Here is a 72,089-nt window from a genome sequence, read left to right on the forward strand (position 1 = left end):
CCTCTTGCTAAAGTAGATAGACCCTTCCTATCCACTTTATCCCTGCACAATTTTTTACATCTTAACCAAATCTCCCCTCATCCTTTATTCCAAGGAGAACAAACCTAGTCAATCCAATCTTTCCTCATAGTTGTGATTTTCCAGTTCTGGCAACATATGTTGACAAGAGTTAGATGAAGCAAAGTAGGGGTAAGACTGAAGAGGCAGAGAGACTTCACTGACATGCATTCTGGGAGAAGTCAGCACAGTCATGTTGACTGAAAACTGGGAAACAGAAGAACTGGTGTCAAGGAGCAGTTAAGTCCGAAAATCAACATTAATGTTTCCCTCCCTCCCTCCTCCTCTGACCAAAAAATAGCGACATCAGGAAGTGATGTGAGATCAACAGACGCAGCTGATTGATGATATTGGAAATTTGGAGCTGACTGGGAATTCGTTGCCAAGGGGGAAGAGGTTTTCACCTTTGGGAGGAGTGGAGAGGCAGACCTGCAAGGGAGACTTGACAGCAAGTGTGAAGTAGAAAGAAATTGAACCGGGATGTCCAGGCCAGCAGGTAAGTGATTGACTGATGACTGGTAAGTAATTTTTCTTTTCTTTTTCCTCTTTTTATCTCTTGGCATTGCAGTAGTTGTTGCAGGTTAACTTAAGGGTTAAGTCAAGGCAGGAGATCCCAGACTCGTGTCATGCTCCTCTTGCGAGATGTGGGAATTTAGGGACCCTTCTGGTGTCCCTGGCTCCTTCACATGTGCGGATGGATTCACTTTGAAGCATCCACGATGCTGAGGAAGTCATGGAAAGTACATTCAGTGCAGATAAAAATTATTGAGGGAGATAGGGAATAGGTGACCACCAGACCGAGGAAGAGTAGAAAGGCAGTGCAGAGGTCCCCTGCAGTCATCTCCCTCTAAAGCAGATATACCTTAACTGGATAGTGAATCCATTCCCTGCTATTAATTGGCTTCATCCTGGGCATGTCAGGAGTACACTGTATGGGTTTAGTACCCAGAATTGGTCCCCAAGTTGTGTTGGAATGGAAATCTCACCTATAAAAATCTTCCATGAATCATTGCAATCAGGTGGCATAATAGAACATGTTCTCTTTGCAGTAGTCCTTGGTGTATTTAAACCACTGCAGTTTAATCAATGCAGCTAAAAATTAGTTTATGAGCAAAAATTATTTAATTAGACTGCTCCTTTTAGTAAGAGTAGCCCAATTTAAAATCACTGAAAATGACTTTAAAAAATTATACTGAACCACGTACTCATTTTACTGATCTACACTATCCAGTTTCTTACCAAATTAATTTTTTTTTATGTGAAAACTTTTAAGAGTGCTTATTGCCTGTGCACCTTTGAAAAAGAGTGCAATTGAAAATATTTGTTCAAACCAGTACTATCAGCAGATTTTGCAATTTGAGCTTGGGGGCCTGGCCACATTGGGGAAGGGGTGTATTTGGATGATGAAAAACTTGAACGAGTGCAGAAATCACAAACATAAGCGGCTTTGGGATGGACAGACTTGCATTTGAATGCCTGATTTTATGCCTTGATTTGGACATTCCATCCAAATTACATACATACAGAAAGTAGTACCAGGAAGAGGCCAATCAACCCTTCAAGCCTGCTCTGCCATTCATTGTAGTAATGGCTGATCATTCAACTCAATAGCCTGAGCCTGCCTTCCCATACGCTCTGATCCCCTTCGCATCAAGTACTATATCTAATTACTTCTTGAAAACATTCAATGTTTTGGCCTCAACTACTTTTGGTGGTAACTGCTGTTTGGGTGAAGAAATTTTTCTTCATCTCTGTCCTAAACAGTCTACCCTCTATCCTCAGACTGTTCTGGACACCTCCACTATCAACAACATCCTCCTTGCATCTACCCTGTCTAGTCCTGTTAGAATTTTATAGCTTTTCTACAAGATCGCCCCTTGTTCTTCTGAACTCCAGTGAATACAATTCTAACAGACTGAATTTCTCCTATACGTCAGTCCCGCCATCTCAGGAATCAGTTTGGTAAACTTTTGCTGCGTTCCCTCCATAGCAAGGGCATCCTTCCTCAGATAAGGAGACTAAAACTGCACACAACATTCCAGGTTTGGGTCACCAAGGCCCTGTATAATTGCAGCAAGACATCCCTGCTCCTATACTTGAATCCGCTCGCTATGAAGGCCAAAACGCCATTTTCCTTTTCTACTGTCTGCTGCACTTGATTTGATTTGATTTGATTTATTATTGTCACATGTATAAACATACAGTGAAAAGTAATGTTTCTTGTGCGCTATACAAACAAAGCATACTATTCATAAAGAAGGAATCAAGACAGTGGAGAATGTAGTGTTACAGTCATAGTTAGGGTGTAGAGAAACATCAACTTAATGCAAGGTAAGTCCATTCAAAAGTCTGACAGCAGCAGGGAAGAAGCTGTTTTTAAATCTGTTGGTACGTGACCTCAGATTTTTGTATCTTTTTCCCGATGGAAGAAGGTGGAAGGGAGAATGCCCGTGTGCATGGGGTCCTTCATTATGCTGGCTGCTTTGCCGAGGCAGTGGGAAATATGGGCTACATTCACAACCTTTTGTAGTTCCTTGTGGTCTTAGGCAGAGCAAGAGCCATGCCAAGCTGTGATACAACCAGAAAGAATGTTTTCTATCATGCATCTGTAAAAGTTGGTGAGAGTCATAGCGGACTTGCCAAATTTCCTTAGTCTTCTGAGAAAGTAGAGGCGTTGGTGGGCTTTCTAAATTATAGTGTTGGCATGGGGGGACCAGGACAGGTTGTTGGTGATCTAGACGCCTAAAAACTTGAAGCTCTCGACCCTTTCTACTTTGCCCCCATTGATGTAGACAGGGGCATGTTCTCATTTACGCTTCCTGAAGTTGATGACAATCGCCTTCATTTTGTTGACACTGAGGGAGAGATTATTGCCACATCAGTTCACCAGATTCTCCATCTCATTCCTGTACTCTGTCTCGTCATTGTTTGAGATCCAACTTGTATGCTTACCTTCAGTGATTGGTGTATGAGTTCACCCAGGTCTTGTTGCACATTCCCTCTCCTAATTTATGGCCACTCAGCCAAAGTGGATTATGCTGATATTACTAACTAAGATAATTAGTTATCACAATTATCACAGACATAATTCAAATGTTTGCATTTTACTCTGCTTTGTGATAAACATGTTCACCTTTATAATATTCCATGCTGCCTGTTAAGCTTCCATTATTTTTATTACTGTGATTTCTCTACCGTCACTGGACTCAGGAGAGGGGAAACTGCCAGATTAACAAACAGCAAGTCCCAGCATTTTCTATGAATGTCTGATCTTTCTGTCAACCTTCAGAGCTCCCCCATGACTCAGAGCTATAGCTATGCTCATCAGCTTCAGAAGAAAAGCCGCCTCGGAGAAAACGGGGAATTTTATCCTCGTACAGTTTTGCTCACAGTCACTCTGGTATAGACTGAGAACTGCAGATTGTATTTTGTTGGGATTTCTTTTAAGACGACAGATTGACAGCTGTGGAGAATCCATAAAGTCAGTGGTCAGGCTTTTCAAAGAAGAATAGACATCTTACTCAAAACATTGTTAAGCAGACATTCCAAGCACACAAGAGGCAGATAGAGAGATGTTATTCTTTAACGTGTTACAAACTTTGATGTGGTCGATTATTCCAGACCAGTTGTTTTCCTACATCCTCAGTAGTTTTTAACTGGAAGTTTATCTATCTGTTTTTGCTGAGTTGTGTTGCCAACTTCTCTTGAATATGAAACTGTCCCATGAATATGAAATCCAAATTAAGCTAATAAATGTGATGTGCCTGATGCACATCATGATGATGCTTGAACCGCGGCATCTGAAATATATCACCTCACGTGATCGCCGCTGATGCTAACTAGACACAAGGCTATGCATCGATATTTAGTTTACTGGACCTCACAATGTAGAATTTCTGTGGAGCTTTGCTACCAAGTGTTAACTTTTTGGTGGAAAATCAATAGAAACGTCTGGACTAAGGTGGGAAAAGTGGAGATTCCCATTCGACTTCAATGGATCTTTACATGGTCTGCCTCCTGCCTGCTAGAATTCCAGTGGCAGGTGGGATGAGAGAATTCCAGCAGATAGGATCATAGAAGTTTGCAACATGGAAGCAGGCCCTTCGGCCCAACTTGTCCATGCTGCCCTTTTTTTAAACCCCTAAGCTAATCCTAACTGCCCACATTTCGCCCATATCCCTCTATACCCATTGTACCCACCTAACTATCTAAATGCTTTTTAAAAGATAAAATTGTACCTGCTTCTGCTACTACTTCTGGCTGCTTGTTCCACATACTCACCACCCTCTGTGTGAAAAAACTGCCCCTCTGGACACTTTTGTATATCTCCCCTCTCACCTTAAACCTATGCTCTCTAGTTTTAGACTCCCCTACATTTGGGAAAAGATATTGACTATCTACCTTGTCTATGCCCCTCATTATTTTATAGACCTCTATAAGATCACGCCTCCTACGCTCCAGAGAAAAAAGTGCCAGTCTATCCAGCCTCTCCTCATAACTCAATCCATCAAGTCCTGGTAGCATCCTAGTAAATCTTTTCTGCACTCTTTCTCATTTAATAATATCCTTTCTATAATAGGGTGACCAGTATTGCACACAGTATTCCAAGTGTGGCCTTACCAATGTCTTGTACAACTTCAACAAGACGTCCCAACTCCTGTATTCAATGTTCTGACTGATGAAACCAAGCATGCTGAATGCCTTCTTCACCATTCGGTCCATCTGTGACTCCACTTTCAAGAAGCTATGAACATGTACACCTAGATCTCTTTGTTCTGTAACTCTCCCTAACACCCTACCATTAACTGAATAAGTCTTGCCCTGGTTCAATCTACCAAAATGTATCACCTCGCATTTGTCTAAATTAAACTCCATCTGCCATTCGTCAGCCCACTGGCCAATTGATCAAGATCCCATTGCAATTGGAGATAACTATCTTCATTGTCCACTATACCACCAATCTAGGCGTCATCTGCAAACTTACTAACTATCCCCCCCATATTCTCATTCAAATCATTAATATAAATGACAAATAACAATGGGCCGAGCACTGATCCCTGATGCACACTACTGGTCACAGGCCTCCAGTCTGAAAAATAACTCTTTACAACCACCCTCTGGCTCTGTCAAGAAGCCAATTTTGTATCCATTTAGATACCTCACCGTTTTGTCCTTTTCATTGCTGACAGAGTGGTGCATGTAATGATGGCCAGTAAGAGGATGTGGCATTTGAAAGGGAGCATTTGTTCTGTGATGATTCAGGAAGTGATGTGGGAATAGTTTAGGAGACTGGGCTGGTAGAGTGTATTGTGGAAGTAGTTTGGGGAGTAAGGGGTGACCAGATGATAAAAGAAAGTATTGAAGATCTGGATTTAGGAATGGTATTGAGGTTGTTGTAATAGTAATCCTGCTCAGTAAGATATGGATGTAGGAATGGTATTGAGGTTGTTGTAATAGTAATCCTGCTCAGTAAGATATGGATGTAGGAATGGTATTGAGGTTGTTGCAATAGTCATCCTGCTCAGTACGAGACAAACCGCAGGTTCAGCCTTTCGGTGTATGTGCTTGACTGAGGAGCCAATGGTGTGAAGCTATCATCTGTGGGATTATGACTGAACACATGTAAATTGGAATCTTGCCTAAAAGTTAGTGAAGGAGGAGGGAAGGTAGTTAGAGCCGAAGGCAGTGAACAATATTACTTAGGAAGTACTGTTTGTATTGAATATCTGGGGGAATTAATTCAGGTGGGCAGCCTAAGGTAAGAGGAATTGATTTGGGGAATTGTGGAGTGTGTAGTTAGTATGTAGAAGAAATTTGACATTTTCAGAGGAACATATAAGCGGGAGTAGGCCATTCAGATCATCAAGCTTGACTTCCATTCAATTACATTGTGACTGACCTCTTCCTCTAGTCCATGTACCATCTTTTCTAAAAATGCTTCGAAGTTCTTATCTGCCAAAAATCTATTGGCTTCAGCCTTAAACATTTTAGTTGACCTAGCATCCACAATCGTCTGTGGGAAAAGTTCCAAATTTCCTCTATCCATTGTGTGGAAAAAATGCTCCATCATTTGATTCCTAAATGATCTAGTTCCAATCTAAAGATCATGCTCCCTTACTCTGTACTCCCTCCACCCTGCAGAGGAGATAGTTTATCAACATGCTTCTTTATGAATTCCTTTAACAGTTTACAGACCCAACGAGACTGTCTCTAAATCTTCTAAACTTAAGGGAATGCAACCATGCTTTTACAGTCACATAATTAATTTAACCCTTTAAGCCCTGATGAAATCTAATGAATTGACACTGCATCCCACTCAATATATCTTCCCAAAGGTTCAGTGCCCAAAACTGAACACGGTGCTCCACATGAAGTTCTACCAAAGCTCTATACAACTCAACCATACGTTCTTCGCTTTTATATTCCAGCTCTCTTAAAGATTACAGCTAAATTTCATTAGCTTTTTAAATTATTTTTGTACCTTTGCACCTGCTGCCAATCCCTCAAGTTCCAACTCTCTCATCCTGAAGAAACATTTGGAATTATCTCCCTTGGATGGAAACCTGACTCTTCCTCACACTCAACGCTCACTCCAATAGTTTTGCCTGTTTGTTTCTTTGTAACTTCCTGCCCCTGTGTACATGATTTTCTATATGGCTATAATGAAAACTGTGGGAAATGGACAGTGAGTATTGTGAGAGGGTATGAAAGGTTTAGATCCCACACAGTAGTTATCAGCAGGGCAATTGTTATTTTGAGGTCAGTGAGTAATTAGGGAAAGGGAATAGCTCAGGGATGGGTAAAGGGGTCTGGGAAAATATTGGGAATACAGACTGATAGTTGGCATTGGTAGAATGACTGTTATTGAGGATTGTTGCGGAAGTGGATCTTAAAATCCTTGACCTCTCCGAATACTGTGGATGGACGTCTTGGAGGCCTGCTTTAAGCGAGCCATCCTTTGGCTCGATTGTGATCAAATGTTTGAGAAAGGGGATGTGCCAGAGAAAGAGTGGATTCCAAGGCTTGAAGATTCCAAGGCTCTGGCCCAAGTTGTGCTGAGTGGTTGATATCCAAATGAAAGGAGATGGTGGGCTATACCACCATCCTTCACATGCTACCGCCCATCCCTAGCGAACCCTTACCACTACAAGGGAGACTATCAGTAAAGAAAAGGAAGAGTGCCCGGCACTTTTCAAATTGTGGTCATGGCAATTTCTCCTGTGTGCGCTTCCTACTGGCCCCATCCCGATTCTAGTGGGTGTGTAAGATGGGGCCCACTGTAATACAACTGAGAAATCTGGCACTTCGCTGTTGGATCCTAAGGGATTCATGTCCAAAGTATTCAGTGTGACAGACAACTACAGGCAGCAGGTTAACGTGGTTATGAGTGGAAATTATGAAATTGGATTGATGAATGAATATGGGAAATAGGAGGGAAAGGAGGAAGTTATGGACTTTGGAGACATGCAAAAATGCATGGGGTTGAATTTTCCCAAAAATTGGCAAAGATTGATAGGATGGGAAGTGGGTGTTGGGGGGATGTGTGGGGGGGAATGATTCAGGCATACAGGCCTGATAATGTTGAATATTATGAAACATGGTATGTTACTGGAAGGGGTTGGGGACAATTCCGTCATGTGTTCACTTTGATGTGAAACACGATTTGGCCGTTCTTGTGAAATTTTCTGTTCCCTTCGCCAAACAATGCCAACGCAATTGGAAGTGGAAAATCCCAGCCAAGAAAAGAGTAGAAAGCTTGTACATGTTGGGAAGCAGAGGGCAGGGCTGCAGTCAATGAAAATGAGTGCATAAGTGGAAGTAATGAAGTCAAATAGAAACAGTGATGGAAGAACCTGGGTCAAAATAAGGAAGTTGAAAGTGGGCAGCACAGTGGCACGGTGGTCAGCACTGCTGCCTCACAGCGCCAGGGACCTGGGTTTGATTCTGGACTTAGGTCACTGTCTGTGTGAAGTCTGCATGTTCTCCTTGTGTCTGCGTGGGTTTCCTCTGGGTGCTCTGTTTTCCTTCCACAGTTTGAAAGATGTGCTGGTTAGGTGCACTGAAGAGGCACCAGAATGTGGTGGCTAGGGGAATTTAACAGTAACATCATTGCAGTGTTAATGTAAGCCTACTTGTGACCAATAAATAAACTTTTAAATAGGTAATTAGGATGAAATAAACAGGGAGGTGCTAAGGAGGAGTATAGCATGAACAGAGAGGAAGAAGTAAGCATTTTTTACATCTTAGACATGGGCTGGAGTGAATGAAACAGCACAATAACCTTCCATACGTCAACAACTCAAAATCAATGGTTCAGAAAATAGGCATCATCCAAACTAATTAATGAAGTGAAGTCAGCATTTAGCAGACTGAGAAGCATCCCCAGAATTAGAAAATGTATTAAATAAAGTTGCAGGTCAGTGGGCAGACATCAGCCCCCGGGTTAAAACATTAAACAAACAAAATCAGGCCTGAGGGAGCCAATCCTGGAACAAATTAATTAGGCAAAACTTAATTAATTGTTTCAATGTAACAGCTGCAATATTAAAATAGAACATGCTAGGTTGGCAGATATCCCCAGTGATGGAAGACTTCAGATCAATGGGGGTAGGGGATTTTGACAATGCTGTTCTTGATGGTGCAGTCAGAGGTACGTGCCATTTCTCAATTTTTTTGACGTTTCCCACAAGATTATAATTAAAATTTAAAGTGCTGGTGACATGCCGGGGTAACGATTCAGCAACGGGAAGATTTTCACTGGCGAACTCCACCATCGGCTCACAGTGTGGCAGCTATGGGAACTCTTAAAAGAGCCTCCTGGACAAATAAGGTGGTTCTGTATTACAGACACAACAATTTTGCCGCCAAGTGCTGGTCCTTGTCTTCTACGATGTCTTCCCTGGATGGCTGCATCTTGACCAAGCTCCCTCCTGGTGTTCCCGGCCATCAGCATTGTGGCCTCTGTTGTTGACCGGCAAGAGTTTTCCTTCACTGCATCCTTTCCTCCTGCCCCAAAGTTGTGGGAATATTCGGCGTATGAGACCATCTGTGTTTCAGCAACTGAAATGTGTCAAGAAGGCAGAGCAGTGACATGGAAACATGATTGTCCATGGATTTCCCCCATAGAACAGATGATAGTGAGATTTTTAACGCCTTCCACTGCCCTTCAGCCAGCATGCCACGGGATCCTTCCGCTTCCATCTCCAATCTGGCATTGTATGTGCTTCTGAAGGCATTGCAAGGTTTGTTCTTTAAGCTGTTTCCCTCCACCCTCCTCCACGCGTCCTCAGCACCCTGACTCGCCCAGTATCGCTTTGTGCCTTTCCGCTATCACTCTTTGATGTTCCCTCATTATCCTGGATCTACCACCCCTCTCCCCACATGCCAAGCCTATAGCTGTCCCCATCAACATTCCCCCAATAATCCCACACATTCCCTGCATCATTGCCAGAGTTCTTACTAGATCCTGTGACCTGTCCTATTAGACCTCTGATTGCTCAGACTGGGCCTGCCTCCATACCAAATGAACCCCCTCCCCCCCACCATGCCTCCACCCCACCCCACTGTCACAGGCAATATGAACTCAAAGACTTACATTTGAGTCCAATTCTGTCCTTATCATGCAGTTTTCAGTGAAGTGTCATTGGACAGTGAGGCTTGAGTGTGGAGTTTTAGTGTAAATCAACATGTTTTTGTCTTGTGTTTACCCTTTACATTTCAAATAATTGGTAAATGAATTTCGATATAGGTAAGAACATAAGAACATAAGAAATAGGAGCAGGAGTAGGCCATCTAGCCCTTCGAGCCTGCCCCACCATTCAATAAGATCATGGCTGATCTGTCGCGGCTCAGTTCCACTTTCCCGCCCTCTCCCCATAACCCTTAATCCCCTCTCTTATCAAAAACCCATCAACCTGCGTCTTAAAAATATTTAGCGAGGCAGCCTCCACCACTTCAACGGGCAGAGAACTCCAGAGATTCACCACCCTTTGAGTGAAGAAGTTCCTCCTCAACTCCGTTCTAAACCGCCCCCCCCTTTATCTTGAGGCTGTGCCCCCTAGTCCTACTGTCTTTTTTGAGTGGGAAGAGTCTCTCCACCTCTATCCTATCCATCCCATTCACCGTCTTATACGTCTCAATGAGATCTCCCCTCATTCTTCTAAACTCTAACGAGTACAAGCCCAGTTTATTCAGCCTCTCCTCATAGCTCAACCCCCTCAACTCCGGTATCAGCCTAGTAAACCTCCTCTGCACTCCCTCCAAGGCCAAAATATCCTTGCGCAGGTGCGGCGCCCAAAACTGCACACAGTACTCCAGCTGCGGCCTCACCAATGCCCTATACAGCTGCAGCAAGACCTCCCTACTTTTATATTCAATCCCCCTCGCTATGAAGGCCAGCATCCCATTCGCCTTCCTGACCACCTGCTGCACCTGCAGGCTGGGTTTTTGCGACTCATGCACAAGGACCCCGAAGTCCCTCTGCACCGTCGCCTGCTGCAGTTTTTCGCCCCGTAAGTAATAGTCCTTCCTACCATTATTCCTACCAAAGTGGCCACCTCACACTTGCCAACATTAAATTCCATTTGCCATTTCCTGGCCCATTCGCCCAGCCTATCTAGATCCTTCTGCAGACTCTCCACACCCTCCGCACAATTTGCCTTTCCCCCAATCTTGGTGTCATCAGCAAATTTCGACACCCTGCACTCGGTTCCCTCCTCCAGATCATCTATATAAATGGTAAAAAGCTGAGGCCCCAGCACCGACCCCTGGGGCACTCCACTAGTCACCATCCGCCAATCCGAATAGCACCCGTTGACCCCCACTCTCTGCCTCCTAGATAAGGGTGGGACAATGAGTAACATTCATGCCACACAAGCTCCAGGCAATGGCAGCCTCCGGCAGGAAAAAGTCCAACTGTTTCCCCTTGACATTCACTTCTACTGGCATCATCTAATCCACCACTGTCAACAGCATGGCAGTGTGGAGTGGGGGATTGTGCATTCACCGAAAACTTTATTGAACTAACTATTGAGGTTGTATTTTCTGGGTGGAGGAGAAAGAGGCAGGTTAAACTGCTGGTATCCTCAACGTCCGTCCGATCCAGGAAAGCAAAGGCCACCCTGCAGTGATAACATCCTGTGGGAAGATTTAACAAGTTGGGGATTGGAGTTCAGATCAACAGTGGAAGGAAATCATATCCTTGAGAGCTGCCAGCCAAGCTGATTGGCTGGAAGCCCTTTCCCTCTCCAGCAGCCTCAGAGCTCAGTGGTGGGCACTGCAGGGATTACAAAGAGGCCCAAAAATAAGGATCAAGTATGATACAGCCCTGGCCTTTTCGGGCAGGGAGGAATTGGGATCCCGGGGCAGGGAGAAGGGCATTCCAAAGGCAGGGTTTGGAAGCACAAAGGCGTTATAATCTCAGGAGATCCCCCAATGCACATAGAGCAATCCAAAGGATGTACCCCCATCCCCCCTCCTCATCCCTGGTTACCTGGGTGAATAAAAAGCCTTTTCACTCTGGCTCGCCCTCCGCTACCCAATATATCATGGCAGTGGAAGCAGATTGAGTGGAATCCTGACCTCTAGCTGTGAAGGCCAGCATTCCATTAGCCTTTTTATTATTTTTGTTACTTGTTCATGACTACTTGATGATCCACGTACTTGGAGCCCCAAGTTCCTTTGGATCTCCATTGCTTCTAAATTTTCACTCTTTAGAAAGTATCTGGTTCTGTCTTTTCAGGTCCAAAGTGGATGACCTCACATTTGCTTATACTGAAATCCGTCTGATACAGTCTATCAATATCCCTTTGCACACTTACAGCTCCATCTACATTGCTTATAGTGCTGCCTAACCTTGCGGCATCAGAAAATTTGGATATGTGGTATTTTATCTCCTTATGTTCCACTACAGAAAAAGACTAAGGGTGTCACATTTCCACTTCAGTTGCATGGGTGGACAGAGGAAGAAAATTGTGCTGGGTGTTAGTTTGACAGCTCCCCTGCCACCCACACTGCTTCCTGGGATTTCCTGCCAGAAGTGACGTGGGTTGCAATATGTTTGGTCAAATAAGGGAACTGTAATTGGATGCAATTGACTAGAGTATCTCATTCAATCTATAACTCCTCATTTTCTCCTCGGCAATACTGGATGCAAGGAACATCAGTGTGTGCTTAGTGAACAAGTTTGCCATGACCAGGGGGAGAATAGCAGCAGGGGGAGGGGAATATAAATTTTAAAAGGCTGCTTTGACCAGTGCAGTCAATAGGAATGACAAAGAGGGAAAATCTGCTGCTTGGTTCCCATGGTAAAACAAGACTCAATATATTGCTTCATATAAAAGCTGATTCAAGCCTTTTCTGTAAGGTGAACACTATAACTTCACATCTTTTCACTCTTTGCTGTAGGAATATAAAAAAACACAAAGAAGCACAGAGGAATACTAAAGTCAATAACAGGACAAAAAAGTCCATTGCTCTCAACATCTGTCCAGAGTTCATCTCCAATTTCTTTTTTCTTTGAACCGCACATATAAAATTTACTGTGATTATTTATGTGCATCTACAACCCTTGTGTTGTCAATTTGATTGCTTCCAGCAGAACGAGCAGATGGTGATAAACAACAAGGACATAAGGTTTGAGTTCAATAATTGAAAAGCAGTGATAGATCAGGCATGTTACAATTATGTAAAAATTTGTATTAAGCATTTGCAATCAATTAGGAGGGAGCAATCAATGGAATGCAAAGGCTTCCTCCACTTGCACCCTTCTACCTTTTCTCTGTTGTCTTGCTGGCTCAGTGTACCGGAATCCACTGCCTCTCAACTTACAAGAGAAGTGTTTTTTTGTTCCAGCGGTGGCATGGATGCATCCTGTCCGGCAATGCAACTGCCCAATGGCCACCTCGGCTGCAGAAACTTTTGAGGATCAGATTAGTTATGCACCACAAACTTGTGCTGTGGTTTTCACACCTACTGTTGGGAGCCTGTGCCAAGGTAATGGAGGAAAGGGAAGGGGATATTCCTGTCACACTCCTGATTACATAAATGACTTCTGCTGTCATCTGAAGCAGATGTGACAGAATGTAAATGGCACAACACTTCTAGAAGGCAAACAGAAGTAGTGGTTGGGATCTGGATGAAAAGAACAGGTTGGAAAAGACTAAAATGAAGTTTCTTGGCCACTGACTGAAGTGGTACAGAACCCATTTTCCCTCCATTCCTTTGCCAGGTGATAGACAATGAAGTGAACATGAGCTAAGTGAAAGGAATGTTATTCTTGGGTATTGCCCAAGGTAGAGTGGCTCAGCATGCCTGGTAGGAATTGGTGACCAGGGCAGCTTATGGTGGCACAGTAGTTAGCACTGCTAACTCATTGCGCCAGGTACCCGAGTTCAATTCCTAGCTCGGGCCATTGTCTGTGCAGAGTCCGCGTGTTCTCCCTGTGTCTTCATGGGTTTCCTCTGGGTGCTCCGATTTCCTCCCACAGTCCAAAAGAGGTGTTGATTAAGTGCATTGGCCATGCTATATTCCCCCTCAGTATACCCAAACAGGCACTGGAGTGTGGTGACTAGGGGGCTTTAACAGTAACTTTCTTGCAGTGTTAATGTAAGCTTACTTGTGGCATTAATGAGTAAACTTTAATCTATGACCTAGAAGTGAAAGAAGATGGCAGATCCTAAGAAAGCTTTTCAACAATACTGTGTACCAAGTAGATAACCCAAGCAGTTCACTACAAATCCTCACCAGCCAATACACTTTACTACTTACTCCTGGTCCATGGAACACCCAGAAGCAATCTTATCGATCTCCCCTTGCTTGCCATGCTTGCTTACATTCCAAAGGGGCAAACATTCAAGCTGGAACCTTCAATCAAAATCATTGGCACACTGACATATTAAAAAGCCTCCAGAGACCAAAGGGCTTCTACATTGCTTAGCCTGCCTCAACCGGGATCTTGGGTTCATGTCACACTATCTGTAACCCCCACAACAACATGCCTGGGCTTACAAAATCTCACTAACTGTCCTGGCTGGAGATAAGTTACACTTCTTTAACCTGTGCTTAACCCTCTATCCACTCACATTGTCTGCATCTGTAAAGACTCACATACCAACCATTATCTTGTAAATTGAGTTTGTGTCTGTATGTGCCCTGTTTCTGAACATAACTCCTCATTCGCCCGAAGAAGGAGTGACATTTGAAAGCTTGTGCTACCAAATAAACCTGTTGGACTTTAACCTGGTTTTGTGAGACTTCCTACCTAGCCTGCATGATGCATAGTTACTTACTATCACGTAAAGGAAGTGGATCAACAGTAGCTTGGTCATTTTACAGAATTCTGGACAGAATCTATAGCACAAACCAGGTCGTTCAGCCCAACTGGTCTATGCCAGTGTTTATGCTTCACATTCTTCCCTCCTGTCCTCGTCTAAAGTGTGAGGTGGTCCACTTTGGTAGGAAGAATGGTAGGAAGGACTATTACTTACGGGGCGAAAAACTGCAGCAGGCGACGATGCAGAGGGACCTCGGGGTCCTTGTGCATGAGTCGCAAAAACCCAGCTTGCAGGTGCAGCAGGTGGTCAGGAAGGCGAATGGGATGCTGGCCTTCATAGCGAGGGGGATTGAATATAAAAGTAGGGAGGTCTTGCTGCAGCTGTATAGGGCATTGGTGAGGCCGCAGCTGGAGTACTGTGTGCAGTTTTGGGCGCCGCACCTGCGCAAGGATATTTTGGCCCTGGAGGGAGTGCAGAGGAGGTTTACTAGGCTGATACCGGAGTTGAGGGGATTGAGCTATGAGGAGAGGCTGATTAAACTAGGCTTGTACTCGTTAGAGTTTAGAAGAATGAGGGGAGATCTCATTGAGACGTATAAGATGATGAATGGGATGGATAGGATAGAGGTGGAGAGACTCTTCCCGCTCAAAAAAGACAGTAGGACTAGGGGGCACAGCCTCAAGATAAAGGGGAGGCGGTTTAGAACGGAGTTGAGAAGGAACTTCTTCACTCAAAGGGTGGTGAATCTCTGGAATTCTCTGCCCGTTGAAGTGGTGGAGGCTGCCTCGCTAAATATTTTTAAGAAGCGGGTTGATGGGTTCTTGATAAGAGAGGGGATTAAGGGTTATGGGGAGAGGGCGGGAAAGTGGAACTGAGCCACGACAGATCAGCCATGATCTTATTGAATGGCGGGGCAGGCTCGAAGGGCTAGATGGCCTACTCCTGCTCCTATTTCTTATGTTCTTATGTTCTTATGTAAACCTATCAGCACACATTAATCACAAAATCACAGTAATGTTACAATAATGAAGAAGGCCATTTGGCCCATTGTGTCTGCACCAGCTCACTGAATGAGCAACTTCCCCATTCTCCACCTTCTTCCCGTAAACCTGCATGTTCTTCCTTTTCAGACACGAGTCTAATTCCCTTGTGAGTGCCTTACTTAAACCTGCCTCCAGCACACTGTCAGCCAGGCAGCACATTCCAAACTGTAACCACTCGCTGCAAGAAAAGCTTTTTTTCTCATTTCCCTTTTGCTTCGTCTGCCAATTATTTTAAAGCTTTGCCCTTTCGTTCTTGATTGTTTTGTGAGTGGGAACAGGTTCTCTGAATTGACTCTGTTCACACCCCTCATGATTCTGAAAGCCTGTATCAAATCTCCTCTCAGCTTTAATTCTGCGAAGCGAAACAGACTGAATCTCTCCAATCTGTCATCATTACTGAAGTTCCTCATCTCTGAAAACCATCCTTGTGAATCTTTTCTGCATCCTCTCCAATGCCTTCACTTCCCTCCTATGGTGCCAGTGCTCAGAACTGGACACAATCCTCCAGTTGAGGCTCAGCTAGTAACTTCTATCAACTTAACCTCTGCTCTCATACTCTATGCTCCTATAAATAAAGCCTAGGGTACTATATACTTTATTAACCACTTTCTCAACCTGTCCTGTCATTTTCGTTAACTTGTGTATATTTACACCCAGGTCCACTGCTCCTCCACTCTCTTTAGAATTGTTTATCCTATGCCCCATTAATTTTATATTGTCTCTCCAGGTTCTTCCTATTAAAATGAATCACTGCGCATTTTTCCACATTGAACTTCATCTGCCCCCTGTCTGCCAATCATACCAACTTATCTACGTTCTACACTGTCGTTCTCATAGTTCATAATGCTTTTCAGTTTCATATCATCTGCAAACTTTGAAATTATGACCTGTACACCAAAGTCTAGGTTATTAAAATATATTAAGAAAAACAAATTTGACCCCTGGGGAATTCCACTACAACCTTCCTCCAGCCTGAAAGCCGCTACTCTGTGGCTGGAATTTTCTATTCTCCATGAAGGCACATTACATAATATATAATATAATATATAATATAATATAACATAATATCTTATATTGTATTATATTTATACAGTATAATATAAATTGTGAATTTATATTATATTCACAATATAAATGATTTGGATAAGGGAACAAAATGTAACATCTCAAAGTTTGCAGATGATACTAAGTTGCGTGTGAGAGTGAACTGTGACAAGGATGCAGAGATCCTTCAGCATTATATGGACAGGTTGGGTGAGTGGGTAAATCAATGGCAGATGCAATATAATTTGGATAAATGTGAGGATATTCACTTTGGAAGCACAAACAAGAAGGTAGATTACTACCTGAATGGCTGTAAAATTGGGAGAGGGGAGTGTGCAGCAGGACCTGGGTGTCCTTGTGCACCAGTTGCTGAAGATAAACATGCAGGTACAGCAGGCGGTAAAGAAGGCAAATGGCATGTTGGCCTCCATTGTGAGAGGTTTCGAGGACAGGAGCGTGGATATGTTGTTGCAATTATGCAGGGCCTTGGTGAGGCAACACTTAGAAATATTGTGTGCAATTTTGGTCTCCCTTTCTGAGGAAGGGTGTTCTTGCTCTCAAATGAGGGCAGCGAAGGTTTACCAGGCTGATTCCAGGGATGGGGGAGACTGATGTATGAGGAGAAATTGACTAGGTTAGGATTGTTTTCACCGGAGCTCAGACAAATAAGGGGGGATCTCATAGAGGCATATAAAATTCTAACAGGACTGGACGGGCAAGATGCGGGGAGGGTGTTCTCGATGCTGGGGGAGTCCAGAACCAGGGGTCACAGTTTGAGGAGTTGGTGTAGACTATTTAGGATGGAGGTGAGGAGACATTTTTTCACCCAAAGAGTGGTGAGTCTATGGAATTAATTATCACAGGAAGTAGTTGTTGCCAAAACATTGAATGTATTCAAGAGGCAGTTGGGTATAGCATCTTGGGCGAGTGGGATCAAAGGTTGTGAGGAGAAGGCAGGATTAGGCTATTGAGTCGGACAATCAGCCATGATCGTGATGAAGGGCAGAGCAGGCTCAAAGGGCCAAATGGCATCTTCCTGCTTCTACTGTGTTTCTATGTTTCTATGATGCTCATTTTTAGAAAATGATGGGCCAAATGGCATCCTCCTGCGCCATCACAATTCTATGATCTTATATTTGTGACCTGAAGTTTTGGCCTTCCTGACAAGTTTAACTTATATGTATCTTAACATGAGCACATATCTTTGGGTCAAGATGGTGTACTGTGAAAATGACTTCACTGAAACTCAAGGAGTCTCAGAAATTTTGCTGAACTGGGATATCTTGGACTATAAAAGGATATTAAGAGAGTAGCAAAAGATAAAGTCAGATACCAGCTCAGAGCTGGTACCATCCTCTCTGGGTGTGTCTTGCCTCTCTCACCGTTCATTCACAGACAGGTATACACAAAAACACCCTAGCCAGAAATTTTACATCTTTGCTCGTCCCAAAACCAGAAAATCCCACCCAAGGTCAATGGATCTTTCCATGATCAGCCCCTAGCCCGCTCCGATTCCTGTGGTGGGTGGGAATGTAAAATTCTGGCTGAGATGTCCAAAGCTTTCTTCGCTTAGAGCCACTTGTCAACTGTAAGTTCCCCTTCAGTTACTGTAGGCTTGAAGAGCAACTTCTAAGCCATGCTGGTGACCCAGAACAAGGCAGCACCTCATAGCTGATTGTGTCTTTGTTCTGAACACTTACAAACATCAGTGCAGCTACAAATACCATCTAGGTGAAATTAAGTGAGCTTGAGATGTGTTACGGTGCATCGGTAAGAGGTGACAAAGGACAACCAGGAACCTGCTGTGAAACTGACTTACACGAATGCCATGAATAACCCTGTACAGTTTGGCAACTACAGTGAAATTGAACAACTGTGTCATGCTATTCATTAGGAAAAGAAAGTGTTGATCTGCCCAACAATGAATTAGTTAATATGACGGTGTGCAGAATTTTTGTTGACACCCTGGGTGATCAGTGAGCTGGCTTGAAGGAGGCAGAAAGTGAAAAGTTTCAAGGTAAGGTAACTTTGACTGCACATGCAGAATTGAGCCTTCAGCAGATTTCAGGATCTCACTAATAGAGAGACATTAATATGATGACTGGCATCACCAGTGCAGCTGCTCATCAGGCATGAGGGAGCCTTTGCATTGAAAACTGAGGCAGAGGTCTGATGTTCACTCAGTGCATATCATTCAGCAGGCAGTCAAGCAGCGCCTTTGGCATCAAGGGCCTATTTCCCCTTGGCTTGTATCAGAACCATGTGCCAGTATCATTAAAGAAATAAAAATTCATTCACTTTAGCTGATGCCCATTTAATATCCATGTTCCTGGCCAGGAAATCCTTTCAACTATAATGGATCCTTTTTCTTAAACAGGGGTAGTTGTCACAGGTAGATAATGCCAGTAAGATTGAGGGGAATGCAATTAGGTGACCAAGACTATCCACTGGAACTGTGGTCTGTTGTATTGTTGCAAAAGACAACCAGGACCCATGAAGCTATCTGAATCTCAATAGCGTAGACAACCAGAATGTCAAAGCAAAGATTTGGTCACTTAGGAAGAAACTGTCAGAATAACTTGTTAAAGTGTCAAAGATTATTGTAACATGCATGAAGGAGGTCATATTGAAATTGTATAAACACCAGTTCTGGGTGCCATTCTTGAGGAAGGATGCAAAGGCATTGGATTGAGTAAGGAGGAGATTCGCATAAATTATTCCAGAGATAAAGAATTGCTGCTATGAGAACAGATTGGAGAGGTTGGGGCTATTTTCCTCGGAGAAAGGAGGTTGAGAAGAGGCTTGATAGAGGTACTCAAGGCCCTAAGTTTTTAAGTTTATTTATTATTGTCACAAGTAGGCTTACATTAACACTGCAATGAAGTTACTGTGAAAATCCCCTGGTTACCACACTCCGGTATCTGTTCAGGTACACTGAGGGAGAACTTAGCAAGGCCAATGCATCTCACCAGCACATCTTTTTGGACTGTGGGAGGAAATTAGAACACCCAGTGGAAACCCATGCAGACACGGGAATAATGTGCAGATTCCACACAGACACTGATCCAAGCCGGGAATCGAACCTGGATCCCTGGCGCTATGAGACAGCAGTGCCAATCACTGTGCTACCATGCCACCCAAAAGGGAACTAATGAGAAAATGTTTCCACTCAAGAGAACATTGTGAATTGAAGGGCACAGATTCAAAATAATTGGCAGAATGAGTAAAAACGATGTGAGGAAAGGTTTTTTCACCTAAGGATGATTGGAGCCTGGAACAAACTTCGTGACAGAATGGTGGAGGCAGGTTTGATCAAGGCATTCTAAAGACAATTTAATTGCTATCTGAATAGATATGCAAGATTCCAGAGATAAAGTAGTGGAGTGGGACAAGGTAAAATGCTCTTTCAGAGAGCCAGGGCAGACTCAATGGGCCAAATGGCCTCCTTCTGCACCGGAAAGATGCTACGATTCTGTAACCTGATGATGTTTACATAACGCAGGGCAAAAAAGGGATCCAAAGTGGCAGATGTGAATACCAGTCAAGAGATGGTTTCAGAACCAATGGTTAATAAATAACATTCAGGTGGGTTTTGAAAAAGGTCAATAACTTGAAAAATGAACTCTGGGCTGAATTTTTGTTCAGATGGAGAGAATTTCAGGCTTATCCAAAATGGCACCAGATTCCGGCCCCAAATCCAGCACCCACTGATGGGGTATGGGGAATGGGGGAAACTTGTAGTTTGCACATTTATGATTTGTAAAAGTGCAGCTGCCTTCAAACAAATGGAGTTTTCACAACTGGAATGTCTAAAACGCAACTTGTGGACTTTCAATGTTCAGGAGAGGATATAAAGCTGTCAAAGCTCATTGGAAATGAAGGGTATCCTTTTGTATAGGTCCAAGGACACCTTTGGGAGAAGTATCCTACCCTTTGGGAGTGATTAGATGCCATTTGGAAAGATCACGTTCCCTTTCGAAGTATTAAAATTGAACATGAATGTACATAAAAAGTGATTAAACTCATTGGACCTGTCAAGGGAAATGTCAAGCTGTCCAGGAAAATGTTAAGCTGTCAGATGAACTATCAAGCTATCAATGCATTTAAATATTTTTTAAACTGTAAATAAGCCATGCTGCAGTATAAAAAAAACACAGTACTTATTTTTCACTCTGTTAGTTGACATAGGCCTGAGAGTTACCATTATAGGATTTGTGTTGCATAACTGATTTCACAAACTATCATTATCACTGTAGGATGCATGTCAGTTCACAGTTTGATTGACAGCTTCAAGCGGTTATAAATTCTGTAGGGCTATGTGTGTGGGGCTATGAATACAATGTTTGTTTTTTAAGGATTAAACGCTTGAATGAAATGTATGTTTTTATTAGGGATTATGTAGTTGAAGGAAAGTAAACGTAGTAAATTGTTTTATGAATGAGAATGTTTCTTTATTTAAAATAAAATCTGGTGAGGAGAATTTCTTCATTCTATTGGGTGGTGAATGTGTGGAATTCACTACCACAGAAAGTAGGTGAGGTCAAAACATGGTGCGATTTCAACAATTAGACATAGCTCTTGGAGCTAAAGGGATCAAGAGATATTGGGGGGGAGGGGGGGATCAGGATGTTGAATTTGATGATCACTCACAATGGCAGAGCAGGCTTGAAGGGCCAAATGGCCGACTCCTGCTTATAGTTTCTATGTTTCTTTGTTTTTTGGTACCAGTCTTTATGTGTAATTTCCCAATTTTAGTCCTAAATTTCCCTGTTGGCAATTGAATACTGGTGGCATGGTAGCACAGTGGTTAGCACTGCTGCTTCACAGCTCCAGGGACCTGGGTTCGATTCCCAGTTTGGGTCACTATCTGTGGGGAGTTTGCACATTCTCCTCGTGTCTGCGTGGGTTTCTCAGGTGCTCCGGTTTTCTCCCACAATCCAAAAATGTACGGGTTAAGTTGATTGGCCATGCTAAAATTGCCCCTTAGTGTGCTGAGATGCATAGGTTAGAGGAATTAGCGGGTAAATATGTAGGGATATGGGGTTAGGGCCTGGGTGGGATTGTGGTCAGTGCAGACTCGATGGGCCAAATGGCTTCTTTCTGCACTATAGGATTTCTATGGTGAATGCTAGCACGAGGGGGCATGAATTTAAATTAAGGGGTGGTAGTTATAGAACGGATGTCAGGGGTAGGTTCTTTACCCAGAGAGTGGTGAGGGATTGGAATGCCCTGCCTGCTGCGGTTGTAAATGCGCCTAGTTTGGGGGCGTTTAAGAGATCTATGGATAGGTTTATGGACGAAAAGGGATTGGTTTAGATTTGTGGGTCAGTGTTTTTTTTAAAAAAAATTGGTCGGCGCAACATCGTGGGCCGAAGGGCCTGTTCTGCGCTGTAATGTTCTATGTTCTATGTTTTTCTATTATGATTTCTATGAACCTCTCAAACTCTTGTCCTGCTTTTGTGACTTAACTTGAAAGCAGAAGTCTGGATTTACATGTTCTATGAGACCTGACTCTCTTGTGTCCTTGACTGGATTAGGTACAGTACTCATGGAGTGCTCTTATCAGAACACTGTGCAGTTTACACACGACTTCTCCCAATTCTATTGTTTTGGCTGTACAATGCAAAGCTCTCTTTGCTTTGTGGATTGCTGGAATTCTCAATGAGGCGCTTCATTAGAAACTGCAACCTTTAGCACCTGCTTTAGCACCTTTGCTGCGTTAATCAAGTCTTAGCAGCTAAACGATTCCTTCAAGATTCAGATGGTACAATATAATTAGAGAAAAAAAAATTATACTCCGCAACAGAGCCACATTTGGTGGATTTCCAAAGGTTAATTTTGCAAAAGTCAAATAAGATTGTTAACAAAGTTAAACCTGTTAATGTTTGCTACTTTATATTATTAGAAATTCCACTTTACAAAGCTGTGACGTATTTGCAAATGAATTGTCAAATGGGCGCTTAGACAGATCCTGAGCTTGCTATATTGTTTATGAAACAGGCTGGTCACTTACCTTCTAAAGCAGAAGAAGGCAATTCCACAGATTATGCTTATTACAACCATAACCGTGCCCCCGGCAACAATCATCAAAACAATCTGCGATTTGACTCCCAAAGCAGCTTTTCCAGATTTTGTTAAAGCCTCTAAAGAAAGTAAAATCTAAGTAGTAGCACTGTCTGACCAGAAAATGGCGAATGGAAAGCAAATCGGCTCCACTATAGTTAACAATCTCAATTTTCTTATACACATCTAAATGCTTAAACGTCTAACAATAGCTTGCACTCACATTTCGTTTCAAAAAATACCAAAGCATAAATTCCTGGTTGTGAAAATGGATGCCATTAGGCCAGGGAAAAGAAGCAAGTAAGGTTAGGTTGAAGATGTTAAAATGATTTTTAAAGGTGGAAAAAAAATGCAGAAACAAAGAGATTTGTAAGGAAAGCTAAGAACAGGACTAAGGCGTGTGGGCACCATATCCCTTTTCACCAATGGGGATGGGGAGGGACAGTGGGGGAAAGGGGTGGCGTTGGATGCAAGGCCACGGATGGATTTGTAGCCTGCAGGAAAATTTAGGACCAGTTGGAATTTATCAATGGTGGAGGAGAGGTACCCAGGAGGAAGAATATCAGAATAATTGATGGCAAAGTAAGTAGGGCTGCGAATGTCTGGCTGTCTGGCTGTGGCTGAAGAGATATATTTACGGGTATCTGCTGGAACCTCTACAGACTTCAAAAGAGGATAGAAGCAGGAGTTCCTTCACCATGGTGGAAGAACAGGATCTTCCTCATTCTCTACTTGGGAGAACAATGGGCAGGCAGGTACACATTGTGCTAGCCAACATAGTGGAGATGAGATGATATATCAGCAAAGGACAGCATGTTTTTTTTCCTTTATTCTTTGATGGGATTTGGGGCATCACTGACAATGCCAACATTTGTTGAACCTTGAACTGAGTAACTTACGCTAAGCCAATACAAAGAACAGTTAAGAGTCAACCACGTTTTTGTGGGTCTGGAGTCACCAGATAGAATACCACCAGTTGCCTTGGTGAGATTCAAACCCATGTCCCCATAGCTTTAGCATGTACCTCTGGATTACTAGTACAGCGACATTGCCACTGCACCACTGTCCTTGGGCTGGCATGGACAAGATAGGCCAAATGGCCTCCCTCTGTGCTGTAACTTTTCTATAGTTCTATGATTCTAAAGAAAATAGAACAAAAGGTAGATCCTTGAGGACCCTGGAGATGATAGAATGGGGGCAAGGAGGAAACAGAACACATTTTTGGAGGCTTTCTGGAACCTTGCTACAGCAATCCAGTGAGGTATTCATGAAACTTTGCCAATTGTACTGAAAGAATGAATCACAAAAACTGTACATCTAAATAAAATAGCTGAGATGCCTTTTTTTTGCATAATCTCAATTTGAATTGACACAGAATCCCAGTTAAGAAGCTTTTTTGAAAGGGTGGTGGCGGCGGCGGGCGTGATAGCAGGAATTTTGAAGGGGACAGCTATCCTAAACAGAAAGGAGAGTTGGGTGGTCAGGAAACGTGTGAAAAATTGAATAAACTGTTGGATTTTAAAGAGTTTGTGCCACACAATTTCTATTCAGAAATTTACTTACCAATTCTACGTAATCCTCGTCTATTTTGGTTTGGGATCTCTTGGAAGTGTTTTAGATACATCTCATGTGGCAGTGTGAGCACTAGGGTGTTGCATTGATTATCCACCATGTGGTGGTGGCCTTCACAGAGTCTTGCAGCTCATTGCAGTGTTTGAGTGTTACTTGAAAATAATCCTGAGGAGTATTGATCCAGGTTTGCACATTAGCAAACAACGATCAGTTCACTCTCCAGGCACCAGCATGGGGAATGCTACCAGGGATGTCAGGGCCTGGGACAGAATACCACCATCATCAGGATACACAACTTCACTTGAGACTCCTACCTGTAATTAGCCATGACCCCCCTGAAGAGTCACAGCTATCCTTTAACTTACTTATTAATGACTAAAGAATGCAATGAAAGTAACCAAATATTCATGCAAGTATCTTATGCTAAATTTTGTGCATTAAGGTTTGCTCTGTATAGTGTTCGGGGCTTTTGCATGTTTATTCCTTCAAGCCCTTTGAAAACTATGCATTTCCAATTCAATCTTTGTTCATAGCTACAGACTTTTAGCTAGCAAAATGATACACACAGGACAGGAGGAGAAAAGCAGCACCTTGGGGAATCAGAGACTTGTCAGCAATAAATTAACATAGAGGATACGGGGGGGTGGGGGGGGGGGGGAAGTTGTCGTTGGAAGGGAGGGTGCAATGTATTTACTACACCATTTTCTGAGACTGCTTGTGAGAGGCACAGGTAATGCCGCCAAGGAGTCTGGTTGAGAGCTTTCAAACATAATGTATCGTGAGCATTAAAAATGCTCTGGTGCCAGGCAAAACAAGAATGCGGACCAACATTGATGTGCAATTATAGGGATGTCGATGATAATTCCATTAAAATACCAACTAGAATGAAAAATTGAGTCTTGGTATGGGAGACAATCCAGAATGTATCTTGAAAGCAAGCCCCTGAAGTAACCCGCCCCCGGCCTCTCAACTGATGTGTTTCCGACATATGTTAACAGACACTCATAGCCAGAGCAATTGAGGAAGAATTTGGGATTCACCATCTGTCACTGGTGACACTGTGCACCAGTCGTACGCAATGCTTAAACTTTCTGTGTGTCACTGGGCTTAACGTCAGTGCATTTTAAAATTGTTATATTTAGGAATTCCTTATATTTCCCCAGTATGAAAACATCTTGACGTGCGGAATGGCGTTAGTTGTTTAAGTACAAATATTCCCTCTCTCCCTCCCCCGACCCCCCGCCATCATCATGTTGCAAAGAATTGGTAAAAATAAAACAGTATTTTTTTAAAAGGTAGTCAGTAACTGGGGTCCATGCACAAGGCAGTAATTTGCCTGCTATTTGAATACATTACAAGATGTGTGTGCAGGAGCTCACTGTCAGTTTCTGTGTAGATTAAGGCTGTGGCATTCACGTAATTGAAAGGATTAATTTCAAGGCAATGATCCTTCTAAGTTATTAGGTGATGCAAATATATATTTGTCAAGTGTTTGCAGAGTAATTTCAGGGGCTCTTATGTACCAGCCCACTAGAATTTCCTTAATGAACCAGGATAAGATGGGGAAATTTTGAATATAACATTTCTAAAAATGAAGCTTCACGGGTTTGCCACGTGATAAATAGGTGAGAATTCATTTTGTGGCTAATAACTTTCCATAGCTACACAAGATAATTGAACGTATTATGCATCAGATTCATGTACATCTTTGACTACTAATGACAGGTAAATATCTTCAAAGTGTTAGTGCAGAAAATCATAAATATGGAGTTTGTGGTGCAATGGCACACGAGATAAATTAGAGTTCTCAAAATGTACTTGGGAATAAAGGCTTAGGGAAAAACAAGACATCCAGGCTAGTGAATGTGGTTAACTCTTTACTGCCCTCTGAAATGATACAGCAATCCTCTCAGCTCCAGGGCAATTCGGAATGGGCAGCAAATGCTGGGCCCACTAGTGATGTCCACGTTACATGAAAGAATTTTTGAACGTAGCAGAAATGAGGAGCTGCATGATGTTAGAGTAATTCCCATGCCTTCCAACTAATGTATTTGGAGATTGGCTGTATTATAGATAGAGTTGGCCCAGAAATGAGGGAGGATTGCTTTTTATTTCTTCCCTCATGGGAGACGAGGGTCATCAACAAGGCCAGCATTTGATATCTATCACTAATTGCCCTAGGGAAGCTTCTTGAACCACTGCAGTCCGTGTGGTGCAGACATTCTACGTGCTGTTTGACTTAATTTGATTTATTATTGTCACAAGTATTGGGATATAGTGAAAATTATTGTTTCTTATGCTATACTGATAAAACACACCATTCACAGAGTACTTAGGAGAGTGGGAAAGGAGAGAGTGCAGAATGTAGTATTACAGCCATAGCTAGGATGCAGAGAAAGATTAGTTTAATATGTGGTAGTTCCATTCAAAAGTCTGATGGCAGCAAGGAAGAAGCTGTTCTTGAGTCGGTTGGTATGTGATCTCAGACTTCTGTATCTTTTTCCGGACTGAAAAAGGTGGAAAAGAAAATGTTCGGGGTGCATGGGGTTCTTCATTATGCTGGCTGCTTTTCTGAGTTAGCAGCAAGTCATTGACGGAGTCACTGGGTGGGAGGCTGGTTTGCGTGATGCTCTGGACTATGTTCATAACCCTTTGCAGTTTCTTGCAGTCTTGGATAGAGCAGGAGCCATACCAAGCTGTGACACAACCAGAAAGAATGCTTTCTATGGTGCATCTGTAAAAATTAGTGAGAATTGCAGCTGACATGCTGACTTTCCTTAGTTTCCTGAGAAAGTAGAGAAATTGGAGAGCTTTCTTAACTATAGCATTGACGTGGAGGGACCAGGACAGGTTGTTGGTGATCTGGACACCTAGAAACTTCAATCTCTCAACCATTTTTGGAGGGAGTTCCAGGATTTTGACATAGCAACAGTGAATGAGTGACAATATATTAAGTCAAGATGGTGTGTGACTCAGAGAGAAACTTACTCAGAGAGCAAAGGTGGAGTTTCCTTTGCTTAGAGAGCCCTCGAGTTAATATTGCAAGAGGTGAAGCAAAGGAAGTTTGGCATCTTTAGTTTGGAGGCACACGACCCTCAGAAAGGAGGGATGCTGGAAGAAAAGTGCAAGAGCAGAATGCATTTTTTGAGATTAGGCTGATCTCAGCTCTGATGTGGATAAGGTTTAACACAAGAACAGGCCACGATCAACTCCTGTACTCTGGAATCTCTATACAAAAATGTGCTACTTTTTGAGCACGTGATGCACCATGGGTGAAATTCACTACAATGATACAATATCTGGAATAAAGTAGAATTTCTTGACTAGCTCCTGAAGAGCAAGTAATTAGGATACCATCTTCCAGCAAGTACCCTGTTGCCGGGATCTACACAGCCTGCTGCCTGCTGCCAATATCACCACCTCCCTTGACTCTTTCACCTCAGGCTCTTTCCAGACTGTTTCTCCTCAAAGAAGCAAAATGAAATCAGGCTGGAGAGATTTCAGATGGCATGCTCATGTCTGGAATGTGAAAGATTCACAACAGTAGTTAGTTATTGTGCAAGGGACAGCAAGTGAGAAAAGACAATGCTGCTAGTGGCTAGTGTGAAGAGAGAAGAAAGTGTGCGTTTGTTAAAAGAATGAGAAATGGCGAAGCATTCTAGATTAGCTTAGATGGTCAAATGCCCCACATGGTGAAATGTTCTAGATGGTGAAATACTCTGGATGGCAACATGTTCTGGATGGTGATGTTCTCTTGACGGTGTGTGTTCTGGATGGTGACATGTTCATGATGTGGGCTGTTCTGGATTGTGATTGTTTTGAACAGTGATGTGTTCTGGATGGGTGACGTGTCCTGAATAGGAACATGTTCTGGATAGTGTCATGTTTGTATGGTGAAATGTTCTGGATGGTGAGGCATTCAGGACAGTAAAGTATTTGAGATACTACAGTGTTCTAGATGCTAAAGCGCAATGTTCTGGTTGGTGAAGGATATAATAGAAGGGAGGAGAATCTAAATGATCTTTTATATTTGTGAGGGAGAATGTGTTATTGAGAGTGGTGGAAGTGGGGCAAACATTGTTGGCAGGCGCTCTTGATGAGATGGCAAATGCTGCTCTATACTCTGTTTATTTTTGTGAAGTTATTAGAAGTGATTCCTGCAGTGGATTCCGGTGCGGAGGGTGATGCTCTTTGAGGTGACAATCTCAGCATTCTCTCTCCATGCCTGGAGCACAATGTGTCAGGAACCTTCTGCCAGCAAAGAGAGCTCCCCAGTTCACCTTGACCTATCCAGCAACTTCGCCAGAGAATGGGGAGCATTTGCTTACGATTCATGCTGATGCAGTTGTTTCCTCCACCACTTAAAGCAATAAATTCCAGAAGGGCAAGCTATCTTGTTTTAAGCAGTGGATTCACTACACAATTAGATCTATGATTGACGACTGGAAATTGTGCTCATTTTCAGGTTTCCTGTGTATCAGCAAATCGGGTCAGAAAAATATAATGCATTAAGGCCTAGCAATTAAAATACTCTGTTATTTTCCAATCCCTGAATGAGATCATCCTACTACACACCCACCGAAAACCTGTGCAAAGTTAACGTTGCGATTCTAAAAATGGAGGCAAAGGTTGAATAGATTCCTGCTTTACAATAAGCTGTCTAGACTTACATACATACGTACAGATGAATTAGGAGCAGGTGTAGGCTATTCAGCCCCTCGAGCCTGCACTGCCATTCAATAAGGTCATGACTGACCTGACTGTAACTTCAACCCCACATTCCCACCTACCCCTGATAACCTTTCAATCAAGAATCTATCAAATTCTATCTTAAAGATTGGCTGGAATTCCCGGCTGTTCATACCGGCAGGATTTCCGGTCCCACCAGCATGGGGTAACATCAATGAGAATTCCCAATGACAGCAGCAGGACCTGAGAATCCTGCCACTAGCAAACAACGCACCACCTCCCGCTGGCACGAAGACAGTTCCAGAGACTCACAACCCTCTGAGAGAGAAAAAATAATCCTCATCTCTGTCTCAAACAAGTTTTTTATTTTTAAAAAGTGTCCCCTTGTGCTAGCTTTTCTGACAAGAGGGAGAGAGAGAGAGAGATGGTCAGGTTGAATGATTTGCTTACCAGGAAAGAGTCAACCCGAGCCTGTACTATGTTTCTTTTAAATGATTTTTTATGTTCATGAGGGAGGAAGTTAGTTAATTAGCTCAAGATGAGATTTGATTATAACTGTTACTCTTGATGCATTCACTTGCTGACTGTATAGAGCAATTTAACGTCCTCATACCCGACAGAAATTGAGCATTGTATTATCAATCCTCAAGTCAAAAGGTTGGAGAGGCTCACACAAGAGCACATATGAAAGATATCCAGTTAGATTTACAGGCGTCACTATTGTAATGGCCCTGGGGATATTACTATGTGATAATGTATTGATTAGTGTAGATGGCCTCCTGAACAGAAGGCGCAGGGCTTGTTAATGAGAACAATGCTGATCTTTAGAGAATTCCTGAGGCAGAAGCTATAGCACCTTAAATGGTATGATACGCTAAAATAATTGTGGGGTGAATTTTCCCATCATACGCACCGCAGGAATTTGTAGCGGGCAAGGGGCAGCCCACAGAAAGGTCCGTTGACCTCAGGCAGGATTTTCTTGCTTTGGGGTGAGTGCAGATAAAAATCCTGCCCTGTGAGCCTGCCATTTCCAACTATGAAATAATATTTGACCGCTGCACAGAAATAGTTGGGCACTGCCAGGGTGCTGGGGACAGTGCCACGGGGGTTGGGGCATGGGGGGGGGTGGTGGTGGACCCTGAGGGGGTGGGGCATAATGGGGCTGGGGCATGTGAGGGTCATGAAGGGCATGAGGTGAAGTCATAAGGAGGCATGAGGGGATTATAAGGGGAACATGAAGTAGGAGATCATGAAGAGGGCATGACAGGGAACATGAAAGGGGGGGAGTCATGAAGAGGGTTGTGAAGGGGCACACATTGAGATTACCCTAATGCCCCAATGCCAGCAATCTTTGTTGGGGAGGGTTAGTGGGTAAACATCCATTCAATGAGGGGAGGGGGAAACCTTGATGTCCACTGGGGGAGGGATGGGGGTCTTCAATTTCAATTTGAGATGGGGGTAGCCTTTAAAACTGGTACCCGATCTCTATGTAGTTGGGTTTATCAGCGGGTTTAGCCCCACTCCTCTAAGAATTGTTGCAAAACTCACCACTCACCCAAAAAATGATTAAGTGTGGGAAGATTACGATCTGATTCGCTTTGGACATCACACCAGTTTCCTCACCCGGAATAACACTTAGGGCAGGATCCTCCCGTCGCACTCACCCCAAAACTGGAAATTCCCACCAGAGGACAGCAGAGCTTCAAATGGTCCACCAAATTTTCTGTCCCGATTCCCACAGCGGCATGATGGGAAAATTCCATCCCTTAGTTCTAAAGTCACTTGATGAAGGAGCAGAGCTTTGAAAGCTCGTGATTCCAAATAAACCTATTGAACTTTAATCTGATGTTGTGAAAGTTCTTACTGAGCTCACCCCAGTCCAATGCCGACATTTCCACATAATAATTATTTTGACTAGTTTAAATTGACTGAAGAAAGAGCTTGATGCATGAATACTTGCACACATGTGCCAAGCCCCATTTATTCATATTCAGTTAAGAGCACAGGAATAGACCATTCAGTCCCTTGATTTGTTCTGCCATTATGGATGATCTGATCTGTATCTTAACTCGATTTACCCAGTTTTATTCCTTATCTTGTTGGTAAAGCTCTATAATTCATGCTTCTAATGGGCTTGGATTACATAATTAAATTGTTGCGTACTGAATTTCTGGCTATGCTAACGACTAATGATTCAATGATCCATGGTTTGAAATAAAATGCCAACCAGCACTAATACTGTTTACTTAAAAAGCAGCATTTTACTTAGGTTTGGTGAATCAAATGACTCATACAGGGGAAAACAATCTAACAGAATATTGAGAAATGATATGACCAACACATTTGCTTCAAGGTTCTGCACCTCAAACATTCCCCTGACACCACTGGTGATGGTGGTGGGGGCAAGCGAGAGTGAGGAGGGTAGGGAGAGTGTGTGTGTGAGGGAGATGGGTAGAGAGAGCGTGTGCGATGAGGTTGGGTAGAGAGAATGTGTGTGAGGGGAATGGATAGGGAGAGTGTGTGTGTGAGAGGGTGGGTAGAGAAAGTGAGGAGGTGAGGGTAGGGTGGCAAAGAGAGTGTAAAATCCTCAACGTAACTCAAGAACTGTCCCTCCAAAGCAACACCTGCCCACATGTGGTGTAGTCCACAGATTGTGGGTTCGATTGGGGGAAGATCTTGTTGTTACATCGTTTTTCTTGCCACGGGATCTTTTGAAGACAGTGCCGGTGGTGCCTTGTGGTAGGGAGAGAGTGAGTAAGGGGGATGGCTGGACAGAGTATGTGTGAGGGGATGGATGTAGGGAGAGTGTGCGTGAGGGGGTGGGGGTAGGGAGAGTGTGTGAGAGAGGGGCGATTAGGGAGGCTGTGTGAGAGGGGTGGGAATAGGGAGAGTGTGTGAGGGGGTGGGATAGAAAGAGTATGTGGGGGGCGGCTAGGGCTAGGGAGAGTGTGTGCGTGTGTGTGTGTGTGTGTGTGTGTGTGTGTGTGGGTGTGTGTGTGTGAGCAGGTGGGGTAAAGGAGCGTGTGTGTGAGGGGTGGGGGTGGAGAGAGAGTGCCAAGGGAGTGGGGGTGAGGGGGGTGAGGGTAGGGAGAGTGTGCGTGAGGGGGTGGGGGTAGGAAGAGTGTGTGTGAGGGGGTGGGGGTGGAGAGTGAGTGTGTGTGAAAGGGTGAGGGTAGGGAGATTGTGTGTGAGGGGGTGGGGGTAGAAGAATGTGTGAGGGGGTGGGGATAGGGACATTGTGCATGAGAGGGGTGGGTACGGAGAGTGTGTGTGAGGGAGTCGGGCTACGAAGAGTGTCAGAGAGGTGGTGGTAGGAAGAGTATGTGTGAAGGGGTGGGGTTAGGGAGATGTGCGTGAGGTGGGTGAGGGTAGAAAGAGTGTGTGAGGAGTGCGGGCACAGGAAGAGTATATTGAGGGGGTGGGGTAGAGACAGTGTGTGTGAGAGGGTGGTGGGAAACAATGTGGGTGAGGGGTGGTACAAGAGAGTGAGCGTGAGGGGTGGAGGGAGAGAATGTGACTGAGGGGTGGTGGGAGAGAGTGTGGGTGAGGGGTGGTGAAAAAGAGGGAGTGTGTGTGAGGGGTGGGGAGGAAGACAGAGTGTGTGTGGGGTGGTGGGAGAGAGAGTGTGCATGAGGGGTGCGCTTCAACCTTCAGATCCTGGGGTGGGGTGAGCCCCAAAAATGAAGCTGAGCATAGGGCCCCGTGAACTGTAAATCGGCCTCTGTTGCAAAATGAATTAAATCATTAAATATGAAAGAAACACTGCATAAATTAAAATGAGGTAACATTCACCAGTCTCTCTTCTCAGGCAGTCACTGGGAATGTAGAGGATGAATTGCTTTCACTCTGGTTCAATGAGTTTGGAGGTGATTGGTAAATCCAACCCACAATCTGTGGACTACACCACATGTGGGCAGGTGTTGCTTTGGAGGGACAGTTCGATGAGTTATTTTGAGGATTTTACACTCTCTTTGCCGCCCTGACTTTACCTCTGTGCGTTCCCGATGAAATCTCGTCGTGCTCAGTCCCTTCTAAAATAAACCTTCTCGTATTTCAGGCGGTCACCAGTACAGATTTTCGATCTCTTCAGGGATGCTTTCAGGGTTCCACTAAACATTTCTGTGGAGATTGACTCTGAAAAATATAGTGCCTCAACCTGGGCGTGTTGGCTTGGGGGAAGATCTTGCTGTTGCATCGTTTTTCTTGCCACGGGATCTTTTGAAGACAGTGCCGGTGGTGCCTTGTGGTGCCCAGTGCCTTGAACCTTGTCTCCGGTTTGAGACCCTGCTCCTCGGGGATTGAAGTTGGAATAATTTTGGTATTGAAGGTGCTGGCCATAGCCAGGTCCTGGTTTTAAAATGGCTCCCCTGCCTCACCTGATGCTGACTGAACAAGATGTGGAGATGCCAGCGTTGGACTGGGGTAAACACAGTAAGAAGTCTGACAACACCAGGTTAAAGTTCAACAGGTTTAATTGGCAGTAAGCGCCACTAACTTTCGGAGTTTGCCTCACCTGACGAAGGGGCAAACCCCGAAAGCTACGGCGTTTACTACCAAATAAATCTGTTGGACTTTAACCTGATGTTGTGAGACTTCTTACTAACTGAACAGGGGCCAGACTTGGGGCTCCAAAATAAACCTGAAGGTTGGAGGGTCAGCTTTTTGAAGGGTGGGTACTGCACCCTGCGCAGCATTTTTCACCCACACAAGCCCCAAGGCAGGGAAAACACATTTTACCCATGTGCAAAGGGGTTCCAGTAGCTGTTCCAGTATAGTACAACACTGGCGTCTACCTAGCAATGTGGAAATTCAGTAAGAAGTCTCACAACACCAGGTTAAAGTTGTCGATATGCGCAATCTTCTTGGAGACCCTCTCCACTTGGAGCCGGCTGTTTGCGGTGTCGATGGTAGCTATGATGTGGGGAGTTGGACTGGTGTAAAACTTGGAGATCCTCTCCACTTGGAGCCAGCAGGAAATTCCCCAGCTCTGTCCTGTTCTGCCTCTGTTTATGTATTTTTCTGAACTTTAACGAAGTTGATGCTCCCAATAAGACAAACTCTCTAAAACTGACTCCATACCCCTCCACATGTGCCAGGCATACATAAAATTGAGATGCTAACCTGATGAAGCTAGAACACAGGACTACTTACATGTCGCACAGTGAAAGCAGCATACAATAGACAGAGACAAGCTGTCTCACAACCAACATCTCAGATCTAAGCTCTGCAGTCTCTCCAAATCCACATTGTCAGTGGTGCAGGACAATTAAACAATTAATTGAGGATCCATAAATATCCCCACCCTCAACGATGTGGAAGCCCAGGGTATCAGTACAAAACTAAGGCTGAAGCATTCGCAACCGGTTTCATCCAGAAGTGCTGAGTGGCTGATCCTTGGCCCCCATCTGAGGCTCCCAGCATCTCAGATGCCAGTCTCCAGCCAATTTGATTCACTCCATGTGATACCAAGGAACAGTTGGAGGCACTGGATACTGCAAAGTCAATGGACCTTGACAACATTCCAACAATAACACTGAAGACCTGTTCTCCAGAACTTGCCATGCCCCTAACTGAACTGTTTCACTGCTGCTCCAAAATTGGCATCTACCCAGCAATGTGGCAAACTGTCCAGGTATGTCCTGTCTACAAAAAGCAGGACAAATCAAAACTGGCCAATTACCGTCCCGTCAGTCTATTCTCAATCGTCAACAAAGTGATGGAAGGGAGTCACGTGATGTAAGCACGACAGCAGCTGCACTTTTGCGAGCTCTGGCTCTACTCAGCTTTTTATCAATTTTTTATTCCAATGCACAACCTATAATTACCCGATCCTGATGTGTATAATCTGTGCAACAATCCTGACAGATCCTGGCTAAACTTAGGCAAAGGGCAGCTGAGTTAAGTCCAGGAGATCTTTGTTCGATTGCGGCAGTCGGAGATGGCCAGGGTTGAGGCTCAGTTCGCAGTGGCGGTTTCACTGGTGAGCAGGCCTATGCTTCAATAATGCTGTTGTTGCTGCAATGATGGCTGCCAGGATGAGTGCTGATATGGATGACAGTCTCGGCTCCCTGGCACAGATTTTTGGTGCTCATTTTGATGAATGGGTGAAGTGGAGAAGAGAATCCTGGAATCTTGTCAATGGAGAGGGCAGTTTCCTCAGTGAAGGATCATCTTCAGTTCTTGGAAATCCTGCTACGTGGTGTATCATACATCCTGGAGGATTCGGGGAGATGGGGCCTGGGAAGGAGTATCCAAGCACCCGATCTCCCGAGGAGTGCTGGGGATGAATTTCCCAGCCGAATTTGAGAACTGGCTGCCAAGCTTTCACTATCCCGATTTGAGGGCTAGGTATTTCGAGTTCGGAGAAACACGTTGTATCTGGTCTTCAAGGCTTGAGATCGGTTGAAGGTTCTAACCATTGGTCTTTAGTTGTCCTGTACTCGATTTTCATTGAGACAGGTTGGAGGTGGCTGGATGAGTTGGGTCCTTGCTATCTACTGGGGACGAGGTTTTTCTTTGCTAGGGCTTCGGGCCAATGGCATGACAAAGGTGCAGAAGCTTCGGTGAAACTCTGGATGGATCCTGGATGGATCCTGGATGATCCTGCCATGGCTTTGGCCTTTTCAAGCTCCGTGGATAGCTATATTATCCTGCAGTTCATCATTAATCTGAAGTTTGTTCTCTTGAGATTATAATCCTGAATTTATGATTCTGTCTTTTATCCTGACAAGGACGTATGGTACATGAGCACAGAGGCATTTGTCACCTGTTAGCCTGCAAAAATCAGGATTCTCTATTTTGTTTTTTTGACGATGTTCATCCACTGGTGTGGCTGGTGGAATAAGGGAGGCCGTAGTTTAATTGTTTGTGGGTCTCCTGCCTTCCATTGGAGAATATACTGCGTTGATTTACGACATGAGAGTTCTGTGTTATTTATCTGTTTTGATTTTTCTTTTATGTGCTGTAACCTTTGCATTTACACCAAGGGACAACTTTTATTATCCTTCACTTATTTATTTAGATAAGTAGCATCATAGCAGGATGGTGGGTGTGTGGTTTAGTGTAGAGATGACTGGAATGGCCTTATAAATCCTTGCTGTGGGTGAGGAAACCACCACCCTCCCACCCCGAGTTGCAAGAGTATGTACTGTATACCTGGTGGGGTGGATGGTGTTCTCACGTGAGAACATTATCCACCAGGTACACGGTACATACTCTTGCAACTCAGCCAACGTTGTCTACCTGATACATTGCAAGAAAGGATATCCCGAGGCATGGCACACTGGGAAGACCATGCAGACGCTATGACAACGGATGAATGAACACTGCTCGATAATCACCAGGCAAGGCTGTTCTCTTCCTGTTGGCAAGCACATTAAAAAGTCTGACAACACCAGGTTTAAGTTCAACCAATTTATTTGATAGTACACTCACTAGCTTTCGGGTTAGTCCCTTTGTCAGGTGAATGGAGAGTTCTGGCCTCAGACAAAGCATATAAAGCACAGGCAGTTTACAGAGTTGGACTTAAACCTGGTGTTGTCAGACTTTTTACTGTGTTTACCCCAGTCCAACGCCAGCATATCCACATCATGGCAAGCACATTAGCAGTCATGGCCATTCGGCCTCTGATCTTTGGGTAAGCATTTTCCAAGGCAGCTTTTACGACACATGACAGCGCAGAGTCGCTGAGCAGAAACTGATAGCCAAGTTCTGCACACATGAGGATGGCCTCAACCAAGATCTTGCATTCATGTCACACTATTTCTAACCCCCATGACTTGCCTGGGCTTGCAAAATCTCACTTACTGTCCTGGCTGGAGACAATACACATCTCTTTAACTATGCTTAATGCTATCTTCACTCACATTGTCTGCACCTTTAACACTTGATTAGCTGTAAAAACTCGCGTTCTAATCAGTATTCTGTAAACTGAGTACATGTCTTTACATCCCTGTTTGTGATCAGAACTCCCCACTCACCTGACGAAGGGTCAGAGGCCTGAAAGCTAGTGGCTTTTGCTACAAAATAAACCTATTGGACTTTAAGCTGGTGTTGTGAGACTTCTTACTGTGTTTACCCCAGTCTAACACTGGCATCTTCACAGCTGGGAGCAGCACAGTGGTTAGCTCTGTTGCCTTGCAGCTAAAGGGGACTGGGGTTCAATACCTGCCTTGGGTGACTGTCTGTGTGGAGTTTGCATGTTATCCCTGTGTCTGTGTGGGTTTCCTCCTGGTGCTCCAGTTTCCTCCCACAGTCCAAAGATGCGCAGGTTAGGTGGATTGGCCATGCTAAGTTGCCCCAAGTGTTCCAAGATGTGTTGGTTCAATAGATTAGGCATGGTAAATATGTAAATTCTCTGTCAGAGAATCAGTGCAGGCTCAATGGGCTGACTGGCCACTTCTGCACTGTGGGTTTTCGATGATTCTATGAGTTACAGTAAGCTCAGGATAGGTTGAAGGTAGAATACTTTGCAGTAAGCATATAAAAGCAGAGTTCTACTTCAGTCGTTATTTCTGCAGATGGTTGGAGTCATGCTTATATTCTAAAATAATTAAAATTATTCCAATACATGTTTTAAGAAGAATATTTATTCATAACAATCATCATAAATCAATAAAGACAATAAGAGATCTTAACATTAATCACTATTCTTGATTCTAAAAAGGGACCCTACTGAAGCTGAATAAATGCCCAATGTACACCTTTGAACTCAGCTGGATTGTAAATGTCAGGCACCTAGTTTAGACCAGCCACCTCTTAGTACTCTCCAACGGTTGTTGAAGGTCAGTTATTGAGTGACACTGGGAAAGACTGGGGAGCAGATCAATCTCTTTCTGTTTCAGCCAGTGTAAGATGGATTATGACAATGTGCTGGTTATATTATTGAGCTAATAATCCTGACGACTGGACTAATAATCTAGAGTTTAAATTGTTCTTTAGAGAAAAAAATCTATTGTCCTGACCCAGCTTGGCCTACATGTGACCCCAAAGCTGCGGCAATGTGATTGACTCTTAACTACCCTCTGAAATGGCCAAGCAAGTCATTCAGTTCTGGATATGGACGACAAGAAGAAACACCCACATCCTGATAATTAATGTTTCATGAAATACAGTGGAAGCTAAAAGAATGAAAACATTCGTAGGACAGTGAAATTTATAAAGAAAAATTTTCACAGGAAGATTCTCTCTTTAAACACTAGCCCTTCGCCGCAGCACTGATAAGCAGTGCACTTGAATACAAGATACATTCTGAATGGCACCTTCAGCAATAAAAACGCACGCAACAGCCTTTCTGAACATTCCTTTACTGTAAGTACAATGGTTCATCTTATTCCCAGAGAAAGGTTATGGTGAAAGATTTCTACAATCCCAAAAGGAAAACTGATGGTGCTTCCAAAAGTTATTTAGGATTACATAGTGGATAGCAAGATGTTTGCAAGTGATAGCAAGATGTTTGGAAGTGAGTAATGTGACATGAGTTTACTTATGCATGCTGTGATATTCCAGAATCACAAGACAGAAGGGTGAGATTTTAACCCATTAAAAACCCATTCTCTTAGAGTTAACATCTGACCCAAATGTCTAAGTTCTTACCAGAAATTTGTTATCGTAAATTTTTTTCCAAATTAATCATGTTTTTATAATTTATTTTAACCTGGGTGCACTGGTTGCATTGAAACAGTACAGAAGACATGTGATAATTATATATTATTCAAAGTGTGAGGTGATATACTTTGGAAGGAGTAATTTGACAAGGAAGTACTCAATGAATAGTAGGACACTATAAAGTTTTGTGGAACAAAGGAATCTATCCACAGGTCTCTGAAGGCAGAAGGCCATGTTAAAAAGGTGCTAAAAATGCATATGGGACACTTGACATTATTAATTGAGATTACAAAAGCAGGGAAGTCATGTTGGAGCTGTATAGAATTTTGGTGAGACCACAGCTAGAGTACTGTGTGCACTTCTGGTTGCCACATTATCAGAAGGATTTGATTGTACTGGATGGGGTGCAAAGGAGATTCACCAGGATGCTGCCTGGTCTGGAACATTTAAGCCATGAAAGGAGGTTGTTTTTGTTGGAGCAGAGCAGACTGAGGGGCGACTTGATTGAGGTGTACAAGATTATGAGGGACATGGACAGAGTGGGTAAGGAGCAGCTGTTCCCCCTTAGTTGAAGGGTTAGTCATGAGGGGACATAGGTTCAAGGTGAGGGGCAGGAGGTTCAAGGGGAATGTGAGGAAAAACTCAGAGGGTGCTAACAGTCTGAAATGTGCTGCCTGGGAGGATGGTGGAGGTGAGTTGCCTCACACCCTTTAAAAAATATCTGGAAGAGCACTTGGCACATCATAACATTCAGGGCTATGGGCCAAATGCTGGCAGATGGGATTAGATGGGAGTTCAGGTGTTTCTAACATGTCAGTGCAGACTCGATGGGCTGAAGGATCTTGTCTGCACTGTATGATTACCATAAAAAGGAACAGGTAGCTCTAATTATAATGGGTGTGATGTGGTGATGGGATGTGTTAGAGGCCCAGAGTGGATAGTGTACTCTGCAGTTCTGAAGGAAATGAGTTCCATTGGTTTTAAATTAAGGGCCATACTTGAATAATTGAAATGGTATTCTGCTCGAAGTTGGGGAGAGTAATGACCTGGCCAACAGGTGCAAGCAGGAACTGAGGCTGGAGCCAGCAGCCTCTGGGGACCTGAATGAATGAGCTCCAGCGTAAAGTAAGGTCTGGGATGGGGAATGGTTCCCATAAATATGCTGGTGTGGGGAGGAGGGAGAGGCAGGGTTGCAGCAAGGGCATGAAGACCAAGTATTACTTATTGTTCCGGCAAAGAGTGAAAAAGTTCCTTATGTTTGCCTATTTGGTCCACTCTGCTGCACCCTACTCAGTTTTGCTGATGTTTTGGACACTGAGTGGACTTCCGCCTGATCCTTGTAAAATCATGCTGTGACATTGTTAGCGGGCCATGACTCCGCCAGTTAAATGTGCCTCTCACTTGCCTGCACTTACCAATTTCAAAGAAAAGATGTTGCAGAGTGGAAACTTTGCAGCCTGAGATACATTAGTGTCTTTGGTCTGATTTTAATTTTCTCCCCACACCCATTCTCACTGAGCAAACTGGGGTTCAAATCAAATGATGTATCTAAACATTAATGATATTATAGTAGCAAATTACTAGAAAATACTCTATGCATTAAACAGTATGACCAATGTAGTGTTTCCTTAATACATACCAGTGTTAGTATATACTGAGTACTTTATAGATGCCACAACATCACCTCCAAGTAGTGTATCACACTGGTATGCTACTGGCTGGTCTTCTTTTTCAACGCGGATGGTGGGTTGATCTTCTTTAAGAATAATCGGCTCCTGGCCAGAGGTGAAACCATCAGCTTTAAACACAGCTGGTACAGACAATCAAAGATATAAAAATACACATGTCTCACACTGGCACCTACCTCCCACCCAGCTGGCATCGCATGTCAGCCCCAGGGCTTCCTGTCATTCAAACTCTCTTGTGACTACGATGAGTAACTGTTGCCACTTTGAACTGGATGCCAGATGGGCTGCTGTGGCATGGTCAAACATTCCATCACAGCCCACAGGGGAAATAAATTGGGATAGTTTTCAACACTGTTGGTTGGGCCGATTATAATGCGTCACAGATGGTGGGTGGTTGGGTCAGAATGTCCTACCTGGGTGCCTAGAGGAAGCTGAATGTAATAAGCAGTTCCCACAGGGGCAAATAGAAACAATCCCAATCTTCAAATTAGTTAGCAATCAATTTTTTAAAAAACACAAATATGTATAGAAGCACAGAAACTAGAAGCAGAAGTAGGGCATTGGTTCCTTCGAGCCTGCTCTACCATTCATTTTGATCATCAAATTCAATATCCTGATCCCATCTTCCCTTTCATGCATCAACCCAAGAGGGGCAATTTATTTTGCTAACTATTGAGTGTAATGTCATATTACCAAATTTTGCTGGCTATTACCAAGCTTTCAAGTGCTATTTGCAGGGAATGCCCATTATACCTTAAGGAATGGAGCCAGTCAGTAATCATGCAAATCCATACCCACTTTTCCCCTTTATACAGTAAATGCTATCAGTGGCAGAAACTAGGCAAGTTGATATTTTCTACACTGTGATATGGAGAAAGATGAGAACATGTACACGCTTAATAATAAGTCAGTGGATTCCTGCTGTCAGGTATAATATTCCAGATTGTTTCTTGATGAACAGTTGGTGGGGGAGAAGTGTATTGTTTGGGGAAGATTATGTAACTGCCTCTGCCATTCATTGATTGGAGTGACTTTCATGATGAAACTGCTCCTGAACATCTAGGCAAAGGGTAACTTGTATGCACAAACCTGAAGGGGCAGGAGCAGTGCTGGAGGTGGGGGTTGGGAGGGGTGGAGGTGGGGGTAAATAATTAACTTAAAAAAGAACAATAATGGTATTTTTCACAAGTTAGAATATATGTTCAGTTATGTCCACAGTAATCAAATTAAATATAAATTTATTTGTATGTCTATGATTTTTTTTTAAATAAAGGGAGGGAATTTTCCCATACCGCCTGCCACAGGAACCATTGCGGGCGGGCTTGGACCACACAAAGGTCCGGTGACCTCGGACTGCATTTTCCGGTTTTGGGACAAGCGCAGCCGGAAAATCCTGCCCAAATAGTAGAGTCATAGTTTAATCTACACCATGGTAATGATGAACATTTCTACAAGCTTCACCTGCTGATTGGAGACTAAGAGCTACTTAAAGCACAGAGTCAACCAAATTACTAATTTCATCAGGTTTGTTATGAAACAACGTTAACATTTGCTCATTGTCGAGAGAAGAATTTGTTGGAAATTAATGGGAGTTTTCTGTATTAAACATGACACCATAAATGTAGCCATTAAGATGTCAATTTCTTTTTCTGACAGCTTTCAGGATCAGTCTGCTACCTAATGGTCTGCTGAAATGAAGCTATCATATTACTGCAGTGATGCTTCACCACTTTACTCTGTTCATGTCGATTAAAATAAACTGATGAGAAGCCTTCTTTAAAGTAGAAGGTGGAGGGGAAGACATGCATTTATATATTCTTTTATGATCGTAGGATGTCCCAAAATGCTTTACAGCCATTGAAGCACTTATGAAGGAAACCTGGCAGCCAACTGCACAAGCAAGTACTCGCGGCCAGCAATGTGATAATGACCAGATTATGGGTGGGATTCACCCAAAAAAAATTCTAAGTGTTGAATTCACGTAAAAACTGAAGTAAATCTAGCTGTTTTTTTTCCAGCAGATTTTCAAAATGAATCTTCCACACTCTGTGCACTGCAGAGGGCCTGAGTATGAATCACGCTGAAAATCTGGGGGTGGGGCCTATTCCTGCTGGAGAGGTCGGCAGCATAGCACTGGGCAAACCGCTGTGCATGTGCTGATCTGTCATGGCGGAGATTGGTGCATGTTCAGTAGCCCTGCAATGCTGATCTCTCAATCTCTGGCCAGCCCCACAACCCTAAACAGCTGTCCCTCTGATTTCCCACCCGTCACCATGGGCCAATTGCTGACCCCCACCCGGCCCCTGGCCCAGACGGGTCCGGGCCAGCCACAACACTACCCCCCGTTCCAGCCCATCTCCCCCCACCCCCATTCTGGCAATCCCGATCTCCCCCTGCCCCGCAGTCCTGATCGCCAATCCCCCTAGCCCACTGGCAGCCCCAATCATCACCCAGTCCCCCTCCCCCAGCCCCCACCCCGCCGCAGCCCTGACCACTCCCAGCAGTGCTCCCATGGCAATGCCTGATGCCTGGTGAGCAGTGCCAAGATGTCCCCTGGGCAGTGCCACTTTGCCCCTTGGGCAGTGTCAGGGCCAAGCTAACACTGCCAAGCTGGCAATGCCCAGGAACATCCACCATATCCCCAGCCTCCGAGGGAACCTCTATGCCTCCCCTTCACTCTGTAAACTGTGTGTACCTTTATAAGCTCTGTTTGTGATCAGAACTCCCCACACCTGAAGAAGGGGCAAAACCCCGAAAGCTAGTGGTGTTTGCTACCAAATAAACCTGTTGGACTTTAACCTGGTGTTGTGAGACTTCTTACTGTGTTTCCTCTTCACTCCAGGAGGGTTGGTCTCAGGCCCGCTAACGGGATGCTAATCCCCTTAGCATAAATTATACAGCACTCTGCCAATTTCTGGCATGGAGCTAATGGCACTGGAAATCTGGTGCCCAGAGACTCATGGAAGCCATGGAACCAGTGGGAAGTCATGATGTAGAGATGCTGGCGCTGGACTGGGGTAAACACAGTAAGAAGTCTCACAACACCAGGTTTACTATCAAAGTGGGATTACTATCAAATAAACCGGTTGGACTTAAACCTGGTGTTGTGAGACTTCTTACCAGTGGGAAGCCCACTAAACGGCCTCCGCTTGAGTCTCCCGGCCCACTGCGCTTTGTGAACCACTCCCTATCTGTTCTGATGTTGTTGATTGAGGAATAAAATATCAGTCTATACATTAGAAATAATTAGCTCTTCTTTGCAATTGTACCTCCAAAGGTAGATTTTGGCCTTGGTTTGATTTATCACCTGAAGGATGGCACATCCGACAGTGCAGCTCTCTCTCAGTACTGCACGAGTTCTGCTTTGATTTTGAACTCCAGTGCTAGGAATGGGACCTTGAACTGTGACTTAGAGATGAGAGTGATCCCAACTGAGTGGTGGTCTAATACCTCAGGTCAGATACCTCATGACCACAGTTCAAGGAAATGTGTATCATGGATCAAAGAAAATTGGTGTTTCAGTGGGAAATGCGATACAACATCCCTTATTGCCCACTCTTACTTGGAGCAAGTTTCTTCCTATTGAGATAGACAGTGAATTGGAGAGTGGGCCACATGTTGTTTATATTTAATAAGTCTATTAATTATTTCAAATTAAAATGGCACTCCCCCCCTCCCCATCACCCATGTGGCACGGTGGCACAGTGGTTAGCACTGCTGCCTCACAGTGCCAGGGACCCAGGTTCAATTCCAGCCTCAGGTTACTGTCTGTATGGAGTTTGCCCTGTGTCTGCATGGGTTTCCTCTGGGTGCTCCGATTTCCTCCCATACTCCAAAGATGTGTGGGTTAGGTGGATTGGCCATGATAAATTGACTTGAATGCCAGGGAGATTAGCAGAGTAAATGTGAAGGGGTTACGGGAATAGGGCCTGGGTGGGATGTAGTTGGTGCAGACTCGATGGGCCAAATGGCCTAATTCTTTACTATAAGGATTCTATGTCTCCTCCCTCCACTCATTGATATGAAAGTGTATTCTGTTAACTGTACAGTAATAAAGCTTTCTTTTTATTCTACCTCACATTGCAAATACTTGGTTTTAATTATTAATTTCTGAACACCAGAATATAACGAGGCAGAGCCTTTCTGCATTGTAATATAAACACTACTCTGCGTACTTTTTCTCCAAGAATCTTTCCTAATTACCAGCAGAAGCGAGGTGGTGCAGGGCAGTACCCCTCCAAGGAACTTATTATGGAAGAGTGAAATACAGAATTATATTCATGATATCCCCACACTCTACATGCCAGGTTTTGACAATGACTCAGTAAAGAGCAGGGATTTACACAGAGGGAGAACATTCAGGGACTGCATGTCAGCCATTGATCACCCCTCCTAAAATCTTGTTCTATGGCTTATCATTCATTTTCCCCTCATTGTACCTCTGTGAAGCACCTCATGAGGTTTCCCTACATCATGTAAATGCAAGCTATTATTGTATAGAATGTGGATCAATATCTTATGTAACAGGCTTCAGGAAAAACTCCTCAAATGATTACAAAGCCTTTTATTTTAATTACTACGATTACTCTTCCTGCCACTGAGACCAGATCAACTGAACCAGAGCTATACTCAGTACCTTACGTCTCCATATACCTACTGTCCCCCCCACACACACACACACACACACACACACACCTATGTTGGGAACATGTTGATCTATTTAAAATACACTGATTTTAAACGTGCCAACACCTTCAGTAGAATAATGAACAGAGGAATGTCATGTCACCAGCGAATATCACCAATAGTAATTTCATCTTAATGGGAAAAGAAATGAAGTTCAGTTCAAAACCCTAAAGCATTATTTTGATTTCTGTATACTCTACTCAAAACGCATTTGCAATGATGAAATTTTATGTCTATCATCATTTAAAACAGAGCTCGTCAAATCTTCCTTCTTGACGCAATTGGTCTCGGAATTCATTGCCACTTTATATTTAAAATTGTGGTGAAAATGATGCTTCTCATCCCCAAAGCAAAAAATTAGTTTCTGCAATCATTTTTCTTCATGATAGTGGTGGCACGTGAACAAGTCAGTGGACTTTCATGCTGAGTTTTCTTCAGTCCAGCGATGTATTGAAACAGTTGCAACATTATAAATTTTGAGGAAGTTGTAGAATTGAAAACATTCAAGACAGTCACAAATGAATAGCTTTTGCTTTGTTCTTCCTGTTGATAAAGATTTTCCTTTAAAGAAAGGCACTACACATGTTGGAAAGCTGAAGAGGGAGGATAAATTAAGAAGTACTTGTGTATCTTGTGCACAAAGAGCAGGATAAATCCAACCCAGCCAATCATCGTCCATCAATCTATACTAGATTATCAGTAAAGTGATGGAAGGAGTCATCAACAGTGCTATCAAGTGGCACTTGCTCAGCAATAACCTGCTCAGTGACACTCAGTCTGGGTTCTGCTAGAGCCACTCAGCTCCTGACCTCATTATGGCCTTAGTTCAACATGAGTTTGGCCAGGGGTGAGGTGAGGGTGACTGCCCTTGGCATTAAGGCAGCGTTTTAGTAGCATCAAGAAAACTTAATGAAACTGAAGTCAATGGAAGTTAGTGGGAAAACTCTCCACTGGTTGGAGTCATACCTGGCACAAATGAAGATGGATGTGGCGGTTGGAGGTCAATCATCCCAGTTCCAGGGCATCACTGCAGGAGTTCCTCAGGATAGTGTCCGAGGCCCGACCATCTTCAGCTGCTACATCAATGATCTTCCTTCCATCATAATGTCAAAAGTGGGGATGTTTGCTGATGATTGCACAATGTTCAGCACCGTTCATGACTCTTCAGATACTGAAACAGACCATGTCCAAATGCAGCAGGACCTGGACAATGTCCAGATTTGGGCCAATAAGCTAATAGCAAATAATAGTGGCAGCACACAAGTGCCAGGCATTGACAATCTCCAACAAGAGAGAATCTAACCATCGCTCCTTGACATTCAATGGCATTCCCATCACCAAATCCCCCATTATCGACACTCTAGTGGTTAACATTGGCCAGAAATTCAACTGGATTAATCATATAAATACTGTGGCTCCGAGAGCAGGAACACTGCAGTGAGAAACTCACCTCCTGACAGCCCAAAATCTGTCCACCATCTACAGTCAGGTGTGCGATTGAATACTCTCCACTTGCCTAGATGAGTGCAGCTTGACACTATCTACAACAAAGCAGCCTACTTGTTTGGCACTCCTTCCCCAAACACCCATTCCCTCCACCACCAATGCATAGGAGCAGCAGTGTGTACCATCTAAAAGATGCACTGCTGAAGCTCACCAAGGCTCTTTAGGCAGCATCTTCTAAACCATGACAACTACTATCTAGAAAGACAAGGGCAGCAAACAGATGGGAAGGCCACCACTCAGAAGTTCTATCCTGATTTAGAAATATATCACCATTCCTTTTCTGTCACTGGGTCAAAATCCTAGAACCCCTTCCTTAATAGCACTGTGGGTGTACCTACACCACAGGGACTGCAACAGTTCAAAAAGGCAGCTCATCACCATCTTTTCAAGGGCAATTAGGGATGGGCAATAAATGCTGGTGTAGTCAGCAACACCCACATATCATATAAAATGAATTTTTAAAAAGTATTGAAGGCTCGCCTTTGAATGAAATACTATGGCCAAATTAGTTTAAATGAAATTTATTTATTAGTGTCACAAGCAGGCTTACATTAACACCGCAATGAAGTTACTGTGAAAATTCCCTAGTTGCCACATTCCAGGCACCTGTTCAGTGACACTGAGGGAGAATTTTAACATGGCCGATGCACCTAATCAGCACGTCTTTCAACCTGTGGGAGAAAACCGAAGCACCCAGAGGAATCCCACAGGGAGAACGTTCAGACTCTGCACAGACAGTGACCCAAGCTGGGAATCGAACCTAGGTCCTTGGTTCTGTGAGGCAGCAGTGCTAACCATTGTGTCGCTAAGAAAATTAGCTTCTTGGACTACTAACTAGATTTGTTTGCTGTTTGCATGAATTGCTATACATAATGCTGTAATGTATTTAAGGATGTCTCGATTTTCAAGTGTATTTTTATTCTGCAGCATGTCATAAACTGCACCAGTAGTGCACTCTGACATGCTAGAAAATGCAAGCCTATGAATCAATTTATACATGACTGAAGTTTTTATCTATGTCATGGAAGTGTATGATGCAGATGTGACATAGGAGTAAGCACACCTTCAGAGATAAACATTATTCATTCAGGGGTAACTTACATCATGAAAAAAATTCATTCTCAAAAATATCTTGACTTGTTGGTCCAAATGAAAGGTGAGCCCAACCCTGAGGTCAAACAAATACCATCTGAAGGGTCAAAAAGAATAGCAAGATAACTAAATTTTAACTTCACTGTAAACAAATGTTGTAAGAGGTGAGATAATGCCAGGTCTAATGGTGAGGACGTGATGGTTCACACAGTAGCTACAAGAGGAATTCTTCCATTTGGAAAGGAGGGATTCTGAGATTTAGAATGTTTTTGGAGGCAGTGATATTTTCAATAGTGGGACCACACTTCAGTGGACCACACTACAGGGCAATCATTTATTTATGTGTAGTGTGGGACCACGTAGTTAGACTATAAGTGACACCTAACGTTTAAAAGGAACATTGGTGGAGGCTTCTAGAGCTCTCAAGAGTCCGCCACAATAAATACAAAATGCATAGCCATCTATAAGTCATTGCAGATGGACATGTTTCTTTAGTTCATGGCAATCAGGACCATTATTCAAGGAAGTGGTAAACTGGGACAAAAGAATGGTAAAAAGTCTGACAACACCAGGTTTTAGTCCAACCTATTTATTTGATAATATACTCACAAGCTTTCGAGGGGACTGCCTCTTCGTCAGGTGAATGGGAACTCTCCATTCACCTGACGAAGAGGCAGTCCCCTCGAAAGCTTGTGAGTATATTATCAAATAAATAGGTTGGACTAAAACCTGGTGTTGTCAGGCTTTTTACTGTGTTTACGCCAGTCCAACGCCGGCATACCCACATCATGACAAAAGAATGGGCCATTTCACCACTACGCATGTGTCTCCTCTGACATTGAGACTAGCTTCCTCTTCACAGTGACCATACTTAAGAAGATAGAGGTGGTTATATTTCTCAGCCTGTGACAAAAAGGCTTCACAGATCTCAGCTAGAGGCTGGAAGGTTTAGGTGAAGCAGTGAGGAACAGTGGATAAAGGTCATGTGGGAAGGCAAAGCAGAAAATCTAAAAAGATAAACATGGTACTTGTACCCTACCAAATGCAAAGCCCCCTTTTTCTCTTCCCCATATCCTCCAGCAGCAAGAACACACTGACCTTCACAGATTCCACTACTGGTCCAGAGACTCCTTCTCAGGGGTCTCAGTGTTAGGCTGTGGGTTGTTCCCGAGAATCTATCAGCAATCGAAGTAGCAGTCATCTACCTAAAAAAAAAAATCCCTCTTGTAAAATCAGTAGACATCCGTGCTGTTAACTGTTACGTTTCAGCTTCTGTCCAAATATTTTTAACACGTTCACAGCAAAAAAGAGCAGTTTTCTAAGGAGGCTATGAACCAAAACTCACACACCTCAAGTGAGATAGCGTGTCAAATGGAGGAAATCATAATGTATCAATTACAACTCAAGGTTCCTGAATGCCACAAATTCACACACTCGCATATTATTCCAAACGTTATATTGTATGCTACACATCTTCTCTCAACTTCCAGTTTCCAACATATGTTTCTTTTATATCTACTTGCAGGATACAGCTGCATATAATAGGAGACAGCACATGTATACATGGTGGTGAGATCACCAAACCTGTGACCATTGACTCATAAGCAGAGACACTAGGTCCTTTGGCAATCGGAAATGTGAGAGAAACTGCTGCCAGAGTGTTCCGCCAAAGACGTGTTGGTATCCTTTGCTTCTCATTTACTATCTTCACACAATATAATGTGCTGCAACATCTTGCCATGTGAAGCAACATTTCAAGGGGTGCCTTACAATGTAGAAACGTAGAAAATAGCAGCAGGAGTAGGCCATTTGGCCCTATAAGTCTGCTCCACCATTCATTTTGATCATGGCTGATCATCAAATTCAATTTCCTGGTCCTGCCTTCCTCCTATATCCCTTGTTCACTTTAGCCCCAAGAGCTATATTTAATTTCTGCTTGAGATCACACAATGTTTTGGCCTCAACTATTTTCTGTGGTAGTGAATTCCACAGTTTCACCGCTCTCTGGGTGAAGAAATTTCTCCTCATCTCAGTCCTAAAAGATTTATTCCTTATCCTCAAACAATGACCCCTAGTTCTAGATTCCCCCACCATTGGGAACATCCCTTCTGAATCTATCCTGTCTAACACTGTTAGAATTTTATGAGTTTCTATGAAACCCCCTCTCACTCTTCTAAACTCCAATGAATACAATCCTAACTGCTGTCTCTCCTCATATGACAGGTATTCCAGGAATCAGTCTGGTAAACATTTGCTGTACTCCCTCTATAGCAAGAGCATCCTTCTTCACATAAGGACACCAAAACTGCACACAATACTCCAGGTGTGGCCTCACCACTGCCCTATATAATTGCAGTAAAATATCCCTATTCCTCTACTCAAATCCCCTTGCTATGAAGGTCAACATACCATTTGCCTTCTTTACTGCCTACTGTACCTGCACGCTTATTTTCAGTGATTGATGCATGAGGACACCAAGGTCTTGCTGAGTATCCACCTCTCTCAATTTACACCCATTCATATCATTCCTATTATTGCTACCATAGTGGAGAACCTCACATTTATCCACATTATACTGTATCTGCCATACATATGTCCACACATTCAGCCTGTCCAAATCATGCTGAAGCATCTCTGCATCCTCCCACCAAACTTCGTATCATCTGCAAATTTGGAGATAATACATTTAGTTCCTTCTTCCAAATCACTAACATATAATGTGAACATTTGGTGTCCTAACACAGGTCTCTGTGGTACCCCACTAGTCACTGCCTGCCAATCAGAAAAAGACCCATTTATACCAACTTGGCTCGGCAGCTTTCCATCCATCTCAAAATGCTACCCGTGCTTTAACTTTATGTAGTAGTCTGCTATGTGAGACCTTGCTGAAAGCCTTCTGAAAGTCTAAATAAACCACATTCATTGGTTCTCCTTAGTCAACTAGTTACACCCTCAAAGAATTCCAATAGATTCATCAAGCATGATTTTCCCTTTCCATACTGGCTTTGTCTGATTCTACCATTGCCTTCCAAATGCTGAGCTATGAAATCCTTGATAATAAATTTTGGCAACTTCCCCAGTACTGGAGTTAGGCACACTGGTCTATAGAAATATAGAAACATAGAAACTAAGTGCAGGAATAGGCCATTCAGCCCTTTGAGCGTGCACCACCATTAAATATGATCATGGTTGATCATGTACTTTCAGTATCCCACTCTTGCTTTCTCTCCATACCACTTGATCGATCCCTTTAGCCACAAGAGTCACATCCAGCTCCCTCTTGAACATATCTAATGAACTGGCCCCAACAACTTTCCATGGCCCCTGTTTTTTATCTCTACTTTCCTTTTTGCATAGCAGGTTCCATTAGTTATCCTCCAATCTGTAGGAACCATTCCAGAGTCCAAAGAATTTTGGAAAATAACCATCAATGGATCTACTGTTTCCACTTCCTTAAGTATTCTCATGTGGAGATTATCAGACCCTGGAGATTTATCCACCTTCAGTCCCAACAGTTTCCCTAAAACCTTTTCTCTACCAATAGTGATTTCCTTTGGCTCCTCACTAAGCCTTGTTCCTCTTAGAACTTCTGGTACATGTCCTTTGTGAAGATAGAAGCAAAGTATGAATTTACTTCCTTGGTCATTCCTTAGTTCCCCATTATGAATTCTCCCGTTTCTGATTTTAAGGGGCCTACATTCATTTTTGTCAATCTTTTTCTCTTTACATACCTATCAAAACTTTTATAGTCAATTTTTATGTTCCTTGCTAGCTTACTTTCATACTCTATTTTTCTTATCTTAATCAATTCCTAGGTACTCCTTTGCTGAATTTTAAACTGATTCCAATCCTCAGGCCTGTTGCATTTTCTTGTCAATTTTTTTGCTTCTTCTTTGAACCTAATACTATCTCTAATTTCTCTTGGAAGCCATGGTTTGGCGACAGTACCCTGACCACTCTTGCGCCAAACAGGAATAAACAAATTTTGGAGTTCACCTATTCGTTCTTCAAATGTCTGCCATTTACTGTCCACCTGTCTTTCCTTTCAGTAATGTTTCCCAGTCCATTATGATCAATTCATGCCTCATACCATCATAGGTATCTTTACTGAGATTCAGGACCCCAGTCTCAGAATGAACACTTTCCACTTTGACAATAGTTCCTACATATTATGGTCACTCATCCTCAAGGGTTCATAGAACATAGAACATAGAACACTACAGCACAAACAGGCCCTTTGGCCCACGAGTTGCGCCGAACACATCAACACCTACCAATCTATAGACCTATCTATAACCCCCAATCCCATTAAACCCCATATACTCATCCAGAAGTCTTTTAAAAGACCCCAGCGATTTCGCCTCCACCACCACTGACGGCAGCCGATTCCATTCACTCACCACCCTCTGAGTGAAAAACTTACCCCTAACATCACTTCTGTACTTTCCCCCCCGCACCTTAAATCTGTGTCCTCTCGTAGCGACCATTTCAACCCGGGGAAATAGCCTCTGAGAATCCACTCTATCTATTCCTCTCAACATTTTATAAACTTCTATCAGGTCGCCTCTCAACCTTCGTCTCTCCAGGGAAAAGAGTCCCAGCTCCCTCAACCTAACTTCATAAGGCATGCCTCCCAGTCCAGGCGACATCCTTGTAAATCTCCCCTGTACCCTTTCAATAGCTTCTACGTCTTTCCTATAGCGAGGCGACCAGAACTGCGCACAGTACTCCAAATGAGGCCTGACAAGGGTCTTATAAAGTTGCAGCATTACCTCCCGACTCCTAAACTCAATCCCTCGATTAATGAAGGCCAGTACACCATACGCCTTCTTGACCACCTCCTCCACCTGCGAGGCCGATTTAAGAGTCCTGTGGACCTGGACCCCAAGATCCTTCTGCTCTTCAACACTACTAAGACTCTTGCCCTTGATAGTGTACTCGTTCATCCCGTTGGTTCTGCCAAAATGGACGACTACACATTTATCCGTGTTGAAGTCCATCTGCCACTTCTCCGCCCAGTCCTGCATCCTATTTATGTCCTGCTGCAACTTTTGACATCCCTCCAGACCATCCACAACACCACCGACCTTCGTGTCATCAGCGAACTTACTTACCCATCCCTCCACTTCCTCATCCAGGTCATTTATGAAAATGACAAACAGCAAGGGTCCTAGAACAGATCCCTGGGGCACTCCACTGGTGACTGACCTCCATTCAGAAAAAGACCCATCCACAACCACCCTCTGCCTTCTGCAGGCAAGCCAGTTCTGGATCCACAAGGCCAAAGGCCCTTGGATCCCATGCCCTCGCACCTTCTCAAGAAGTCTTGCATGGGGGACCTTATCAAACACCTTGCTGAAGTCCATGTACACCACGTCCACGGCACTTCCTTCGTCAACGTGTTCAGTCACATTATCGAAGAACTCAACTAGGCTTGTAAGGCACGACCTGCCCTTGACAAATCCATGCTGACTATTCCTGATCATGTCAAACCTCTCCAATTGCTCGTAAATCTTGTCCCTCAGAAGCCTCTCCATCAGCTTGCCAACCACTGAGGTCAGACTCACCGGTCGGTAATTTCCCGGGCTGTCCCTGTTCCCTTTCTTGAAAATAGGAACTACATCCGCAATCCTCCAATCTTCCGGAACCTCTCCCGTCTCCATTGACGACGCAAAGATCATCGCCAGGGGCTCTGCACTCTCTTCCCTCGCCTCCCACAGTATCCTGGGGTACATCCCATCTGGTCCCGGCGACTTATCTATCTTGATAGAATTCAAAAGTTCTAACACATCCTCCTCCTTAATATCCACATACTCAATCTTTTCTATCTGCTGCAAATCCGTAGCAAAATCCCCCAGATCAGCTTCCACTGTGAATACTGAGGCAAAGTACTCATTAAGCACCTCTGCCATTTCTTCTGGTTCCACACAGACCTTACCCCCTTCACCTTTTATAGGTCCTATCCCTTCTCTTCTCATCCTTTTACCTTTCACATATTTATAGAAGGCCTTGGGATTCTCCTTAATCTTACCCACCAAGGTCTTCTCATGACCCCTTCTGGCTCTCCTAATTTCCCTTTTAAGCTCCTTTCTATAGTCCTTATACTCCTCAAGATCCTTAACCTCTCCTAGTTCCCTGAACCTTTTGTACACCTTCCTTTTCCTCCTGACTAGGTTCAACACAGCCTTCGTGCACCACGGTTCCCGCGACCTACCAAAACCTCCTTGTCTCATCGGAACGTTGTCATGCAGAGCTCCAGACAAACATTCCTTGAATATCCGTCACTTTCCTTCGGTACTTTTCCCTAAGAACGCCTCCTTCCAGTTTATTTGTCCAAGTAACTTCCTGACTTCTTCGTATCTCCCCTTACTCCAGACAAACACCTTCCTAGCCTGCCTGATCCTATCTCGTTCCAATGCAATTGTGCAGGAGACAGAATTATGGTCACCATTCCCAAGATGCACTCCTACCGAGAGATCCATCACCTGCCCTGGTTCATTTGCCAGTACCAGGTCAAGTACAGCCTCACCCCTCGTAGGCTTATCTACATACTGTGTCAGGAAACCTTCCTGAACACACCTAACAAACTCCTCCCCATCCGAACCCCTTACCCTAGGGATATTCCAGTCGATGTTTGGGAAATTGAAGTCTCCCATCACGACAACTCTGTTATTAATACATCTCTCCAGAATCTGTTTCTCTATCTGCACTTCAACTTCCCTGTCACTATTGGGCGGCCTATAGAATACACCCAGCAAAGTTTTCGACCCTTTGCTGTTTGTAACTTCCACCCACAGAGACTCCGTAGATAGTCCCTCCACGGCATCCTCTTTCTCTGCAGTCATGACACTGTCCCTGATCAACAGTGCCACTCCACCACCTCTTCTGCCACCCTCCCTGTCCTTCCTGAAGCAAGGTCCTTCCTGATTCAAGGTTCGCTCACAATTAGATTGCCAACTAATCATCTCTCATTGCTCAATACCCAGTCTAAGATGATCTGTTCCCTTATTGGTTCCTCAACATATTGGTCCAGAAAACCATCCCATATACACTCCAGAAATTCCTTCTCTATTGTACTGTGGTAATTAGACTCTCCCAATCTATTTGCAGATTAAAGCCACCCATAATTAAACATGCTCCTTTGTCACATGCATTTCTGATTTCCTGTCTGTAGTGGTAATGTCACAACATTACCACTATAGTTTGTTGGTCTGTATGCCAACTCCAAAAATCTTTTTTGCCTCTTTTTTTTATCTTGACCCATTATGTTCTTATTCTATTCCTTGAGGTGCCCAAGAAGAAATGGTGGCCAAACCTAATGCATAGCCACGTCTGGGCACCTTACCGTCTCTCACTCACACTGTCAGTAGCAAGCACCATCACAACTTTATACACCATAGGATTGTGCTTCAGTTACTGACTTACAGGAGGAAATACTTGATGAAAAGGATGAATTAAAAAGAATAAATGCCAATGAAACTTTAGGTGATACAAACTGTTAGTCAGAGGGTGGACTGGTTTCTTTCAGTTGTTGATTCTAATGATTCAAACTTCACAAGGTATCTGCATTCACAAAGTTAGTAACACAGCACTTTGTGGAATCCTTTGCAATATGGTGTGGCAACAATTTGTGCAATCTGGGGGAGTCAACAAAGATGTCTGCAACCTGTATCTGTGTAATGCCGCATAGTCACTTGCCTTAACTGCAAACTATCATAGAGGACTGTAAGACCCTTTGCAGCAAACCCCTCCCCACTGGCAGGGTTGGAATGGTGGCACAATGGTTTGCACTGCTGCCTCACACCGCCAGAAACCTGGGTTTGATTCCTGACTTGGGTCACTATCTGTCTGAAGTTTGCACGTTCTCCCCGTGTCTGCATGGGTTTCCTCTGGGTGCTCTGGTTTTCTCCCACAGTCTGAAAGACTTGCTGGTTACGTGGATTGGCCATGCCAAATTCTCCCTCAGTGTACCCAAACAGGCACCGGAGTGTGGTGACTAGGGGATTTTCACAGTAACTTCATTGCAGCATTAATGTAAGCCTACATGTGACACTAATAAATAAACTTAAAGATGTCATAAACTTAGGCATAAATACCATGAATCTGTGACAACATTGCACTCTAGAGATGGTGAACTCCAAAGTAACACAAACTGCCTACTTTAGTCACAATGTTAATCTCCTTAATGCCTGGGGCAATGAATATTTCCCAGGTGGTATATGAGGAAATGGAGATGCAATCACTTGCTTTGGTATCTGTTCACCCCAGAATTGCAGAAAGGGTTGAGTCTGGGCCTTCAACTATAACGGCCACTCATGTGGGCCCTTCCAGCTTCCTGTAACTGAAGGACTCTTGTTCGCAATGGTACTTGAGGTCATTAGCAGTGGGCTTTGTGCTTTTAATCTCCCAGATCTGAGTTTGAGGGTGGGTGGGGAGGGCGACAAGGTTGAAGAGGACCCAAAAGGCTTGCCCATTTACTGCAGGGACCTCACATGAATTTTGGAGCTTTGGGCTTTCTGATCTATTTCCCATGTGCTACAACAAAACTTGCATTTAGAAAATACTTTTAATGCAATAAAACATCCCAAGGACCTTCACAGAAACATAATTTGACAACAAACCACATTAAATGTAATTACACCTCAGGGACTGAAGTGGTTCAAGAAGGCAGCTCACCATCACCTTCTGAAGGGCAACTAACGATGGGCAATAAATGCTGGCCTAGCCAGTGGCACCCACATCCCATAAATAAATTTTAAAAAGTAATATTAGGATAGGAAGGCAGATTCTGAGGTGTTTCTTAAAGGAAGAAAGAAAAGTAGAGAAATGGAGATATCTGGGAAGAGAATTCTAGAGCCTTGGGCCTTGACAGCTTAAGACATAGACTTCACTGGTGGAGTGATTAAAGTCAGTGGTGCTCAGGATCAAGAGCTAGCAATGTCCTAGAGGGCTGTGTGGCTGAATGGAATGACAGAAATAGGGAGGGGCGGGATAATGGGAGAAATTGAAGAGGGGGATGAGAATTTCAAAATTGAAGCTCGCTTAACCGGGAACGAATGGATGTCACTGAGCGGGAAAATAAGGAGGCAGTGGGCTCATCCACAGCAGCTGTAGAGCTATGCTTGGCAGACTGGTCCTGTGTCTGTGTGTCACTTGTCATGCTAATGATTCAGTTTAACAAAGTCAGGCACATTAATGCTTTGAACTATGGAGCACACACTTGGTGCACTCCATGTATTGGCAACCTGGGAAAAACCAGGGGAGGGAGCAACATTGGGCCCAGCCAGTATTTTGAGAAATCTATTTCAAACAATGTTGTTCTCACAATTGCCCCTGTCCTGGAACTTGACCCGAAATTTGGCTGCAGCAAAGTGGAATGCGACTGTGACAAAAATTAATTAATTTTTTTGTCGAAGATTGGGCTTGATATTGGTTTCTTTGGGCTGAATTTTACTAGCATGAGGTTCGTACGATCCTGTCCGTGGCCAACGGAGAATGCCATTCTCCAAGCCTCGCCTGCCCCCAGAATCGAGGCGGGTGTGCCAGTAAAATTCCAGCCATTAATTCTGTCACAGTTTAAAAGAGATTGAAACCTAACTTTACTTGCAGGAATCGTAAACCAGTTTATGTCAATGCAATCTGATAACAATCGTTCCGCTGGTTGCCAAGCAACGTGTTTGAGACGATGATGCAAGCATTGAAATCCAATTAAAAACATGCTGTACAATTGCTTCAGCTGCATGCCTGATAGGGACAGCTCAATTTGAACAGATAGTTATTCAAATAACTGATTGGTTCTGGTTACTTCTGGAGGTGGTTATTAGCCTATACTTTTCAACTCACTGAGTTTAAATTAGAGTTTTCAAACTCTGACTGATTGTCTAACTGGAACCCCTGAAAAGAATTAGATAAGCTCGACAACTTATATAATTGCAAAGGATTAGTAGAATGTCCACATTAAAAGTGTCACAAATTCAGCACTAGAATCATGGATTATTTTATATTTTCTGCTCTGCAAGTAGATAGTGAAATATAATTGCTATGAACTTAATTGCTGCAAACATGTGTTATGTTTCTACTACTGGTCACTTGTTCATTTAATGTTTAATAAAATTGTTTGGCATTTAAAGGTGAACATGCTCTGGGTGTTATCCTGCCATATTTTTAAGACAACAGATCCATTGGCAGTATGGAGAGGGCTACTTGTTATAGTAATTTGTAAAAGAACATTCTGTCCTTTAACCTGGGTGTTAAGGCACATGGCAAATAAGTCCATTTGTGAGAATGTAGAGAGGATGCGCTAAGCTATCAACATAATCTGAAACAAAGATATCTGGAGTAGAAAGGGTAGGAGAAACTAAAATGTACAAGTGGCACTCCATTATTGTAAGCACTTTGAAAGGTTGTCGATTCCTGTTGTCCTCGTGGAGTTGTGACATATAATCCACCCTGACACTTTAGGACAGTTCTGCATTGTTGGTGGTGCAGCCTTTTGAATGAAACATTTAATTGAAGCCTTGTCTGCTCTCTCACATGGTTATAAAAAACATCCCAAGAATTACTTGAAAAAGAATGGTGAGCTGTCCTAGCCAACAATTATCCCACAACCACCTAGACACACACACACACACACACACACACACACACACACACACACACACACACACACACACACACACACACACACACACACATCTCATTGCAATTTCTGGGAGCTTCTGTTCACAAACTGACTGTTTCTGTAAACACTAGAGTCCATGCTACAATAGTAAATAATTGGATGTAACATGCTTTATGATGGTCTGAGGACGCAGAAGGATCCCTATACACATACGGCAATGGGAAAGAAGTCCTGATGGAGCACACCGCTTGCAAATTCCTCTGATCCTTCACTCTAACTTTTCAATAGGGAGGTATGCCCACAGGAGTATCTTTAATTCCACATATATAAGTACATTAGCAGCTTTGACTGTGTAAATGGTCACACATAAGAGATGCCATGCCACAAGATGTTTCCTTGACATTTCTTTGCCTAACAACATCAACATGAAGACATCTTTGCCTAACAACATCATAAATGGTGAGTTTGTGGGAGATCCAGCGAAAAAAAGTAATGTGCCTTTCGCAGCAAGGATAAGTGATATGACAAATGGATAGCCTCCAGTACGATGCATGGTTTTTGGGGGAGGTGGTGGTGTAGTGGTACTGCACTGCACTAGGAATCCAGAGACCCAGAATAATGCTCTGGAAACCTGGGTTTGTATCCCACCATCATTGAATTCGTAAAGTTCTGGAATCTTACGATGACCATTTAGGGAATGAAATCTGACATTGTTTCCTGGTCTGGTCTGGCCTACACAGCTTCACAGCCATGTGGTTGTATCTTAAATATCTGAGCAAGCCAGTCAATTTAAGGGCAAATTGGGAATGAGCAATAAATTCTGGCCCAGCTGGTGATACCCACATCCCATGAATGAATATTAAAAAGTTACTTGGGTACTTAGCTTATTTGGGCACTGTTAATATGTGGGCAGTTGTCATAAGGACCTAACTGGTATTTGAATTGGGTCTTTAATGAACATTGGACAAAATGAATGCAGAGATTCCAAGTACTCAATGGGTCACACTGACTCTTGTGAAGTGTGCATTCAGCATCTAGTGTGAAGTAGAGTTCAGTCCGCAGCAAAGCTACGAGGATCTCTAATGATATTATCAACTCCATCTTATTTCTTAACAGATATTAAGACCTCCAATCCTGGATTCTCCCCTGCTGTAAAGAAGCTTCCCAACAGAATTAGCAGTGCTGCCTGAAGAGATTAATCCACCTTCTAACTTCCACCCACCTAATTTTTCTTGTTCAAATAATTCAGTCACCGTAGGTCATAGATACCAAACCTTCACAATGGATAATGGAATCGGATGTACAACGAATGATCAATTACCACATGAATTTTACATGGATGCAAAGATTTTCTCTTGACACAAAGACCATGATGATTCCACGGAAAAAACACATGCATTTCTGCATCAAATTTTAGAACTCAGGACATCCCAAAGCTTGTTATAGTCAATGAAGGTCGTTTGAAGTGTGGTCATTATGGTAATCTTTTCCGAGGATTGTCAACTTGCCATGGCGGAGAGGTTTGTGTGTTCCAGTGAACCCGAGAGTGATGCTGTCTGGAGCTCACACTCCTGCCAGGGCCTTCCATGGTGGGAAGGTCAAGGGGAAACTTTCAGACAAAGAGCAACCCAAGAAGTCCTCAACAGCAGAGCAGGTCGCGGGGTGGGGGGTGGGGGGGAGGGGGGGGGGCAGCTGCTCCAAAGGCTGTCAAAGCAGAACGAGGTTGCAAGTGGGCCCTGTCCTTGAAGTCCGCCATGCAATCTGGTCACCAATCGGCAAAACTGTGTGGAACCTGACTGCGCGCCAGAGTCCCCACATTAAACAACATGAGACACAGACTTCCATTAGGCAAAAGCCAAACCCTGTGGCTGTGATACCATGGGGACAGGGGATGGGGGGCTCTACCTAAAATTCCACATCCAGGCGGTGGATATATGGTGGTCAGTGGGTATCTGTGCCAGGACAGGGGTGCCTTTCAGCGTCTGCATTTATGACTGTTCAGCCTTCTTCAGGGCACTCTCTGCTCACCCCAAATGGGGAGGGGGCTAGAAAAGGTGCCCCAAAAATAGGCTGTCCCATTTCTCCTGGCTGAGAAACCACACTAACAGATGATCCTGTCGTCAAAATAAGAAGTCAACCTTCAGAATCTGGAATGTGAGAATGCTCATTGATAGCTGAAAGGGTGATGGCTCAGTTGTAGGCATGAAGTCATCAACCGTTCACTGACAGTCAATGGGAGCTCGGGGAGAAGGGAGACAATCTTTTTCCTCATGGATGTGGCTTCAGGTTTGCCTTCCCTTTCCAGAAGAGGGTTCACTCTCCACTGGCATCCCTCAGCTGCCCCTCCCCAGCCACTGAGATTTGTTAAGAGCAGCAATGTCAATGTTATACCTTGCCAGCTCCTGGGCCGCGATGGCAGCTTGTCCTTTTTGAGCTGTAAGGAGTTTTGTGGTGGTGTTCCCCAGGGGTCGGTATTGAGACCCTTGCAGTTCCTGATATATATTAATAATATGGATCTTGGTGTGCAGGGCAACTTTCAAAATTTGTGGATGATACTTGAAGTTTTGCAAACTGTGAGGAGGACAACGTGGGCCATAGACAAGTTGGTGAATTGGACAGATAGACTTCACGTGTCATGGAGTCTTATAGCACAGAAAGAGGCCCCTTGGCCCATCGTATCTGCGCCAGTCGTCAAGCACCTATCCTAGTCCTATTTTCCAGCACTAGGTCCATTGCCTTTATGCTATGGCATATCAAGTGCTCATCTAAAAGCTTCTTAACTGTGGTGAGGGTTCCCACCTCTACCACCCTTTCTCACAGTACATTCCAGATTCCCATCACCCTCTGGGTGAAAACGTTTTCCTCAAATCCCCTCTAAATCTCCTGCCCTTTATCTCTATCTATGCATCATACTTATTGACCTCTCTACTAAGGACAATCTATGTCCCTCATGGTGGCAGATGAATTTTAATGCGGAATAGTCTGAGGTGATGCAGTTTGGTAGGAAGAACATGGAGAGACAATATAAAATAATGGGTACAATTCTTAAAGATAGTGCAGGAGTGGATGGATCTGGGTGCTTTTGTGTAGATCGTTAAAGGTGACAGACAGGTCGAGATATCAGTTAATAAAACATAGCATCCTGAGCTTTATTAACATTAACAATAGAGTACAAGAACAGAAAAGTTATACTGAATTTATACAAGACACTAGTTAGACCTCAGTTGGAATATTGGCTACAGTCCCAGACACCACACTATTGGAATAATATGAATATATTGGACAAGAGTGCAGAAGAGGTTTGCAAACATGGGTCCAAGGATGACAAACTTCAGTTATGAGGACTGGACAGATAAAGGTAAGAGATTTTATAGAGATGTTCATGAGGGGGAGGTCAAAGTAGAAAGGGAGAAACCGTTCCATTTGGTAAAAGGATCAAAAGCAAGAAGGCACAGATTTAAGTGATTTACAAAAGAAGCAAATGTGATGTGAGAAAATACTTTTTTGCACAACAATTGTCTTGTCTGGAATGCACTGCCTGGCAGTATGGGGACAGGTTCAACCGAGGCATTCAAGATGGCATTGGATGATTATTTGAATAGAGGCAATGTCCAGGGATACGGGGAAAAGGCAGAGGAAAGGCACCAAGTCCTGGTGCTCATTTAGAGAGTTGGTACAGACATGATGGGCCAAATGGCCTCCTTTGGCACCATATCAATTCTGTGATTACAAGCTATGATAAGGAAGATAAATCTAATTGTGAAAACTACAGGGGTATTTCCCTCCTTCCATCATGGGTAAGAGACCCGCCTGCTCTTGAACCACCTCCATTTTGTTGCTACGGAGACTTTCCCAGAAACACAGTATGGCTTCCGACCATCTGGTACTGCAGGCGTGGCCTTTGTGAGTAGGCAGATCCAGGGAAAAATGCCAACAGAAAAACCAAGGCTTGTTCATCACCTTCATCGACGTGACCAAGGCATATGATTCTTTAAATTGTGAAGCTCTTTAAATCGTCCTCCAAAGCTTTGGTTGCCTTTTGAAGTTTGTCATCATCCTGAGACTCCTGCAGGAAAATATGACCGCCACCATCCTCCTGAGTGGAGGATCTAAAACTAACACCTTTCACATCTGGATCGGGGTTAAACAAGGCTGTGAGATCTTGTTCACCATTTACCCGTCATTGTCCACCTCGTTCGAGATGACCCAGCCACCCGGTATCAGTATTTAGTATCGCTTGGACGGGAAGCTTCTCGACCCTAGTCGCTTCTGGGCAAAACAAAACTGACCACCAGGGACATTGCTGGCCTTCAATTTGCAATGACTGCTGCATGATGGCTCACTCTTTACAGGACATGGAAAGGATGCTTGACCTCTTCAACACTTCCTATAAGAGGCTTGGCCGATCTTTAAACATTGCAAAGACAAAGGGCCTTTACCAACCTTCCCCTGGCCAGATGAGCATCCCCTGCACTATCCATATACATTGGGTGGCTCTGGAGAATGTGCAGCATTTCTCATATCTCAGCAGCCACTTCCCCCAGGGGACTACCATTGTTGAGGAAATCCAGCACGGGGTCAGCTGTGACAGCACTGCCTTCTTCAAGCTGCATGAACGTGGTTTTGACAACAGGGACCTTTGGAAGTTAGCAAGGGCCCTGGTTTATTGGGACATTGTGTTGAGCACCCTTCTCCTCTACTGTAGCAAAATCTGGACTGCCTATCAATGCTACATTAAGATCCTTGAGAACTTCCATCAGCGGTGCTTCCATCAAATCCTAAGGATCAAATGGGGAAACACTGATCTAATGCTAGCATCCTCCATGAACTGCATCTACCAGCATCAAAGCCCTGCTCCAGAGGAGTCAACTCTAATGGACACCTCCCTCGGCAGGTTCTCCCAGCTCTCCATTGGCCAACACTTTAAGGCCAACCAAAGGAAAAGGTACAAAGATATGTTCAAAACTACTCTAAAGCACAGAGACATTAACACACTGACATTGAAAGTAGAAACGGGAGTAGGTTGGAAGGAGAAAGCTGCGGACCGATTGACATGGCTTCAACTGGTCCATCAAGATGCAAACTGCTTCTAGGCTCAGCAACTTGACAGTGAAGCTGAACAGCAGCAGCAGAGGAAGGAGAGGGAAGCAACCTGGGGCTTCTATTCTGCTGTGCAATAACATGTCCCCACTGCAGAAGAACTTGTGGATCCAGAATTGGACACCTCAGTCAACCAAGCTTGTCGGACGTCATTCTTGATCATCCTTGGGGTGGCACGGTAGCACAGCGACTAGCACTGTGCCTCATAGCATCAGGGACCCGGGTTCAATTCCTGGCTTGGGTGACTGTGTGGAGTTTGCAAGTTCTCCCCGTGTCTGTACGAGTTTCCTCCGGGTGCTCCGGTTTCCTCCCACAATCCAAAGATGTGCAGGTTAGATGGATTGGCCATGATAAGTTGCCCTTATTGTCAGGGAGACTAGCTAGGGTAAATGCATGGGGTTATGGGGATTGGGCCTAGAATAGGATTGTGTTCGGTGCAGACTTGATGGGCCAAACAGTCTCCTTCTGCACTATTGGGATCCTATGATTTCGAAGCACTGGTCCTGATGACGATGGTAATGCAGGAAATGCAGCAAGGCCCCACAAACTGACCGTGATAATTTAATCCATCTTAGTGATGTAGGTTGAGAGGTGAGTGCTGATCAGGGCACGGTGGAGATCTCTACCCTCCAACATCTCACCTGAAAGATAGCACCTTTGTGCTGCGCTGAGTGTGTCAGCCTGGATTCTGTGCTGAAGCTTTGGCAGTGGGGTTTGAACCTTCTGATTCAGAGGCAAGGATGCGACAACTGAGCCGAGGCTGACACCATAGGTACCATGTGTGACTGTACTCGAAGGAGCTCGAGTGCACTGTGAAAGCTGTGCAATCTGTCCAGCTGCTTCCACAGGAAACATGATGAAGGTGTTATCCTTGCAAATCTAGCAGTTGTCACTTCCCTGATAAAAAGTGCAGTCGACTCAGCTACCACAATAGGGAGTCAACACCCTCAAGAAAATGCCCATCCTGAAATCTATGTGAAGCATTTTCTCACAGCCAGCAGCAACCAAGGGCGATGAAGAAAAAAAGAAGCAGAAGTAAAGCACTACAGAGTAAAACCAACAATTGCATGCAACATAGTGGGCAAAATTACGTGCAAAAATTCACAGTAAAGCAAAAATCAAAGGCAAACTCACCATTGTACTTCGAAAGGAGTGTTTCAGGCAAGTAAGCTCCCAAGGACAGCCACGGGTCCACTTTTTATGGCGAGATTCATGAAGCCTTGTCCAAACAAGGCACAAAAATGATTCTATGGTTTGAATTTTAAATAACATAAGGTACAATTGGAGCAGAATGGTGAGGCAGTGCACATGTCACTGGGATAGTTTCACATCTTACCCACAAGTTGGCACTTGGAAGGTGGGGCGTACATGGTCAGTCTCTAAATTTTCTCACCCAAGACTGCTGCACTTTGAGGTACAAGTCCCACGGTGATTATCCTTTGCTATTCTGAGAAATTTTTCCAAAGATTCATCAGCATACCCAACCCAGATGAGGGAATTAACATAAATGAAGGTACAACATTTGTTGCAGGGGCCTGAAAGAGCAATGAATGAGGAAAAGGTAATTGCTTAAAGTTTATTTATTAGTGTCACAAGTAGGCTTACATTAACACTGCAGTGAAGTTACTGTGAAAATTCCCTAGTCACCACACTCCAGCACCTGTTCGGGTACACTGAGGAAGAATCTAGCATGGCCAATGCGTCTAAACCAGCACATCTTTTCAAATGTGAGAGAAAACTGGAGACCCTGGATGATTCTCACCCAAACAAGGGGAGAATGTGCAGATTCCACACAGACAGTGACCCGAGCCGGGAATTGAAGCCAGGTCCCTGGCATTGTTAGGCAGCAGTGCTAACCACTGTGTCACTGCGCCACCATGCGCTGTAAGATTAGGAATAAATATCAATAGTTATTGATTTGCAGTGTCCTTGTGTTTTTACTTTAATTGATGCTTTTTGTTTTAAAGTTCTGCATATTCCACACCAATCCTTCTTCTGCCATGCTAGACTAAGGTTAATAAAAAGAGACCATCAACCTTTTTAAAGATGCTCTCTGCATTTGGACATATTTTATTTCCCATGAGTTTTATTAATTTGAAAGCTATTATCCTTGGGATTTGGGATGTGATTTTAAGGCGCTTATTTTTTCCCTCTTCACAATGCAATGTGTGGATGTACAACTAATTGCTCTCTCTTGGGTGTAGCCTTGACTTATTCAGGAAGATTAGACAAAAGGCTTGGAAGTAGACAGCTAGAATTGGATATTTCTGATAGAAGCGCTCTACGTGGTATGAAATAAAAAACACTATAGGATTTATGGCCATTAACCCTGTTAGACATTGAAAAACATAGAAAATAGCTGCAGGAGTATTGTTAAACATTCAGTAAAAAGCAAGAGGAGAGCATAAATCTGTGTGTCAAAAAGAAAATTGATTAAGAATGGTCAATCATAATGAGGGACACAATAAAGGACAAAATAAAAATGAAGCAGAATTCGAATGATTTATTAAATGCACACATCATCAGTATGGTATAAAAATTGGTAGGAAATTATGACATGACTGACTTATGACATATCATTATTTCCTGAAGCTTTTGAACCAGCCTGCTGAGACCCTCACCAGAATAGTTAAAAAAAGGTCACCATGCACCTGTCAAAATTAATGGTAATTTTGAATTTGTTGAAGTAACACTACTTTGGCCCTGCCACCTAAACCAATAAACCTGGTGCTTGTGGATTCCACCATAATGTTAGGGTGGGATTTTACAGCCCTCCCCACTGGCGGAATGTTCTGGTCCCACCAAAAACAACTCCCCGCAATGGGTTCCTCAGCGGTGGAACAGGTGAATCCCGCAAACAACTGTAGACAGACGTCGGCAGGACCAGAAGGTCCTACCAACGGCCAGTGGTGAGCCACCTTCACCACCAGAAAACACAGCGCCAAGGTGGAGGAGCTGGAAGATGCTACCCTTCATAGGTTTCAGATTTGAGACCTCATGACTTGTTGCATCTCCCGAATATGACAGAATTTAGAAATAGATGAGGAATGAAAACAGCCAGGCAGGGAAAAAAATGTCCACAAAGCAAACTCTAAAACTAGGCCATCATCTGCTTTGCTGGACTAGTAATCCAGAAGCCTGGGGTAATTGTCTGGGTCCTGGGTTCAAATCCCACCATGGTAGACAGTATAATTTGAATTCAATAAAAGTCTGTAATTAAAAGACTAATGATGACAATTGTCAATTGTTGTAAAAGCCCATCTGGTTCACTAATGTCCTTTAAGGGAGGAAATCTTTTGTTTTTACTTGGCCTGGTGTGCATGTGATTCCAGAACCACAGTAATGTGTTTGACACTTAAATGTCCTCAGGAATAGGTAATAAATGCTGGCCTATCCAGCAATGCCCACATCTCATAAATGAATAAGTAAAAGCAGAACCTTGTCATCAATCTGCCCATTAGTTGAATAAACTTGCATTTGTACACAAATTGCCCCCTTGCTAATCCTGCTGCAGAAAGTTAAGGATGGAACTTAACAGCGTAAGTATCTTTTTAACTGCATGATTAGTGTTCAATGCAATGCCAATCAACTGCTTGGGCCCAGAAAGCGGACAATTTAATCCATCAAATTTCATTCCTGCTGGTGGTAAGATTGTTGTTAGAGATGTTAAGGATGTCAAATATTATCATTTGCACGTTTTTCTCAGGAACTTAGGAACACAGAAGCAGGAGTAGGCCATTCAGCCCCTCAAGCCTGATCTGTCATTTAACTGGATCGAAGATGGTCTTCCACCTTCCCATGCTATGCCCATAGCCCTTAATGTCATTGCTATCTTGAAATCTATCAGCCTTTGCTTTGAACATACTTACTTACCCTTTCAATCTCTCTTTTTTCAATACAATTGTTCTTTCCCTCACTTTATTTCTGTTCTGTACCTCACTTGGCTCTAATTTACCCTCCAGCGAGTCTGTCCAACACTGTTCACATCATTTTCTCTCCCTCTCTATTCTCTCTCTATCCCGCAGACATGTATTCCCATGAAAGCACCAAAAGCCCATGGCCATTAAAGGAGAGAGAAATATTCTGTAAAATTAATCTCTGAAACCCTCGTCAAAATCCTGGAATTCCCTCCCTAATGGCATTGTGGGTCAACCCACAGCACATGGACTGCAGCAATTCAAGAAGGCAGTTCACCACCACCTTCTCAGGGGCAACTTGGGATGGGCAATGAAAGCTGGCCAGCCAGCGATGCCGATGTCCCGTGATTGAATGAAAAAAATGGCATTGCTGTTTCTTTCACAAACCTTAAATCTCATTGGTTATGGATGTTCACTGTTGGTCCCACCATTCACAGATGCCTCGCTTTTCCAATATAAACTCACACTCTCAGCCAGTTATGAAGCATTTTAAATTTCGAAAGGAAGGTAAAAGTCTAACTAAGACTGCACACTGGGTAGCATGCTGGCACAGCGGTTAGCACTGTTGCCTCACAGCATCATGGACCTGAATTTGGTTCCTGGCTTGAGTCACTGTCTGTGCGGGGTCTGCACATTCTCCTCGCATCTGTGTGGGTTTCCTCCGGATGCTTCGGTTTCCTCTGACAGTCCGAAAGACTGTGTTGGTGAGGTGCATTGGCCACGCTAAATTCTCTTTCATTCTGTTTGAGTGTGGCGACGAGGGGATTTTCACAGTAACTTCATTGCAGTGTTAATGTAAGCCTACTTGTGACACTAATAAATAAACTTTAATCTGAAACACTGCACAAGCCCTGTTGCAGCAAAATCTGGCCCCAAGTGTCATCTTCATAAAGTCCAGGGTCAGCTGCACATCCCTGGCAGTTGGTTCCGAGAACAATTACATCAAGCTGTGCATCAGCTGCGAGGCCTACAGCTCATCCCACTTCCCAATAAACCGCAGGCCAATAATAGTTCTTAGAAGAAAACTTGAAGGAAAATTAATCAAAAACAGGTCATTGAAAAGAAAGACAGATTGATTTCCACTTGCACTGAACCCATTCACTGAAATTACAATTGTGCAGAATGGGTTCTGAATTTGCAAAATAAATGTGATTTACTTACTGTCAAGACAGGTTGTCAGAAATGAAATTAACTAGACACTGGATTGAGCAACAATAATGAGCAGCCCGTGTCGCCACACCCTCTTCATCATAAGCAAAATGTAGTAATTAGAAAGTAAGAAAGCAGGACTACCTCTCCCCGTATTCAGCTCGGGTAATGGTATAAAGATTGTCAGCATAGGGAATCTACAGAATTTGCTTAGCAATTTTCCTCTTCGCATTATTAATTAACCCATTCTATGTATCAGCCTGGGTAACGTTCTTCCACTTTCGATTCATCTGATCTCCCACTGCAGCTCATTCTGATCTGTTCCCTGGAAAACTTTGAAGTGAATTTGCTGCCACAGGATCCAGCAGCACAGGAGTCTGACTTATGGTATTTGTCACTGTTAATGTGGTGGTTTACAGATCAAAGTTGCTCATGGCTATTGCTGAACACACTGAAGCTGCAATGCAAAATGTGCAGATTTCACCAGCATTACTGCAGAATGGTTCATCTTGGTCTCTTAGCCCATAATTCTCCGTGAAGTAAGCTCCCAACCTTAGGTGCACCACTGGGGGAAGAACCATCCAAAGATAAGGGAGCATGGAATTTATGCAGCTCACATTGCTGCATATGGTATGTATTAAATTTCCACCACCCCCTCACCCAGGAGAATACTGACATATAAGGGCCAAGAATCATTATAGGGAACTAGATAAATTATAGTCATGAGCAATAATTGAATTTTCCCACCAGTGTACAACAACAGCAACCAACTGAGCTATTTCTACTTTATGACCTTGAAGCAAGTCATAATAAAGATTCCTACCTGCGCTCCCTTGGATAAGCCCCATGCATTACATACGTAAAATATTCAGAAAAATCCAATTACAGTCATTAATTAATAAACCACTCGCTGTATAATTTTTTTTATTCTCAGAGAGCTATTAAAATGGGTTTATATATAGTTAAGTAACTCTAAAGTTTTGCTGTGTTAAGCAATCTGAGGAGAAGCATATGCAATACAGGGGATTATTTAAATAGAAACAACAGAATGCTGTAGCAGAGAGGGACCTGGGCGTCCTTATACAAACCAGAAAATGTTAGCGTACAGCAAGTCATTAGGGTCTTCAGTCCAAGGGAAATGGAGTATAACAATAGGGAAGTCTTGCTACAACAGTACAGGGCATTGATGAAACAATGCATGGAGAAGTCTTGTACAATTCTGGTCACCTAACTTAAGGAAGGATTTACTTGCATTACAGTTCAGAGGGGCTTCTCCAGACTTCATTCCTCAGATAAAGGTGTTGCCATAATAGGAAAGCTTGAGCACGTTAAGCCAATACTCACTGGCATTTAGAACAATGAGAGATAATTTTAGATATAAGGTTCTGAGGGGGCTTGACAAAGTAGATGACAAACGGGCAGCATGGTCGCACAGTAATTAGCACTACTGCCTCACAGTGCAGGGTGGATTTGTATGTTGCCTGTGGAACTTTCCTTCTTGTCTCTCCAAGGATGAACAAGTCAAGGAAGGTTTGGTAGAGAGAAGATTGCGTGGATGTCAATGCAAATAATACCATCTTTGATAAAAACTCTGAAGCTGCTGGATAGAGAGAAATAATATTTTATTCCTGTCTGTTTCCCCATTTATGTATGCGTATAGCAGAGTGCTGCCAAGAGCAGGCCATCGGAAACTGATTTTTGCTTCAGAACTAGTGATGTGCACTGCAAACCATGTTTGCTTTATACGAGAGATTTTATCAGTTTAGTTTAAAGAAACGTTGATAGTCACCAGAAGCAGAGAATTGAGGGTATGATTATATCACACAACATAACTATACCAATTTGTTTGTCTTACACTGTGGAATTGAAGGAACATCCTTTGCTGAGGGTGATAGGTGCTGCTGTGACATGCAGGCCCTTCTCACTGAGAAGGGAGAGAGATGGCCGTCACTGTTGCTAAATCTAGATCCCCTCACTTGAGTTCTGTGCTCTCTGCTCTCCTTTTGCCAGCTCCCACCGAGTACTTTGCCTATCCTCACACAGCATGGCCTGTTGTTTACTCCTCCCTTCCCAGTCCACGGAGGCAGCTGCTCACATACTTTCACCAACACCTCGTCCTGCTCCCCAGGCCTGATTGAAAATAACCAACAGCAATTCCTCAGACGTTGGTTGTGGTTCAGATTTGATATTTTTTGTTCTATTTTTGTGTTGTGCCATTGGGTTTGTCACTGAAATGAAGAAGGAATTGGGTGACGTGGAAGGAAGGAGCTGCTGGGGTGAGGTAAAACACTGACTCACTGTCTTCATGGAGGAAGCATTTTTGATTTGATTTGATTTGATTTATTATTGTCACATGTATTAACATACAGTGAAAAGTATTGTTTCCTGTGCGCTATACAAAACATACCATTCATAGAGAAGGAAAGGAGATAGTCCAAAATATAGTGTTACAGTCATAGCTAGGGCGTAGAGAAAGATCAATTTAATGCGAGGTAGCAGAGCAGAATATGACAACCTTAGGAAACTGTTGGGACTGACTTATTGCTACCAAACTGAAAGGTTTGTCAACTCATTTAAATATTTTATATTGTCTAATCCTTTCCCATTTTGTCTTCTGCTGCCTTTGAAAGGCTGAGTTGTAAAGCAGTATAATTATAAGGGTGTTGGTTGCCCTCTGGTGACTAATTACATTCATCTTTCGCCTATGAGCTTCAACTTAGATTGTCAGCAGTCCTTTGCTCTAACAAGAAGGACATTACAGACAGACTAGATTGTTCACAGTCAATGTTCAGATCTAAAGTTTAAGTTTATTTATTAATGCCACAAGTAGGCTTACATTAACATTGCAATGAAGTTACTGTGAAAATTCCTTAGCTGCCACACTCCGGTGCCTATTCAGGTACGCTGAGGGAGAATTTAGCATGGTCAATCCAAATAATCAGCACGTCTTTCAGACTGTGGGAGGAAATCGGAGAACCTGGAGGAAACCCATGCAGGCACGGGGAGAAAGTATGGACTCCGCACAGACAGTGACCCAGGGCTGGGTATCGAACCTGGGTCCCTGGTGCTGAGAGGTAGCAGTGCTAAACACTGTGCCACCCAGATGGCCTTGTAGTGGCTCAGAATAAAACATTAACCTGGACACTATTGTGAACAATTTTACGGGAAGAAAAATAAATCACAGAGACTTTTTTTTATTTTCACCATATGCCTTTGTTGATTGGTTTTAAAAATATCTGGTATATGGGCGGCACGGTCGCACAGTGGTTAGCACTGCTGCTTCACAGCGTCAGGGACCCAATTTCAATTTTTGGTGACTGCCTGTGGGGAGTCAACATGTTCTCCCCGTGTCTGCGTGGGTTTCCTCCAAGTTCTCTGGTTTCCCCCCACAGTCCAAAAGATGTGTTGGTTAGGTGCATTGGCCATGCTAAATTCTCCATCAACGTACCTGAACAGGCGCCGGAGTGTGGCAACTAGGAGATTTTCACAATAAATGTAAATCTACTTGTGATTAATAAATAAACTTTACTTTAAAAGCAAATTACTGCGGATGCTGGAATCTGAAACAGAAACAGAAAATGCTGCAAAATCTCAGCAGGTCTGACAGCATCTGTGTTTTCTCTCCACAGCACAAGTATTTTTTCCATATTGTCAGACCTGCTGAGATTTTCCAGCATTTTCTATATTCGTTAAAAATATTAGAATTGGAGGATTTGGTGGGAGGGTGGCGGGTGGAAGTGGGGTGGAGGGGGGAGTGATGGTGTCATTTTTTTGATTTGATTTATTATTTGACTTGATTTATTATTGTCACATGTATTAACGTACATGTATTGACAGTCAAGTCAAGAACTGGGACTGCTGGGATTGCCGGATGGTACTGGGAACAGACAGTGAGGGAGTCGGTTTTGAGGGAAAGAGGGAGACAGAGGACGAACATGGGGAACCAGTATTTCTGCAGTAACATGGTGAGTGGGAGCATCACT

Source organism: Carcharhinus amblyrhynchos, chromosome 7 (genome assembly GCF_965287045.1).
Source record: "Carcharhinus amblyrhynchos chromosome 7, sCarAmb.v2.hapA, whole genome shotgun sequence".
Lineage (NCBI taxonomy): Eukaryota > Metazoa > Chordata > Chondrichthyes > Carcharhiniformes > Carcharhinidae > Carcharhinus > Carcharhinus amblyrhynchos.